This window comes from Pelobates fuscus, chromosome 2 (assembly GCF_036172605.1).
Source record: "Pelobates fuscus isolate aPelFus1 chromosome 2, aPelFus1.pri, whole genome shotgun sequence".
In the NCBI taxonomy this organism is placed as follows: domain Eukaryota; kingdom Metazoa; phylum Chordata; class Amphibia; order Anura; family Pelobatidae; genus Pelobates; species Pelobates fuscus.
In genome coordinates this window covers 110,742,733-110,814,821 of record NC_086318.1, presented here as the reverse complement: position 1 = coordinate 110,814,821, position 72,089 = coordinate 110,742,733, and the positions used below count along the sequence as shown (strand labels likewise).

The window sequence follows — 72,089 nt, the reverse complement described above, 5'->3', positions numbered from 1 at the left end:
CCATTGGAGGTCTTTAATCCCTGGTTAAAAATGTCCTATGCAGCTTTTTCTAAATTCGTATGGCTCGGAAGAAAACCTAAGATAAGCTCAAATCTTTTATCCCGGAATAAAAAATATGGAGAAATAGGCTTCCCGGATATCTTTTTTTTATATCAGAGGGCTGCCTTATTGACTCATATTATATATATGCATTTAGAGAACTTTAAAGCTCCGTTATGGTACTCATTGGAAAAAGCTTATTTAAAATCTATGTATAAGCTGATTACTGGGACATAAAGAATAATAAAAAAAAATACATACAGGGAGAACACAGTTTAATTCTTAATAATCTAACGAGTTTCTGGCGCACGTTTAAAAGACAAGCAAACTTGATAAACAAAATACTCCCCTCCTTACCAACACAATTTTTAATGCATTTGATAGATAATATAAATCTAAATGTATGGATAAATAATGGTATTGCAAATATATTCTTTTTTTTTTTTAATTCTTTATTTTTGTATGTAAATATTAGGTAACAGGCAGGCTATGTGTGCCACAATAGCACAGATCAGCACATTAGAGGTCACATAACCTGACAGAAACATGGCATGCATAACATTTACACATTTTTCATGAAAGTATAAGCAAACATTTCATTTGGTACAAACAGCGAAAGAATATGGTAACGCTATGCTTAATAACCGTGTAGTTAATAAAAGAAGATAAGATAAGTAGTGCGTGCTAAGTGTGTGCAACCGAGTTGCTGTTTGGGCCTGTAAGAGATCGGACACCAGATTATCAGTAGTTATCAGGTTTATAAGGTGCGGGTCATTCTAGTCCCTTGTGACGTTAGTCAGTGGGTAAGTACCTGCTAGACAATTTAACATTAACATTTCACTTGGTCAGTTCTCTGAATGTCAGATGGAGATGCACTATGTAGACGGATCCAATAATGCCCAAGGGGTACAAATTGACCCTGCGTAAAAGGTCTCTAATACGATAGACCCAGTTGCTGAGTCCTGGCTATCCTGAAAATCTACCACCCGGGGTGGCCGTAAGGCTAGTGAGGCAGACCCGTGTTCGGCATATATTAAGATATTTCTTGCTGACCCTAAGCCTAGTAGACCTTGCTAATGCTAACAGTATAGGTATGCTCACTTAAGGTATATAAGAGGGGTAGTATGTAAAGAAAGGAGATGTAAGGGTGTGCCGCTTCAGAGGTTAATTCAGTAACAGCAGTGTTATGTACATTTCCAGAGTGTGAGTGCCTCACTCTTCCCTACACTCTTTTCTACTGTGTAGGTCGTTAATTAAACAAGAAATAAGATAAAAAGGACATATTGTACCCTTGAGGGATAAACTTAAAGCATGATATTAGTTGCTGGCGTACCAGGTCGGCAGATGGCATTTTAGGATTTGTAGTTCCATCGTTAACATCGATCAAGACGTAGCCAAACTAAACTATTGATTACAGGCAGAGAGAAAGTGTAATGTATGAGCCTATGGTAAGCCGATTATTGTTGGCTAGACCGTTAAGGAGGTTTAGTATCGGGTGTGCCTAATACGTCTAGTGGTCCGGGAGGGACCGTGCAAAGCAGCGTTGGGGAATGCAGGGAAGCTGGCCTAGCGAACTGGCAGGGCGTAATTTACACATATGGTTAGGGAGGCTCGCTAGCTGGACGTGGGATGACTGTGTCCTGCCTGTGTCGGTATTGTTGCCTGTACAGGCGATTAAGAGAGACGGCTATTCTCCGTGTGACTGAGTGCCGGCGTAGCATAAAGTTGTAAATTGGTTGCGAGAGCGTGAAAGAATTTATGGGTATTCATGTGTTGCATAAGTAATTGTATGTCGTTGCCTGTGTAGCTAAAGCTGCGTTTGGTCCTGATCAGGAGATCTTGGCTGGAGATATAAGTGTGAAAACATAATAAAATGAAAACATAAAAATAAAGGGATGGAACAGATCAGTATTTGCTTAAGGAAGACTCACGGATGTCCGTAACATTTATAAAATGTACATATTATGGGCTAGCATTGGCGTTTGAGCAGCCGTCCATAGTGTGGAGATGTCCGCTGTGCTTCTCGGTGTCGGCCATTGCCCATATAGTTGATCTGTTGGCGTGGAATGCTGTCACCCCTGAAGGTAGAAACCATGGCAGTGTCCTGAGGGGAGAGACGTGCAGTGTGTCCCGGGCGGTTTAGTACGTAGACACATCGGTCAGTCCAACTAGGGGACAGCTTAGGAGAGAGCGTGAGGGCCAAGCATGTAAAAAAAGTCCTGTGCCCCATCGGGAGTGGTGTCTGTGGGGCCGTCTGGCTAATGGTTCCGTTAGGCAGATATCTCTGCTGGGCAAGGTAGGAGGGTAATCCTGTAGGGTCGATCCGGAGGTGTCATAGCGGGTGGGCAACATGCCCCGCGTGTCTGTTTAGGTAGTGACAGATGCGTAAGAAATTGGTGTGGTATTCCGCGGTATGAATGGGGCCGTTTCTGCTGGATCCCAGTTGTGGGTCGGGGGGATGGGGGTCAGGGGTTCACCTTGTGAGATCGAGTCTCGAGGCAGTCCTAAGGTATATAGGAGGTTGGTAGCGTCCTGTATGCCCAGGATTTGATGCGTTTTCCCGTCATGTTGCACAAGTAATGTGGTGGAGGCTCGCCAGCGATATTGTATACTATGGCGTTGGAGTATGGAGGTGAACGGCCGGAGAGATCTGCGCCAGGCCAGAGTACCCTGAGACAGGTCAGTGTAGAAGGTGATCTCCGAGTTCTCGAACCGCACGGGAGTTTTTCCCTTGAGGGCGGTGAGGACAGTCGTTTTGTCTGTGCTGTTCTGAAAGGTCAGTATGGTGTCTTTTGTGGCTGTTGGCGGTGCTCTAGGGGATTTCGGTATCCGGAACATGGCTGTGGGCGCAATAGCCTTGGCGGGGCCTGGGGGTAACACAGAGTGTAGTATGCGGGTAATCACTCGTGGCAGCTCCCCCTCCGGTATCCCATCTGGGATCCCCCTAACCTTGATGTTGAGCCTCCGGCTCGCGTCTTCCTGGGCGGCAAACTTTCTTTCATGCAGCGCATTTTGGTGCCGCAGGTCCTGGATGTCTTTATGCAGCGAGGCTATGGTCCGCTGTTGTTCCTGGGAGGTTTCCTCTAGAGTTGTTAGGCGGCTTGTGAGGCCTCGTAGTTCTTCCCGGAGAGCAGTGACATCCGTAAGGATGTTCTTCTGGAGTTCCGCCAGCAGTCCTTTGAGCACCCCAGTGGTCACCAAATTTGTATCGGGGTCTGCTGTGCTTTTCCCTGACTTCGTTCTCGGTGTCGGGTCTGGAGCTTGGAGGTAATCATCTTCGGCTCCCCCCGAGCCGTCATCCGAGAAGTCCGAGCAGCCTCCATGGAGCGCCGCCATATTAGCTCCGCTCAGGCCGCGTGCTTGTTGCCACATTTCACCGATTGTGAGCCCTGGGGCCGTTTTTTATGGGTGTTTTTTGTGTTTGCGACCCATGGGGTGTTCCCACAGATGGTCGTTGGTGTTTGGGGGTGGTAATGGCTATTTATGTGCCGATTTTCGTCGTTTGCAGCTCGGAGCTTCTGGATCATGCGTCCGCTCTCCTTGGTTGTCAGGCTCCGCCCATTGCAAATATATTCTATATACTGGATGGAACAAAACCTAGAACATTTCAAGATCTTCAACAATTATATAATCTCCCAAAGGAACAGATATTTAATTATATTAGATTCAGAAGCTTTTTTATGGCAACACTTCCAAACGAACCATATGCAGACTCCTTTAAGAAACTCAGTGATATATTAATATGTTCTTTTATTATTGCTACTTTTTTTTTTTACTCCTATCTCAGGTATGCTCCAAAGCACGACATGAGTAATGTCACCATAATTTTTTTTTAAACCTCACCATGTTGCTCACTAGGCAGACACAGCTGGGCACTAAGCCACTGTACTCGCCCTCATCACAAAACGCAAAGCTCTCACGCAACCTCTCTTTTTAATTTTTAGTTTATTTTTCACACAACTACCAATGTGATACCTCTCAGGGAACCAAGCTAAAATCCCCCTCTGTTATACGCGAAAACCACGATATAGTCGTATACGTTTACCCTCACAAACAGACCTAAGCTAGGATATTGCCTAGGACAAAACTGATACGCACGTTCCTAAACCTGTTGTATCTTTTACCAATGCCTTAATGCTTACAAATTGTGTAAAATGCTTTCCTGGTCGCAAGCTGTTGGGGCTTGGCGAGAGGATATGTAATTATCTGCACTTAAAAAATAAAGAATTAAAAGTAAAAAAAAAAGAAACTCAGTGATATTATAAAGATAGGAAAGAGCTGCAAATTATTAGCGAGATGTACAGAAGTATTGAAGGCAATCAAAAGGCCGATATGCCTAGAATAGCGACCCATAAAAAGAAAACTAAAACGAAAAAGCTCTTAGAATTACAGGCAGACCTAAGGAAAGCGGAAACCAGACACAAACATAACCCTACCACAATTAATCTCCAAACACTCCAAGATATTAGACATGCCCTGAAAGAATTATCAATAGGCGAGATCACTAAAGCCCTCACATGGTCCAAACGCTTTTTCTACGAAAAAGAAGGCAAAATGGACACACTATTAGCTAGGACCCTAAAACCCAGGCCCGGATTTGGGCCAATCACGACCATAAAGACACAAACCAATGCCACGGCTAACACACCTAAAGAAATCAATGAGGTGTTCACTAGCTACTTCAGTAACCTGTATAACCACTCCCCCCGCAACGACAGCGAGCTAAACCAACACTTAACAAACATAGAGAACTTCCTAAACCACTCCGATTTGCCCAAAGTATCAGAGGGGGAAGCCGACCTCCTAAACGAACCGATCACGCCAGAAGAAATCGCAGCAGCGATCTCAATACTCAAAGGCAACAAAGCTCCAGGCCCCGACGGATATGATATTCAGTACTACAAAACATTTAGAACAGAACTGATCTCACAGCTGACCAAACTCTATAATCATTTCATGACAGGGGGAACCCCCGACCGGGACATGGCCACAGCAAACATAGTGCTGCTGCCAAAGCCCAATAAAGACGCCACTCAGGCCGCCAACTATAGACCAATCTCCCTTATCAACGCGGATTTAAAAATATTTGCTAAAATACTGGCAACGAGACTCACATCACTGCTGCCCAAACTAATACACTCAGACCAAGTTGGTTTTATTCCAGGCAGACAATTATATGAAAATACCCGCAGAGGGGTTGACCTACTGTGACACATGAAACAGACCAACTCCCCATCACTGGCCCTATCGCTGGACGCGGAAAAGGCCTTTGATCGGGTACAATGGCCCTTTCTGTTCCGGCTCATGGTAAAGCAGGGATTCCCAGAACAATACATGACAGCTATCAAAGCACTCTACACAGACATTCAGGCCCAAACACTCATCACCGGAGCCCAAAAAACACCCTTCAGAGTAAGCAACAGAACGAGACAGGGATTCAGGTCCCTTATCCCCTCTCCTCTTCACGATAGTGTTGGAACCCATGCTGCAAGCCATCAGAAAATACCCTAACATCAAAGGGATACAAATAGGCATCAAACAGTGCATCTGATCCTAGGCAATCAATGACTCACATACACACGCTCCTACAGGAGTACGGCGAAGTCTCAGGGTACAAGGTGAACCTCACCAAATCAGTGGCACTCTCATTCCACAACACAGAAGAAGAAAGCACACACCTAACCACCACATACAAAATCAAAATAGCCAAAGAGAAATTCACGTACCTAGGGATACAATTGGCAGAAAACCACTCCATGCTATACAAGCTAAACTACACAACACTAATACATAAACTAAAGAAAGATTTAGAGAACTGGTCAGACAAACCAATTACATGGATAGGAAGATTACACTCAATAAAGATGAATGTCATGCCCAGACTCCTATTCCTATTTCAAGCATTACCCGTTAAAGTCACCAAAAGAGATATAGCCGACATCCAAAAGGCAATAGATGAGTTTATATGGCAGGGAAAAAGACCCCGGATAGCAAGGGCAGTGTTATACAATCCCAAGTGGAGGGGAGGCCTGGGACTGCCACACCTATACCACTACTACCTCGCAGCACAGATAATGCAAATAGCACATTGGCACAGCCCAGCGGGCCAACATCAATGGGTAGACATAGAAACCACCCTCATGGGCGAGGACCCACCGCAACTACTCATATGGGCCCCCAAAAGCTACAGGGTGCTTCTCAAAACCACCTGCCCAGCAATCCTAAACTCTATCTACATATGGGACAAAACTGCCACAAAATACCAGCTCATGAACAACCCCTCCCCCATGACACCGATACTGCGCAATAGAGCGTTCCCACCGGGACTATGCACAACAGCTTTCAAAAACAAAAAGGCCACGGGGTACACAGATATACACATCTGTACCAAGACAAACAGGTAATCACCTTTGACCAACTAAAGACTCTAGCACCCCTAACAAACCATGACTTCTTCCGATACATCCAAATCCGAGATTTCGCACAAACCACAGAAGTCAGGACAGCAATATCCAAACATAAAACCTTTTTCGAGCGCATGTGTCTTAACGAGCGCATGCCCACGAAAATGATCACAACTCTATACAATCAAATAGGGGAGGAGTCAGGAGAATGGGGTACATTAACCTACACAGACAGGTGGGAAACGGATCTGGGAGAGACGCTGGAGGGAGAGGAGTGGCGAGACATATGGGAAGCAAGTTCCAAGATTTCCATATGCACCACCCTGCAGGAACAAATGTACAAAATCCTATTCCGGTGGTACACCACCCCAACAAAACAATGCCATATGGGACTGAGCCCATCAGACACATGTTGGAGACTATGTGGGGAAAAAGGCACATACATCCACATGTGGTGGCAATGTCCAAAGGTTCGACAATACTGGCAGGAGGTGACAGACCAAAACTCACGCATACTACAGAAAAAACTGACCGCGAACCCATGGGCTTGCCTCCTGTCCAGACCGACCGAAGGGCTAGACAAATACAACCAAAAATTATTAAACTCACTGAATCTGGCAGCACGCAGGGCTTTGGCGCAACACTGGAATAAGTCAGACAACCCACCTATCACACTAGTACGGACAAAAATTAGAGACAACTGTCTGATGGACAGGATGACGGCCCAGGTGCGAAACACCACATCTACTTACCAAAAAGTATGGGAACCATGGGAACAGTTTGACACATGAATCAGGGGAAATTACTCACAATTGAGATTGATCAATTGAAGAGACAAAAATGACGAACCAATCAACCCTGTAATACACAACTAAGTGACAAATGTTAACTAAGTTTACAATGTTTGTTAGTTTCATGTTTTTATTAAATACGATAAGAAAAACAGATGGTTACCAAGACAAAAACAATGGGCTTCTGCGTAAGCCAAACAAAGCATATTTAACATTGTGTAACTGTCATCACCAAAATAAAGAATTGAAAAAAAAAAAGTCAATATGCCCTAGGAGTCTTGGGAGCTGGGGGAAAGATCTTCACATTGATATTAATCTGAATGATTGTTATGCCTCTCTCCAGGATGTATATACTACGATACACTGCTTAAATCTGGTGGAAATACAATACAAACTGTCCAATAGATGGTATTTGACCCCTGCTCTAATGGCAAAAATGTATCCCGAAGAATTTTTTTTTTTGCTGGTGATGTGGTCAACCAGAGGCGAATGAAAGACACATTTGGTGGGATTGCCCCATAATTCAATCTGGCTGGCAACAAAAAAATTAAAATATTAATAGGCTTCTAGACATACGACAGAGGTGGACACCGGATATGGTGTTGTTACACCTTAATATACCATTCATGCCCCAGAATAAAAATATTTTACTGTTAGATATATTGCTAGCGTTTAAATTATCAATAGCCAGAAACTGGAAAATTCCATAGGTAGAAGCATGGCAACATAGAAGCATTGCTTTTATAATTTTGCATTAATTTTAAAAAATATAAAATGTGGGATGAATGGATCAAAAGGCTAGACACTACTCCCTGAAAATATACCACTTAACCTTAATTTTATTTAAGTACTGTGTTATGAAGAATGAGTACAGCCTAGCTTTTAGTTTCAGTTATATAGATGAAATATAATTTTGACTGAATATACAGTGTACTGTCGATGCACGTTGGGGGTCTGTGGAACCTGCTACCCTTTACTTGTATGTATATAATTTATTGTGAAATTTAAAATAAAATACATAAAAAAAAATTGCAATTCATAGTGCACACTGTATGTATGAAACTTTATTATTAAATAGATTAAAAACACTCCTGGTGGGGAGTGGGGGCCGCCAAGATGACGGAAGCACCATGCCCTGCTACAAGAGGCTTGCAGCTGCACCAGGCAGACCTACCAGGCTTACATCGCCATGCTACGGACATTCTTGATGATATTTTGACAAATTTCTGGGCAACTCTGCTGGAGCACATTAGGCCAGCATCGGCTGAACATGTGTTGCCTGACCCACAAGTATGGAGGGCCGGATGGGACAAGCTCACTGAACTCTCCCTGACGGGAAGAACCTGGACTTCAACAATTCCCAGGTTCGTGGCAAGAAGGTACCAGCTCTCACACAGTACTGGGACTGAAGGGGGTCCTTGGCTTAAAATTGCTGCACTGCTCTCCAGAGTCGCCTTTGCACATACCTGGGACATGACCCCCGTAGGGGTATTGGATGACTGTCTATTGGCTACATAGAATGTGACGGCAGATAAGAACCATTCGGCCCATCTAGTCTGCCCAGTTTTCTAAATACTTTCCTTAGTCCCTGGCCTTATCTTATAGTTAGGATAGCCTTATGCCTATCCCACGCATGCTTAGACTCCTTTACTGTGTTAACCTCTACCACTTCAGCTGGAAGGCTATTCCATGCATCCACTACCCTCTCAGTAAAGTAATACTTCCTGATATTATTTTTAAACCTTTGCCCCTCTAATTTAAGACTATGTCCTCTTGTTATGGTAGTTTTTCTTCTTTTAAATATGGTCTCTTACTACAGTCTATAGTCTATTGGCTTGAGGGACATGCTTGGTAACACTCAACCTCTATCCCTCATGAACTTTCTCGAATTCCTCTGCCTAGTTATGCTGCTGATGGCTGCAGGTTGGGCGGCATGTCCGTGAAGTTAAAGCACCGAGCATTTCTCATGTGTTCTCATTCTAGTTTTTCCCCTTTTAAGTGTAATTAGTATGCCTTTCATTTCTGATAGTCTCTAGACTTACTCTAGTTAGGCGTACGGAAAGCATTCGTGGAGTCTAGCGACTCCTATGCTGCTTTTATTGTATATAATGCTACCAGACTCTTGTGCTATATCAATACAAGCTTGTATGGTTTTGCTGGTTATTATTTGTTGCCACTAAAATCTGTGCTATATTCTCAAATGCCTTATACTCTGTTCAGTTATGCATTTTGTGTATTCGGGAGGATAGGTAGGTTGGAGCAGCATTATGTAGGGACTTGTAAGCAAGCACCAGAATCTTAAATTGAGCCCTAAATCTAACTGGAAGTCAATGTAGGGATTGACAGAGCGGGGAGGCGTGGGAAATGCGGGCGGACAGGAAAATGAGCCTCGCCGCCTCATTCATTGTAGATTACAGGGGTGCATGCTGGGAACACGTAAGACCACTGAGAAGGGGATTGTAGTAGTCAAGGCGAGAAAGAACCGCGGCATGGACCAGCACCTTAGCCATGTCTGGTGTTAAATAGGGGCAGAACTATGTTTTTAAGATGGAAGCAGCAGGATTTGGCGATCGACTGGACATGAGGGGTGATGGAGAGGTAAGAGTCAAAGAGAACACCTAGGCAGCGAGCCTGCGAGGTAGAGGTGATTTTATAATATATAATTATACATATGTGTACATTTGTTATTTTACTGTTGTTACTGATTTTAATGTTATCTACCTGTTGCTAGTAACTATGGTGTATATAACTTTGCATAGCCTAAATATATGTTCCTGGCTATCTTTCTACCTTTTATTAGTTATTATTATCAATCTGATTAATCAATGTTGCTTTCTATTATTTTTATTTATGAAACTACCATTTTAGTACATTATAGGACATGTATGTTTTCTTATCAGTTTTGAGCAGTCTGGAAAACCTCTGTGAAATACAAAAGATTAAAGACCTCTGTGAAATATAAAAGATTAAAGATTAAAAACAAACTATAACATAATTGTAGCATGAATTTGTGGTCTCTACTATTAATCATGCAAATGTGAGTAGTCTATTGTGAGTAGTGGCATTGTACTGGGCAAGACATCGCAAGCATCAGAAAACAATAGGAAATAACAAGACATTATGGAATACACTGTCATAGATAAAAACACTGATAATCGTAACAGGCAAAGTATATATGCAAAGAAGAGCATCATTAGTGACCTTCATGAAAGTTTCATAACGAAATAGTGTTCTTTAGCCATAACCTGTGTTGTTGTTTTTTTATTGGTTGTCTTTATGATAAAAGATTGTGCCATAGAATCTGTTATTTCTTTGCACTCTTCTTTGAAGCTGTAATGCATTTTTGCTTTTTTTAAATTTGTACACATTTTTCTGAATTTGGCTATTTTGGACATAGCTAATAAAAAATCTAACTGAAAATGAACTTATCAAGAATGAACCAAAACAACATTTTTCCAATCGATTCATTTTGATAAGGCTACAAAATTAGGGAGTTTTACTGAACGAATGAAAGATCAATATTATGAAAAGGGCTCTTAATTCTGATCTTTCAACTGTTAAAAGATAGTTCCCAAATGTGTTATCCCTTCATATCCACGTATAGCAAATTAGGTAGTTATCTACTAAACAGCTGAAAGAAGTATTTTTTTTTATTTCTGATCTTTCTGCTGCTTAGTAGAGGGGTGCAGTGTGTGAGTGAAGGGTAGTGTGTGTCTGTGTGTGTGCCTACATATGGGCGGGGGGGATAGGAGTAAAAAATATATTTTCAAAAATTATTATTTAAAAAAAATAAAACATAAATAAGCTTTATGTCCCCCCCTTATCCTGTGATCACCCCTGTCGGCCCATGGCCATCGCGGCCCACCAGGCATTTGCCCGGTGTGCCCCATGGCCGGGTTCCCAGCCCACGGCTGCTATTACCGAAATTATTTTGCATAACCCCTGGGGCACTGAATTGTACCCCTGGGTGTACGTGTACCACGGGTTGTGAACCCCTGCAATATTGTAACCAGCCTTCCAACCTCTATTAACAAGGTAACCATGTCATGTATCCATTATACACGTCACATTTATTAACAATAGTTCTACAGTGTACAATGAATCGTGGTTGTTGGGCATGGCAATTACAATAATATACTGTTATTGCTGTAATTTACTGAGATTCATTAGCTGCTAGTGTTAGAATTGCTTGATAATGATGATGGTGTATATGTAGAAAATGGTCATGGAAAGATGACAGGAAGTTGAGGTTAGTTAGAAATATTTTATTTCATTTTAATAAAATATCTGTTAGATTCAAACATATAACATAGATAACATACAACATATATCACATGTATAGGCAGTATTTAAAGTATTAGCTGACAATGCAAAGAAAAAATCCGACAACAGAGACTGTGGTACTATTTGTAACTTGTGTGTTAAATATAAATGTTATATTATTCGATATCTCAAGGTCCAGAGAAATAAGAGAAGTATCCTTTTCCATTTTTTATCTTCTTTCTTTCTTTTTTATTTAAAATACACTTTGAATTCCAGACAGTTCACAATTTAGTGAATTACATTGTAAGCTTTTGGACGCAAGATTCTATACGTTTTCTTACCATTTGATTTTCATCATATACCAAACTCTTTAAAGGAGTGATATATATATATATATTTTTTATTGTGACACATAAATGATGCAAAAAAAAAAGCCTCTGCTGTTGGTTGGAAATCAATCACTTCAAACATCACCAGTTTCTGCAACGTTTGCTAGATACTAGCATGCTTAAACAAACAGCATTATGAAGAACAAGAAGCTATCAACATGAGTTGGGAATAAAGTTATGGAGAAGCACCAATCTAGTTTTGTCTCTATTTAATATCTTAAACTATGAACATCCTGAGAAGACCATTATTGTTATTATTTCAAAAAGAAAGACTTTGGAGGAAAAAACAAAAACATTAAATTCTATTTGAAGTTTGTCAAATGAGTTGGACGACAAAGCAAACATGTGGAAATGGTTCTATACTTTGATGAGGCCTAGATTGAACTTTTGGACCTTATAACAAAACAAAACGTATAGTGAGAAGCTAATACTGCTCGTTGCCCTGAGATCACCATTCCTTAAATAAAGCATTGGTATGGTACTTCTGATGTAGGGTGCGTTTTGTTGAATAGGACTGGGAAACTAGTCAATATTAAGAAGAAGTTGAATTACACAAAAATGGTGCAATAGTAGAGGAAAACCTGATTCAATCTGCAAGACACAACCTGTGGAAAGACTTGAAAATTGCTTTTTTTCCGACAGTCCCGAACAATATGGCAAAGCTTGAGCAATTTTGTAAAGAAATGTTTTTGTTTTTTTTTAATTTGCAGGGTCACAATGTTAAGAATATGTTAAGAATAGTGGACGAGAACTTATTCAAGTAGCAAATGTCTACTTTTTGCATCACAATAAAAAATATAAAATATATCTGGCACCTTCATTTTGTTAGATATGGTGTGTAAATCAAAAGAATAACATGTGGAAACATCCAAGGGGGTAACTTCATTAACATTGTCAGACATTATTCATGGTTTGAACAAAAACACAAAAGTAAATGTTATATTTTTGCTCTCTGTGACATTAGCATATTTGAAAATCAAATTAACCTCATGAAATACACCACAAACAGTTCCAAATAATGCAACTTAACTCACGCTTAACATTCTTCAGTATTGTCTGCTAACCTTTGGCATTCTAGGTTTTGTGGTGATCACTGCATGTATTTTCACCATTGTGGAAGAGTCAAATTAGCTATCACCAAATGATATGTACAAGAGAGATGCACAATACAGCTTTCACCAAATTCATTGACAAATTGTTCTTACTTTTATTTTTTAATTTGCATATTGTAGCAAATCTTAACTCTGCCACCAAAACAGACCAAAAAGACAATAAAAGAGCTACAAAATCAATTATTTTTGTAAAATATTTTTTATCTATATATTAACTCATTAACTAGTGTACAACTTTCAAAAATTGCATAAAATGCGTAGCTAGTATATGAAAGAAGGACAAGTCAACATTTTTTGCATTTTTTGTATTGCTGTTCAGCAACACGAAATAATAATCATGTGTATATAGTTTTTATTGCATTTATCTATTCTGGGAATTTTAGAGGTATTTTAGTTGGTCTCACAGTCAATCAGAATAATTTGCATGAAACTCAATATGTAACTTTTATCGCATACAAGATATAAAGTACCGTACTTAGCTACAGAGAAACAATGCATATTCATAGTAGATATACAATCACACACATGCATATTCACCAGATTATGAATTGACCTTCATAAACATAACAGATTCATTCTTTCTCTTCCATACCCTAGTCAAGCCTGAGACTATGTCTGTTCGTGAACTACAACTGTACCTGCTTTATCTACACTTTAGGTAAGTGATTAGAAAATATGTACCTTTAATCGATACTCCTGGTCTCTTACAGATCTATGAGAATTTCCCTATTTTGCTTAATTTTTTTCAACACATAATTAAAAAAAAAGATACACTATCAGAGTAAACCCAGTGGTTTGTATAAAATATACTCAAATTTCATTCAATGTCTTACATATTATTATGTTCACTAAAGTAAATTTTTCAAAAGAATATACTAGTGTTTACACTAATTAGACTCAAATAATCAATGACATAAGAAGAAACGTAAATCTAAAGCATGTTTGCAGCTAGCCTCAGAAAAAAGTACAATGTTTAATTGAAGTAATCCATTAAAGAGTCAACTATAAGAGAATAGGGGCGCTACATCAGCAGATCAAATTGAATAGATACTTTTGTTTTACTATAATACAATATAAAAGTTCCATAAAACATATCCATTCATAAAATAATTATTGTTATTTTCGGGATTATAGGTTCCCATTAAACTGCAGGAAGTAAAACAAAATATTTATTCTTAATGCCTATTGCAGGTCTGGGGCAGCAAATAGGCACTGCACTTTTTGGTGCAATGTTTCCCTAACTCTCATTTTTGAATGTGCGCTATTTTTTTTGCCAATGCTAAGGTTTTATGAATATGTCTGCAACTTTTTTTTTTGTGAGACAAACATGGCAGGATTTTTCTTCCACTATAAATTTGGTAGTCTTCACTTTTTGGAACACTTTGAAAAAAATATCTATTTTAGTTTATTTTGTAGACTCTCTCTTCCAAATCATATTTATAAATGCATGTCAATCCAAATTTTTATGAATTTGCTGCCAATAATTGCAAATGTATTTCTACAGTGGGTTAATCAACCCTTACCTTTTAGAGTTATGCTATTGCTATGGGTCACTATTGCCCTGCAAGGCCATTATTTAATAAAAATGAAATACATTTTATTTATTAATAATTCTTATATTGAATTATACTAAACTATTTTTTTTCATTAATTGCATTTGTTATATTGATCTTTTGATCCCTATTCTATTATAATTGTATTACTTAAGTTAGCCTTGTTAAGTTTGATTGTTTTCTTAATGTTTGCCATCCGACATATCTTCTGTATGTTTCCTTTCCTTTAGTATATTGCTACATGATATTTCGGATTCTCCATAAAATAGGGTAGCAACAAATATTTTCATCTCATAAATGTATATCACAACTGCTGGTGGACAACATATAAATACACACTTAGGTCATTTTGTTAGGTGGAACAGTTATGCAACGGCATGTGAGCAGTTATATACAGAAATACATCCATCAATTTTACAACAATGCTTTTTAGTGTTCAGTGAGTTTTAGTGACCAGCAGAGGAGAAGGATTATGTTGCTTAATGATAATCGCTCACTGAGCAGCAATAATCAACTCTACCATGATCCGTTAACAAATTAGCTGCAAATGCAAAATATGCAGAACATGCCATAACTGCATCGTAGAGACCATAAAAATGTAGGCTCTTTATCTCTGAATTTCGCACATACTCAAATATGTAGGACATTTAGGTGGGGCTTGCTCATCACAACATTGAAGCATATCTTAAACCCCTTAAGGACACATGACAGAAATATTCCATCATGATTCCCTTTTATTCCCGAAGTTGTGTCCTTAAGGGGACTTTTAAGTTCAATAGAGAGGCAAATAAATGTAAATATATGAAATACACGGGTTTATTTTTCCAATAATTCAATATTAATGAGACCAGAGGCAGAGAGATGATTAGATGTTTAACTATAAACATTTGTCTTAAAAATATATACATTTTTTTTAAATCTACATCAAGATAAGTAAGTGTTTGTGTTTGTGTCTTGTAACTGTAAAAAAAATTAGGTATAGTGCCATCTTGTCTGGTTACAATTTTGAATGGATATTTTGTTTTGTTTTTTTATTGTTAATTAAAATAAAATTATTGCACTTTCTCCTCAGAAATTGAATTATACACACAAAATACTATACCAATGCCAAACCTGTGCAACATTTTATGAACAGTAAAGATTAACATGCGATATTTGTGCCACAGCAGTACGAGAAAAGGGTTGTGGTTAAAAGAAAGTGAATATACGTTGGCATTTAATCATCAAGCACAACAGTGGATATTGTTGTATTGTTAATCTCACTGGTAATGGAGGCTGACGTCGCTGGTGCACTTTTATCATTAGTAGCCTGCCTGCCTCCAACAATCTCTTCTGTGTTTCTTTCCGGTTTCAGTAAAATGATATATCCCTTTGGGACAAAGATACAACCAAGTAACCCAAAACTTGATGCTAAAATAGCAAAGATTTCTACGGCCACTTTAAATTTCCCTCTTGTGCTTAGGTATGCTGGGACAAAAGATATCCAAACAATGAAGAAGACCAACATTCCAAAAGTTATAAATTTGGCCTCATTGAAGTTATCTGGAAGTTTACGGGCTACAAAAGCAGTTATAAAACATAGTATAGCAAGGAAAACATCAAACCCGAACATGGAACACAGAAATTCAATTGAGCCTTCATTACACTCCAGAATGATTTTGACATTTTGGGATTCCATATTTTTATAGACCCAAGGGGGGTATATAATTAAATAGGCTATGCATATTCCAACTTCAATAGTCAATCCAATAACAGCAACTATTTTTTGATAGAGAGGTTTCATAGTTATTTGTTTAGTTTTATCAGCAACTTTAGATTTTGCTGCCCTTTTAGCTAGCATCAAAACAATAGTTTTTCCGAGAATACAGGACAAGCAGAGGGAAAATCCCAAGGCAAGAGTAGTTTGGCGTGCCATACAGGACCATTCTTCAGGTTTGCCAACAAACAGAATGGAAGTCATAAAAGTACAAACCAGGGATATCTGGATGACAAAGCTTAAGGAACGATCGTTTGCCTTGACTAAAGCGGTTTCTCTGTACATCACATAGATAACTGTAAAGGCAATGACGAGGGATGCTCCAAATACAGCCAGGAATACTAATGTGATCCCCAATGCCTCGTCAGTGGCAAGAAATTCCACTTCCTTCAATACACATTCATTCTTGTGGGAATTTGACCAGAAGTCCGATGGACAGGCAATGCATTCTCTTGCATCTGCAAAAATAATATAGAATCTAGTCAGAAATGTATCATTAACAAAAACGTTCATTTAGAATTAGAGACAGGTAAGGGCAATCCTCCACCCCCGCTCAGGGCCAGATTAACATAGGGACTGATGCAGCTGCAGCTCCAGGCCCAAGCCCATGGAATAAGCCCATTGATTTAAAAAAAAATTGGTGACTAAGTGGATACTAAAAAAGACTGGACATACCCCATTTGCAATACCTTGGGTTGTCTACTATTGCAAATGGTATGCCATCATGGGGGTAATTTTCATTCCTGGGCTAACATACGGTCTCAAAGGCAACGTAACCAATCTTATATTTGACTCTGTAACTTTTGAAAACACCATAAATCCTGTACATGAGGGGTACTGTAATACTCAGGAGACTTCGCTGAATGCAAATATTAGTGTTTCAAAACAGTAAAACGTATCACAGCAATTATATCATCTGTGTAAGTGCCATTTGTGTGTGAAAAATGCAAAAAATGTCACTTTCACTGACGATATCATCGTTGTAATACATTTTACTGTTTTAAAACAGCGAAGTCTTCCGAGTAAAACAATACCCCCCATGTACAGGTTTAATGGTGTCTTGGAACGTTACAGGGTTAAATATAGTGCTAGAAAATTAAATTCCCTGGACTTTCGGCCTGTGTTTCCAGGCAGGTCCCGCAAATTGTAATTAATAAAATGACCTAATTATGTAAAATTATTACATAAATATATATGTAGAATTATTATATATATATACGTGTGTGTGTGTGTATATATAGGTATATACTTTTTTTAAATTATTTTTATTTATATATAGGTATATATATATATATAGTGATATATACGTATATATTTATGTATATAGATATATATATTATTTCGTTCTACGTGTATTTTAATATCAATATATATATTAATTTTAAAATACAGTTAAAACAAAATTACACATATATATATATATTATTTATTTATTTTGTATTATTTGTTATTTTATTTTTTCTACGGATTTACATATTTATTTATTTTATATTATATATAAATATATATATAATGATAATTATATATATATTTAATTAATATCATTCTACATATACTTTGATAATTTTTTTTCAGGCAGCAGGGGGAGTACCTGTCATTACAGGCACTTCCCCTGCTGGCACTGCCTTGGACGGCTATGCTGTCCATGTGATCGCGAGGTCCTTCCAAGGACCTCGCGATCACATGGCCCAGGGGGGCCGAAGAGAATGGAGGGGGACCGCGATCGCCGGTGTGGGATTGCTGACCGGGTAAGTACATAGGACGGCAGGGACGTGCTATGTCGCCTCCCGACGTTTAGAGCCAGGTCCCTAAGGACGGCATAGCACGTCCCCCATCCTTAAGGGGTTAATAGACCCTGTATGTGATTAAAGTGCAATTTACAGTTACATCTGATGGAAAATGAAACCATTTTATGTTTATGCAGGCTGTGTCAGTCACAGCCAGGGGAGGTGTGGCTAGGGCTGCATAAACAGAAACAAACTTGATTTAACTCCTTTATGGCAGAGAACTGAACAGTGAAAGGTATGATTTTTACACTAAATCTGCTTCAGTAAAATAAAGTTGTTTTGGTAACCATAAGGTCCCTTAACTATATTATGTTGTTCCTTTTTTCTTATTTTGTATGCTTATTCAGTATTAGTATAAAATTAAAGGGATACTCTAAGTGCAAGGACTAGTTTATCTTAATGAAGTGGTCTTGGTACTAAGACCCGGTCATTTCACTCTGGTAAATTATTACCATTCTAGAGATATGACAATGTTTTCATTCTCCAGATTCCACTACAGGTATCCCTCTTCTGTTAGATAATGTTTTAGTCCATCCATTTAAATAGGCTATAGTGGAAAGCTAAGCATTCCATCTCTGACCTCTGTATAGTAAATATGACACATATTGGCAAAATGAGCAATAAAGCCTTTAGTGTTTTACGTGTCTGTTGTTTATGGAGTGGTTGAAATAATCTAAAGCATTGTAATCTCAAATTAGATCTGTAAACATTTTCTCATGTATTTCAATAGGCACAAATATGTGTCCATGGATTCCCTCAAGACATTAAATGGCATGTGTGAACTTGCCGTGAAGCCAATCTTCTGTTCATAAGATTTTAACAAACTAAATATGAGGTAAAAAAAATCTCTAAAATATGGCATTGCCTTTGTGAGGTATACCAGAAAGCAAATGACAGAAAATGAAAAACAAATATTTGCCCATTACTGATTTACTCTATTTTTCATAGTTATTACCCTGAATGGTTTGAAACAAAATACATTTTGTTTTTAATTTATAATTGTATTTAGTTAAAAGGGATTCCAACATTAACTGTCCCTGTGTGAAAATACAACTGCACCATGAACCTTTAGCGGCAAGAATTACAACAAAGGGCTCTCGATAAGTGGAGGTCAGTCTTTTCCATTGTTTTGGAAGAGTTTTTGCCCATTCTTTTTTAATTAGTAAAATCCAGGCTGCAGAAATGACAGGATGTGTTGGGCTTCTGTGGATTATCTGCTGTATATCTACTGTTATAGCCTGTTATTAATACAAAAAAATGAGGTATTGCTAATCATTTTCAATCTACCAAGCTACTCCTGTCTATTGTATCTTGAATTCCTTATTGCTTGTAATGCTATTATACTTACCTCAATAAAACAAAGATTGACAAAAATAAAAAATAAAAATATATGTATCAGGAAAATAGAGGTAAGGGTATCACTATGATACCTGTCTCGTTGGTTATTTCACCATCTGCACATGCGATACAGTCAAAGCAACACACCGGCTCCCCTTGTCTGATGCCTTTTCGTGTCCCAGGAATACAACTTTCACTGCACACAGAACGAGGAGGCTAAAAATAGCACACACACACAAAAAAAGAAATGAAAAGCATTTTGTTAGTAAGCTCTGATTTTGTTCTAATAACGTTGCATTCTTCACAGATGGGGATATTCACCAAAGTGTGAATTCAAAATAAATTTCCAAATTGACCATTTTTTTAATTTGCTTTGAACTCCAGACAAGTCACACTTTACAAGATGATTCCCTAAAATAAAAATTCAAAGTGAATTTCAAATTTAAGGCCAGAGTAGCTGGACTGGAAAAATTCTCCAACTCAGCTATACTTTCATTTTGGCTACTCTGGCCTTAAATTGTAGATTTACTTTGAGTTCTTTCTTTACTGAATAACCCTGCCAGTGAATAACCATGTCAGTGACTAACCCTGTCAGTGAATAACCTGTCAGTGAATAACCCTACCAGTGAATAACCCTGTCAGTGAATAACCCTGTCAGTGAATAACCTGTCAGTGAATAAACATGTCAGTGAATAACCCTGTCAGTGAATAAACCTGTCAGTGAATAACCCTGCCAGTAAATAACCCTACCAGTGAATAACCCTAGCAGTGAATAACCCTGTCAGTGAATAAACCTGTCAGTAAATAACCCTGTCAGTGAATAACCCTGCCAGTGAATAACCTGTGAGTGAAAAACCCCGTCAGTGAATAATCCTGTGAGTGAATAAACCTGTCAGTGAATAATCCTGTGAGTGAATAAACCTGTCAGTGAATAATCCTGTGAGTGAATAAACCTGTCAGTGAATAATCCTGTGAGTGAATAACCCTGTCAGTGAAAAAACCCGTCAGTGAATAACCTGTCAGTGAATAACCTGTCAGTGAAAAACCCTGTGAGTGAATAATCCCGTGAGTGAATAACCCTGTCAGTGAATAATCCTGTGAGTAAATAACCTGTCAGTGAATAATCCTGTGAGTGAATAACCTGTCAGTGAATAACCCAGTCAGTGAATAACCCTGTCACAGAATAACCCTGTCAGTGAATAACCTGTCAGTGAATAACCCAGTCAGTGAATAACCCTGTGAGTGAATAACCCTGTGAGTGAATAACCCTGTCAGTGAATAACCCTACCAGTGAATAACCCTGTCAGTGAATAACCCTACCAGTGAATAACCCGGTCAGTGAATAACCTGTCAGTGAATAACCCTGTGAGTGAATAACCCTGTGAGTGAATAACCCTGTCAGTGAATAACCCTACCAGTGAATAACCCTGTCAGTGAATAACCCTACCAGTGAATAACCCGGTCAGTGAATAACCTGTCAGTGAATAACCTGTCAGTGAATAACCCTGTCAGTGAATAACCCTGTCACAGAATAACCCTGTCAGTGAATAACCCTGTCAGTGAATAACCCAGTCAGTGAATAACCCTGTGAGTGAATAACCCTGTGAGTGAATAACCCTACCAGTGAATAACCCTGTGAGTGAATAACCCTACCAGTGAATAACCCTGTCAGTGAATAACCCTACCAGTGAATAACCCGGTCAGTGAATAACCTGTCAGTGAATAACCCAGTCAGTGAATAACCCAGTCAATGAATAACCCTGTGAGTGAATAACCCTGTGAGTGAATAACCCTGCCAGTGAATAACCCTGCCAGTGAATAACCCTGCCATTGAATAATTCTGTGAGTATGAACTTTCATTGTTGGAAATTCAAAGTGATTTCAAAGAAAAAAATTAGCCAAATTATAAAACTTCCCATTTACTTTTAATTTGAAATCTCACTTTAGAGAAAAAACACGATTGTGTTAGAACCTTCTTTATGTACTGAAGAATCTATCAGAAAAAAAGAATAGTATTGGTGAAGATTAAAAAGGAACAAAGATAATTTTCTGAATTAAGAGTAGCTAGAGAAAATTATTTATTCTTTCTACATTATAATTAATTGTATTTCCTCCCGTTTGTAACATTGTAAGAATGTTCTTGTTATGTGCGATCTGTCGGAAGCAAACCTATTCAAGTTATCAATACGCTTCCAATAATTTAATGACGCCTGATTGCAATAATTGAAAAATAAAATTTAAATAAAAGTATACTATTAACTCCTTAAGGACCATGTCTAGCATGCTTTTGGTAATTTAGGGGATTCAATTAACTATTTTGTTACCAGTCCAGTTGGGGTATTCCAGATTATTGAACTATTGTCTATCCTGAGTTCAAAGGTTGCTCCGCTACCAGTGGCAGTATAACGTCCAATTTTTGAAAATACTAAGGACTCATTGGAAGCCCACTGCCAGTTTAAAATATCATAATAGCCGTCTACATCACCGAACTCATCAAACTTTAGAGATTCATTAGAGAAGACAGAGAATTTTGTATTTTTCAAGTAGTACATCAACTGTAGAAGAACACAGATAAAGAACAATATGTTAATGAGAATTGTAAATATTAAAAGCATGTTAGAAATAATAAAAACTAGTATTCATCACCTCAAACCTGTTCCATTTTATATTAATATGCAGTCATTATATCTCAGCGGACACAGACATGCTTGAATAAAGAAGAAGTAAAGGGACAAGCTGCAGACCAGGTGCTGGCCCTTTAAAGCTGCTGGTAAGTAAATTATTCTATGGGACTGTCTTGTATGTGGGTGAAAGAATATCTAGAAAAGGGATGAGTGTGTGCCATTTATTCTGCGTGTGTGTGAGTAAGGAGTATCTATATGGGTCAGAGAGTGTGTGTTAGAGAGCATGTGTTACTGTGTGTCAGAGTGTGTGTGTGTCAGAATGTATGATGTGTGGGTCAATGATTGTGTGTCCAGAGTGTGTGTCAAAGAAAACAATTGTGTGTTGTGTCATTGAGAAGGGCAAAGTTTGATTTAAAAAACAAACAAACAAACAATATATTTTCTTAAAATTCTGCAATTGCTGAGAGTATTATGGATATAGAAAAAAAGGAATTGGGGTAGCACATCCAGAGCATGCATTTCTTAGTAGTGGTTTTGGCGTAAAGCCCAAACTATATACAAAATACAAATGAAGGAGCAGATCACACACACACAAAATGACAGTTTTAAATGTAACAAGGCTACTTAAAATCACCAATCTTGGCAAACAAATATGGGGATTCAGTTCTACCATATTACCATATGGCCATATCAAGTTAAGCCACTATGTCACAGTACCCCAATATCAGTGCTTCCTATACTAATTTTAACATGGGAGATGAACAGCTAACAGTACTTACTTACAATACTCCTGTGGTTACCTACAAAAAGGCACCTATAGTGAATAGGTGAGCTCAACCCAAAGGGAAACTGGTCTGGATTCAAAATACACACAGAAAAAAGGGAACTGGGGGACACACCGGGAACATGCATTTCTTAGTAGTGATGCTGCCATAATGACCGAAATATATACAAAATGCAGATTAAGGAACATTGTGCGCACACACAAAAAATTTTTGATTAATGAGTTAATTACAGTTTTAAATTTTACAAGGCTACTAATAATCATATATTAAAAACTATGACCTAAAGGGAGCACCACTAATGGATATAACAAAGCATGAAAAGGTAAAAAGCATAAAAAGGTAAAAGTGGCAGCAGACAATTTTTAGTTTGTGAGCGCAATATCTCCCCAATCCCTTTTATGGTGTTTAACTTTATTACACTATATGTGGTTCGCTTTCATGTTTTTATTGTAGATTGTATATTTTTATGTAATAAAAATATATGGCATATTGTGTTAAAGGAACACTATAGTCACCTGAACAACTTTAGCTTAATGAAGCAGTTTTGGTGTATAGAACATGCCCCTGCAGCCTCACTGCTCAATCCTCTGCCATTTAGGAGTTAAATCCCTTTGTTTATGAACCCTAGTCACACCTCCCTGCATGTGACTTGCACAGCCTTCCATAAACACTTCCTGTAAAGAGAGCCCTATTTAGTTCTTCTGTTTAATTAAGATTTTCTTATCCCCTGCTATGTTGATAGCTTGCTAGACCCTGCAAGAGCCTCCTGTATGTGATTAAAGTTCAATTTAGAGCTTGAGATACAATTATTTAAGGTAAATTACATCTGTTTGATAGTGAAACCAGTTTTTTTTTCATGCAGGCTCTGTCAATCATAGCCAGGGGAGGTGTGGCTAGGGCTGCATAAACAGAAACAAAGTGATTTAACTCCTAAATGGCAGTGAATTGAGCAGTGAAATTGCAGGAGAATGATCTATACACTAAAACTGCTTTATTTAGCTAAAGTAATTTAGGTGACTATAGTGTTCCTTTAAGTAGTGGTGGGCTTAACACAAATATAGACACGTGGTGTAACTGAATCTCCATATTTGTTTAAGATTGGCGTTTTACGTAGCATTGTAAAATCAAAAACTGTATTTTTGCGTGAATGTATGCGCGGTTTCTTGATCTGCACTTAGTATTATGGATATACACATACTGTATATACATGCATCTTAATGTATGCACTGTGTATTATGTTAATATTTAAATATGTGTATATGATAACCATCGCTTATAGAAGCATAAAATACTCTTAAATTGGAATTGGAAAGGAGCTGGATCCGCCAGATTCTAAATGCGTTTTGTGGATTGTTTTAAATTAGGAGTTTACATATGTTTTAAGCAAGGATTTTTATTTATTGTATACGAATAAAATTGTTAAACGTTATAACATTATTGAATCCTTTTATTTTTTTCTCATTATCTGAGAGTTAAGCCTTTGAAAGTGCAATAAGGGTGAAATATCCCTCTCCTACGAATGCCTTTAATCCTAAGACTCTGGTATATGTGAGTTTAACCACAAAGGATTTGCACTGACAAAGGTTGTGTTTACAACCTGTGGCGTAATCTGCACTCTGCTATAAGTTTTAAAGCATTGTACAAGAGTAAGAAATAAATATGTATTTTATGTTATACTTTGTAGATCACAGCTCGTAGAGCATCACTTGTTTCATTGTGATAGTGATAGTGCATGCAGCTGACAATTTAAATGTTTATTTTTTTATTATTTTGCACTGGATATTGATTTATGTGCCTTACACACACTGTTGTGCTTGCGTTAATTTTTTTATTTAATTTATTATAACACTTCAACATTCAAGCAAACTATGAATAAAGTCCCTTGCTAGATTTACTCTATTTGTTACATTTAATCTAACAGATAATTGAGGGCTGTTTTGGTACATACTGTACATTAAATAGGTGTTCCCAATAAATACTTTGTATATGTTTGACCACAGATGGCGTCTAACATTAGATGGTATTCTAACATGATGAATCGAAAGTGATCACTGTCTCTGTGATATATATATATATATGTATTCACATGCATAGAGTATAAAGTAAAGTAACGTAAAACACACTTACTTGCCATGGCTCAAAGTTAAGGACGTCTGCACATTCATTATTTGGAAACGGTCCATGACCTTTTACACAAATATCTAAATCATGCAAAGCATTGGCAATTGTATACACAGACTTGTAAACACTGTATGTTAGCCGTAACTCAGATACATCTGTGTACGTATTCTGTATAGATCTAAGATTCTCTTTTCCAGTGCATAGCTCTGGCGAAATTTTTCTTTTCCTTCCAGCTGAGTTGGCTTCAGAGCTTATGTTGGTATAAAATGCTGCTTTATTTGTTCGCCAGGTACAATTGAAAGCTTCCTCCCAGAATTCATATACTAGGTCATCTGTGCTGTTTTCTGGGTGTAGCTCGTGGAGGAAATCTTCAAAAGATGGTATTAAAGCTTTCCTAACTGCAAAGCCAACCGTTCCCCAAAGAAATTTATAATTACTCGGTTTTGCTATCAATGCTGATGTTGTCCAGGCCTCGCTAGATATGTAGGTTTTGCCTGTGATGTTTGTTTCTGCTAATGCATCCATTAATGCACTCAAATCTATATCAGAGGAAAAGATAACGATGATGTTAGCTGAGGATTTCCTAATTTCGCCCACAATTTTATCTATTGCTTCTTTGTTATATATTCTTGGGAGTGTCTCTGAAAAAGATATGCAAACGCCATTTCTTTCTACTTCTTCTTTGAATAGCTTTATGCCGTACTTCCCATAATCATCATCTGCAGCGATTGTTCCCACCCAGGTCCACCCAAAATATGTGACAAGTTCAGCAATGCCTTTGGACTGGTATATGTCGCTGGGTATTGTGCGAGTAAAGGACGGGAACTGGAATTTGTCACTGAGGACAGAACAGGAAGAAGCGTAGCCCACCTAAGAAGTAACAACAAACACAATGACATGGTTACATAGTTACTTAGTAATCTAGGCCAAATCAGACATACTTTGGTGGAAGACGCATAGCGTTCATTGGCTAAGATGTCTTGTTTCTATAAAAATGGCTTCACTCCTTTTTATCGGTTGCTTACTTTAGTTTTCAAGATTTTAAAACAAACTTTTACCTGAGGAAAATAGTAAAGTCCAAGGATTCTAGCGGTTGCTATAGATAAAGCTGATCCCCCAGCTCCAATTACAGCTGCAAGAGGAGCTCCAGCGCTACAGCGGAAATTCGGATGGGTTTCATTTTGTCCTGTAAGAAATGACAGTGTGCCTTCGACTGATTTTGAAATAGTGAAACATGTATCGAAAATCTGATATCCTAGCGTTATTCTTGGAAGAATGTCAATGCGTTGATTTATTTCGTTAATTGCAAACATCATGGCTCGGGCCCAACGCAAACTGCGAGCATTGAACCTGTGGAATATAAAGAGACACAGTAACTAACATTGAATATATAAATGATTCATTTACAGCACAGATGACAACAGAAAAAGAAAGATTGAACTGTATGTCTGTATATCTTAGAGCCTGTGTACATCATATTGTAGTGGTTATGGTGCCATTATAGCAATATGAAAGTCCTATTGATTTGTATTTATTTATATTATTTTTTTACTATTTTCATGTGGCAGCTGGCTAGCAAGCGTTGACCAGCCACTACATAATAAACCCTCATGTTGCTGAGGGTGTTTGATTATTTGCCCAGCTTTTTTTCACAGGAATTTTTCATTTCAGACAGCTCAGGGAGTGACGATTTATTTTTATACTGCTCTGCACCATGTGCTACATAGCTGTGAGATCGACCAAGAAGGCCAGTACATCCTATTGTCTAACTATTGACGATGTCCGTTATTGCATTGCAAATGTATATGCTCCTAATTCTATGGCTGCTCCATATTATGCAAAGCTCTTCTTGTTATTGTCTCAAATAGCGCTAAAACCTGCACATTTCTGGAGTGACTTTAAGGCTTTCCTCGACCCTTCTAATAACAGATCCCTGAGAGGTCCCACCACTAGTCCTGGCAATGACCACCAACTCTTTCACTTTTCCACCTCCCGTAACCTTCAAGAACCTTGGAGAATTTTGCATGGCAGGGAAGGGGATTACACCTTCTAATCTGCAATATATGATTCTCTTTCCAGACTGGACATATCCCTGACAACTCTGACCATCCTGTCCTATCTTGCCACAACCACGATTGAACCTTTTCGCATTTCAGATCACACCCTAATTACTCTAACAGTAGCAGCTTTGCCCTCCCCCCAGTTCACAAGACATTGGCATTTCCCAGCACATGTATGTAATCAACTGTCTTTTCAAACTTTATTGATAATAACATAGAAAATGTTTCTGACCCCAAGTTGCTCTGGGTGATGTCCAAGATGATCATGCAGGGACTCAATCTCTTAAGTTGCCTCTACCAAAATAAAAAATGGCTTCAAGATTTTCATGCCCTAGATCATGACCTCAAACACTTCCACACACTATATCCCTCAGGTCCCATTCTGACAATCTTACCTAGATGGAAAACATATGCTAACCACATTTAATGCTAACCATTTGCAATCCAACTTTCAAATGCAACACTTTTTTCGGTGGGGCGGAAAGTCCGGGAAATTGCTTGCCGATATTGTCAACCCAAGTACCGGATTCAAATCTATCAACTCTGCTATCTGTTACGGCCAAATATTATAAACTATTGAAAAAACATATGTGTCCTATTCTCACAACTCCTTATCTAGAAGGTTTCCCAATCGACACCTTGAATTAAGTCTGCACAGTCTCGCTTCCTAAGCCGGATAGGGACCCTTCATCCCAGTCCTCTTATTATCCTCCTTAACCTAGACATCAAACTTGTTACCAAAATTATAGCCAGCAGACTTCATCCTTTCTTCCAGACATTGTGTCTACTCATATTAACTGAGTTTTGCTCAATGTTGATATGTTGTGCTGGGGGTCAGGATTGCACAGACGGCTGTGGCAAGGGCGGGAAGCGTTAAAGTCGACTCATCTTTCCCTTATTAGCCTAGACCTTAAAAAAGGCACTTGAAATGGCTACCTTGCCCTACTTGATAGGGTGCTCTAGCTCCATTATTTTAGCCAATAATTAGTTTTCAATAGTCTCACTCAATTTAAATAAACTCCCTCATTTTCATTAGGCTCACAGAAGAGCCCCATTCAATATATATATATATATATATATATATATATAATCTCTCCCCTTTCAGTCAATTAATTCTCAACATGAGATCTACGTCTAGAACTGAGTTACAAGGTATGCAGGAGAACCCAGCTACAGGTTCCCTGCCAACTCATCTCGTGATTTGTTTGTCACATGCACAGGGACGGATTTTGCATTAGGCGACTAAAGTCATGCCTTGGGCAGCATTCAGGAGAGGTTGTACAGTACGAATGTTCAGGCAAGAAGGAGAATAGCTCTTTCCCCTTCTCGCCTGGCACCCGATGCAGCAAATGAGGGATGGGGATAAAGAGGGGAACAAGTGAGAAATGGGGGACAGAAGGGGTAACAAGTGAGGAATGGGAAAAGAAGAAGGGAACAAGTGAAGTAATGAGGAATGAGAAGTGGGAAACAATTGAAGAAAGGGAGGGTTATAGGGAGAGGGGCATAAATAATGAAGAGAGGAACACATGTGAAGGGCAGATAAATGAATAGAAGGCGTTGGAGAGAGATAATTAGGGACAGACTCCTATGCTACTACACCACACAACAACCCGTGAACTGTTATATAAGAAATCAGTGACTATATGCATAATAAATGTGGTTTAAAACCTTATACCTCTGGGAAAAAAAAAACAGTGCACCCACCCCTTAGTCTATGGTACTAGCGAATGGAATAATTAATCTCTATTGAGAAGTTGGTGTTTGGTGCTGAGGGTTACACACAAATGACCTGGCAGTCTGGACCCAGTGGACTTTGTTCATGGACACAGTAGACTCTAGGGACATGCTACTGGGACAATAGCTTACAATGATTGATACGCCAGATAGCGGCTCTTGCCGCGCATGCGCATTCGGAGCTGGCGCTGGAGAAAGGTAAGTGCTGAAGACACACACACTCTCACGAACAAACGCATACCCACTAGCTAACAGACACACACATTTACTGACAGAGACACATTCAGCGGCAGACATACATACACACTCACTTACAAAACATACACACTCACTTACAAAACATACTCTCTCACTGACAAACACACATTCACTAACAGACATCAAACAGACTTACTAACACACACACACACACACAAACACACTCAGTAACAGACACACACAGTAACGCACTCACAGACACTCACTAGCAGACACACACTCAACAGACACACTCACTGACACACACACATAAACACTCAGACACACACACTAACACTCACTCACACACACACTAACACTCACACACACTTACACTAACACTCACTCACACACACACTCTAACACTCACACTTACACTAACACTCACTCACACACACACTCACAATTTTTTTTAATTAATCCCCCCAGCCTCCTTACCTTTTGGAGTGCTGAGGGAATTCCCTAGGGTCCAGTGGTGCTGCTGGGCTCCTGGGGGGCCGGTCACCCGGCGGGCGCGCGAGGGAGCACTCTCCCCTGAGTGCTTCCTCTTCAGCTCCCTCGCGCGCCGCGTACTGATACCGGCGCCGGAAGATGACGTCATCTTCCGGCTCCGGTATCAGTGCGGTGCGCGAGGGAGCTGAAGAGGAAGCATTCAGGGGAGAGTGCTCCCTCGCGCGCCAGCCTGACCGGCCGTGGGGTGACAGCAGGGCCAGCCTCGGGGGACCCTGAGGTGGCCGGCAACTGGGGCCCCCAGGAGAAGAGGCTGGCCCAGTGGGTATATACAGGGTCGCAGGGGCGGCCGGGCCCCCTGGTGGGCCGGGCCCGGTCGCAGCCGCGACCCCTTGCGACCCTGGTATGTACGCTACTGCAACCAATTACAATATTCCTCTCTCAGGGGTTAAAACTGGTCCGATATTGTTCTATGTACACTCCTTGTTTTATTGATTTCATGTAATATTCTAATTGACTGAGATTGTGGATTTGGGGTTTTCATGAGCTGTAAGTAGTGATGTACCAAACTGTTCGCCAGCGAATAGTTCCCGGCGAACGTAGCGTGTTCGCGTTCGCCACGGCGGGCGAACACATGCGCGGTTCGATCCGCCCCCTATTCGTCATCATTGGGTAAACTTTGACCCTGTGCCTCACGGTCAGCAGACACATTCCAGCAAATTAGCAGCAGACCCTCCCTTCCAGACCCTCCCACCTCCTGTACAGCATCCATTTTAGATTCATTCTGAAGCTGCATTCTTTTTTTTTTTTTTAATTCTTTATTTTATTTGTGCATGGGAATTCACATATAGCACACCGTGCCACAATAGTCAGGGTATGCAGAGTTGAACAAAGGTTTACATCAATTAGGCAGTGGAAAAACTTTGCACATTTTTTAATTTTTAACGCTAAACATCGAGTTATATCTAGGCTGACTGTTAATAAAAGTAAAAAACTGAATTAGTGTAATACAGGTTATAATGGTAATAGAGAACATTGCAGGCTAGTTGTTCAAGCTGATGTTACTATGTAATAGACATGCTAGTGATTCGCTGTATCTGGCTAAACATGCTGAATAGAGCAATCTAAGCTTAAATATGCAATATATGCTAGTATCTGAGATTCATGGGCTAAGAAGCACACTTTTATCTTGTAAGGTATGCATACATTTTAAATGAGGAAAGTAACAATAATTAAGAGGTCGATCATTCAGATGTAACGGCTTGTCAGTGTTTAGACAGGTTTGGATAGATCAAGAATATGCTTCAATTAAAAGAAGTTTGAGCTGGTTACCGGTTATCTACAGATGCCACATCAGCATGTTTAACGGTGTACTAAGGTTAGACAGTGGCGTAAAAATTTGTACATTTTATGTAGTGATTACCAGCTCGGCTAGACAGTGAAATCTTTAGAGTAAAGTAAAACAAAGTAAAATATAACATATATCATAGTCAACTTTTAACAGTGCTAGGTTAGCTGTACGAGACAGCTATAGCTATAAGAGACAGCAACTAATATTATAGCTTAAACTGGCAACATAAATGCAAATAGGGCCTAATATGGAATGCTAGTATCTATTTTAGATCAGTTTTTCCTAGTGCAGGTTAAGCGGGTGACGTTTTCTGTCGGTTCTGAGTTGCCAAGCCCTGTGGTAGGATAAGAGCAGTATACTCTCATGTCTGATAGGATACTGGGCATTGAGGTCAGTAAGGTGCCATTGGGAGCCACCAACAAATAACCTGGTGGTCTATCATCGCTAGGGTAGGCTGCATTACAGGCAAGTACATTAATCTAAGTGCCTTTAGGTAAAGGCAGACAGCCAGTAGTTGACCACGCGGGAGGGCAACACCGGTGGTGAAAGGTGCTTAATGCAATACATTTGTGTCAGGCAGATAATAAGTTCGAACAGGTTTGCTTGTATGAGAGTGCGTGTAAGTAGAGGAGTGATATGGAGGGAGCTGTGAGCTCATAGCAAGCTTGGTCATTTGAGTGTAATGGGAAGGTAATTTTAAGGCTAATTAAAGGGCAACTTAGATTAACTCAAAATAAAACATTTGTACCAATAGGTTGTCAACAGCTTATGTCAGAATGGGTTTGCATCAAGTCCTGCATCTAGACCAGGCTGGCAGCTGGAACGAAGGTAACCGCAGCCCCTCACCCAATGCCACTGGTGTGTTTTGCTTTATAGTCCATCCTTGGGCCCAGTGTGGTGTCTCCGTGCGTTCTCCCGCTGTTCTGTGACATGTACCAGGTCCCAGTCGAGTCGAGCACCCTTATTAGCAGCGCCGTCCGGCCTGTGCTCCCCTGTAGATGCCGTTCCTGGAGTTGGGGGACCAGGCAGGCGCGGTCTGCAGCAGAGTGCTTGCGCCCAGCACGGTTCTGGAGTACAGCCGTGTCGCCGCCTGCCTGGCGATCGCTTGTCATCGGTTTGTTTCCGTTTTTGTGGATCTCCCTGGGGGTCCGCTTCTGCTTAGTAGAGCCGTGTTGTCTCACAGGTGGGAGTTCTCTCCTGCCCTGGGGCTGTGTGGGGGCCGGTGCCCGTAAGCCACGAGCCTGGATACCATTTTGGCCTAGGGTCTTCCCTTTCTGTGTGAAGAGTCGTTTCAATGTTCTCCTCCGGCGTGGTCGGTTCCTCTGGGGTGTGTCCCCTGCCACCCTCAGTCCGGGAGGGCCATGGGTGCTAGGGCCTGTAGCGTGGGGCTTAGATTTGCCTTGAGAAGGGTTCCCAGTTACCCAACTACCGTCAGCTCTATTTCGTTCAGGCTGTGGGTGGCGAGGCACCTCAGGGTATAAGTGCAACTGCAGTCTGGCCCAGAATCGATCAAATATTGCCGTGAGAGAGTCTCTTACATATTCCCTTGTGCCTGCTTCTCCACCATGATGCTGTCTGTTGTCTGGCTTTGTCAGGACCAGAGAGTCCGCCATCTTGGAGGCCCGTGGCTCCGTATTGCTTAAAGTTGCTGAGCCTGTCGTTCTGTGTGGGGCCCTGGGTTCTCTGCCTGGCGGGGACCGGGATATCCCCCACCGGTCCATAGGGGGGGGGGTGAGCGGATTGTACTCGCTTGTGGCTTTCAGCATTTGGCGGGAAGGCGGCCGTCCTTCCCCCGTGCCTCCGCCAGTAGGCCTCAATCTGCAGTTGCGGGTCCCGGTCGTGCCGGTTGTCAAATGTGGTGTCGGCATGTTCGGGATCGCTTTCCCGTTCCCGTGGGCTGGTTTGTAGGTAAGTTGCGTTGTTATATCCCAAGTTTTCTGATGTATTAGGGCTCTAACTACGGGAGCCCATGCTGAGTGCGTCTAATCTGGTTGCTAGCTCTGAAGCTGCATTCTTAGATAGAGGAGGGAAAGTGTAGCTGATGCTCATTTGATAGGGAAATGGATAGCTAGGCTAGGGTATTCAGTGTCCACTACAGTCCTGAAGGACTCATCTGACCTCTGCTGTAAGGACAGCACCCCAAAAAGCCCTTTTTAGGGCTAGAACATTAGTCTGCTTTTTTTTTTTTGTGTAATGTAATTGCAGTTGCCTGCCTGCCAGCTTCTGTGTCAGGCTCACAGTGGATACTGAGCACACTTGCCCAGTGCCACCACTCATATCTGGTGTCACAATAGCTTGCATTTAAAAACAAAAACATTTTTTTCACTGTAATAGATTGAATAGCAGTTAGTTGTCTGCAAGCGTCTGGGTGTCAGGCCTTCAGCGTGTACTCTGCCAACTTCTGCCAGTCCACTTTGCCACTCATATCTGGTGTCACAATAGCGTGCCTTTAAAAAGAAAAAAGTTTTTCACTGTAAGCTAATAGCAGTCAGTGTCCTTCAAGCGGGTGTCAGGCCTTCAGCGTGTACTCTGCCAGCTTCTGCCAGTCCACTTTGCCACTCATATCTGGTGTCACAATAGCGTGCCTTTAAAAAGAAAAACAGTTTTTCACTGTAAGCTAATAGCAGTCAGTGTCCTTCAAGCGGGTGTGTCAGGCCTTCAGCGTGTACTCTGCCAACCTCTGCAAGTGCACATTGCCACTCATATCTGGTGTCACAATAGCGTGCATTTAAAACCAAAAAACTTTTTTCACTGTTATAGATTGAATAGCAGTTAGTTGTCTTCAAGCGGGTGTGTCAGGCCTTCAGCGTGTACTCTGCCAACCTCTGCCAGTGCACATTGCCACTCATATCTGGTGTCACAATAGCGTGCATTTAAAACCCAAATCTTTTTTCACTGTTATAGATTGAATAGCAGTTAGTTGTCTTCAAGCGGTGTGTCAGGCCTTCAGTGTGTACTCTGCCAACTTCTACCAGTCCACTTTGCCACTCATATCTGGTGTCACAATAGCGTGCCTTTAAAAAGAAAAACGTTTTTCACTGTGAGCTAATAGCAGTCAGTGTCCTTCAAGCGGGTGTCAGGCCTACAGCGTGTACTCTGCCAACCTCTGCCAGTGTACTTTGCCACTCATATCTGGTGTCACAATAGCGTGCATTTAAAAAGAAAAACAGTTTTTCACTGTAAGCTAATAGCAGTCAGTGTCCTACAAGCGGGTGTGTCAGGCCTTCAGCGTGTACTCTGCCAACCTCTGCCAGTCCACTTTGCCACTCATATCTGGTGTCACAATAGCGTGCCTTTAAAAAGAAAAACGTTTTTCACTGTGAGCTAATAGCAGTCAGTGTCCTTCAAGCGGGTGTCAGGCCTACAGCGTGTACTCTGCCAACCTCTGCCAGTGCACATTGCCACTCATATCTGGTCTCACAGTGGCTTGCACGCATAGTACCACTAATCCAAAAAAAATGACAGGCAGAGGCAGGCCACCCCGCAGGGGCCGTCGTGGTCGTGGTGCTGTGATTCCCTTTTGCCCTAGAATAATGCCCAATTTTCAGAGGCCACGTACCCTGAACTTGAAAAGTTCTGAGGACATAGTTGACTGGCTAACACAGGACACCCAATCTTCTACAGCTTCCACTCGGAACCTTGACGCACCATCCTCCTCCAGCTTAGCTTCGGGCACCTCTCAAGATACCACTCACCCGCCTGCCGCCACCACCAACACTAGCACCACAGCCGCTTCACTTTATCTGTCAGAGGAGTTATTTACACATCTGTTTGAAGAAATGAGTGATGCGCAACCATTATTGCCAGAGGATGTAGATAACATGGATATGTCTCAGTCAGGCAGCATTACACACATGGACGTACGGTGTGATGATGATGATGTTGTACCCGCTGCTGCTTCCTTTGCTGAGTTGTCAGATACAAGTGAAGCGGTTGATGATGACGATGCGTCCATGGATGTCACGTGGGTGCCCGCTCGGCAAGAAGAAGAACAGGGCGAAAGTTCAGATGGGGAGACAGAGAGGAGGAGGAGACGAGTTGGAAGCAGGGGGAGGTCATCGCAATGAGCTAGTGGCACAGTCAGACAGCATGCATCGGCACCCAGGGTCAGCCCGACAGCACGCCAATCAACGCATGCTGTGTTCACCACCAGAATGCCATCATTGCAGAGCTCAGCAGTGTGGCATTTTTTTTGTGTGTCTGCCTCTGACAACAGTGATGCCATTTGCAATCTGTGCCAAAAGAAACTGAGTCGTGGGAAGTCCAACACCCACCTAGGTACAACTGCTTTGCGTAGGCACATGATCGCACATCACAAACGCCTATGGGATCAACACATGAGTACAAGCAGCACACAAACTCAAAGCCGCCATCCTCCTCCTGGTCCAGCATCTTCAGCCACGTCAACCACTGCTGTCCTCCTTGCCCCCTCTCAACCATCCGCCACTCCGTCTCTCGCCTTGAGCAGTTCCCGCTCATCTGCCCACAGTCAGGTGTCTGTCAAGGACATGTTTGAGCGTAAGAAGCCAATGTCAGAAAGTCACCCCCTTGCCCAGCGTCTGACAGCTGGCTTGTCTGAACTATTAGCACACCAGCTTTTACCATACAAGCTGGTGGAGTCTGAGGCATTCAAAAAATGTGTGGCTATTGGGATACCGCAGTGGAAGGTACCCGGACGAAATTTCTTTTCACAAAAGGCAATCCCCAACCTGTACTCGATTGTGCAAAAGAAAGTAATGGCATGTCTGGCACACAGTGTTGGGGCAAGGGTCCATCTGACCACTGATCCCTGGTCTGCAAAGCATGGTCAGGGCAGGTATATCACCTACACTGCGCATTGGGTAAACCTGCTGACGGCTGCCAAGCATGGAATGCGTGGCTCTGCAGAGGAGTTGGTGACACTGCCACGACTTGCAGGCAGGCCTGCTACCACCTCCTCTACTCCTCCTACTCCATCCTCTTCCATAACCTCCTCGGCTGAGTCCTCTTCTGCTGCTGCGTCTTGCTCCACATCAACGGCACCCCCCCAGCTCCCCAGGTACTATTCCACATCCCGGATACGGCAGTGTCACGCCGTCTTGGGTTTGACTTGCTTGAAAGCAGAGAGTCACACCGGAGAAGCACTCCTGTCCGCCCTGAACGCACAAGTGGAAAAGTGTCTGACTCCACAGCAACTGGATATCGGCAAAGTGGTTTGTGACAACGGAACAAATTTGTTGGCGGCATTGAAGTTGGGCAAGTTGACACATGTGCCGTGCATGGCACATGTGTGTAATCTGATCGTACACCGCTTTGTGCATAAGTACACAGGCTTACAGGATGTCCTGAAGCAGGCCAGGAATGTGTGTGGCCATTTCAGGCGTTCCTACACGGCCATGGCGCACTTTGCAGATATCCAGCGGCGAAACAACATGCCAGTGAGGCGCTTGATTTGCGACAGCCCGACACGTTGGAATTCAAAACTCCTAATGTTCGACCGCCTGCTCCAACAAGAAAAAGCCGTTGATGAATATTTGTACGACCGGGGTGCTAGGACAGCCTCTGGGGAGCTGGGAATTTTTTTGCCACGTTACTGGACGCTCATGCACAATGCCTGTAGGCTCATGCGTCCTTTTGAGGAGGTGACAAACCTAGTTAGTCGCACCGAAGGCACCATCAGCGACATCATACCATTTGTTTTCTTCCTGGAGCGTGCCCTGCGAAGAGTGCTGAATCAGGCCGTAGATGAGCGTGAAGAGGAAGAGTTGTGGTCACCATCACCACCAGAAACAGCCTTATCAGCATCGCTTGCTGGACCTGCGGCAACGCTGGAAGAGGATTGTGAGAAAGAGGAGTCAGAGGAGGAATGTGGCTTTGAGGAGGAAGAGGAAGACCAACCACAACAGGCATCCCAGGGTGCTCGTTGTCACCTATCTGGTACCTGTGGTGTTGTACGTGGCTGGGGGGAAGAACATACCTTCATTGAGATCACTGAGGAGGAGGAACGGGAAATGAGTAGCTCGGCATCCAACCTTGTGCAAATGGGGTCTTTCATGCTGTCGTGCCTGTTGAGGGACCCTCGTATAAAAAGGCTGAAGGAGAACGACCTGTACTGGGTGTCCACGCTACTAGACCCCCAGTATAAGCAGAAAGTGGCTGAAATGTTACTAAATTACAACAAGTCGGAAAGGATGCAGCATTTGCAAAATAAATTAAAAAGTATGCTTTACACAGCGTATAAGGGTGATGTCACAGCACAACGGGAATCTAACAGGGGAAGAGGTGAAAGTCATCCTCCTCCTCCCACGACCACGACGGCAAGGACAGGACGCTTTAAAGACGTGTTGTTGATGGAGGACATGCTGAGCTTTTTAAGTCCTATGCATCGCCACTGCCCTTCGGCATCCACCCTCAGAGAACGACTCGACCGACAGGTAGCAGACTACCTCGCCTTAACTGCAGAATCGACACTCTGAGGAGCGATGAACCCCTTGACTACTGGGTGTGCAGGCTTGACCTGTGGCCTGAGCTATCCCAATTTGCGATAGAACTTCTGGCCTGCCCCGCTTCAAGTGTCCTGTCAGAAAGGACCTTCAGTGCAGCAGGAGGTATTGTCACTGAGAAGAGAAGTCGTCTAGGTCAAAAAAGTCTAGATTACCTCACCTTTATTAAGAGGAATGAGGGATGGATCCCAAAGGGACTGACAGTGGGCGATACATTCAACTAAAAAAGGCCTGATGAGATGAGCTGCCTTGGGCTAAAAATGGTCCACATGCTGCTGTATTTTAGCTCTGAATGCCGGTTGACTTGCGTGACTTATCCGTCACCAACTAGGGTTCAAGCCGCAATGTTTTAGGGCACTTTCTGCCTGGGAAACAAACATCAATTTTTCTGGCCACTGCTACAGCAGCGGCTGCAACAATACCTAATTTTTCAGGCATGTTTACATGCCTAATTTTTCGGGCCTCTGGTGCTGCACTGTGGCTTCAAAAACCAAACCAAAAAAAAGGCACATAACAGGGATTAACCCATTAAGGAACAAACTTCTGGAATAAAATGGAATCTTGACATGTCACACATGTCATGTGTCCTTAAGGGGTTAAACTGATAGGAATAGTATTACTTAACACACCACTCCTATCTGGTGGCACATTAGATTGCACGCGCAGTGCCCCAAATTTGAAGTAGGAGGACCGACCAAGCATCTTTTTTCATCTCCCGGTTCCTAAAATCAATGCCATATACACGTCCCCTGATAGGGCGCCAGTTTGTTATTCTCTTGGGCGCCAGCTCATTATTCTCTTTTGCACTTCACTAGGGACACTTTACTGCACTATGGGCACTTAGACCCACTCTTTGTCTTGCACAGTGTTATTCCTAGCCAGCATCTGTGATGGGAAATCAGGCAGTCGTCTAAACGTTTAGATTGAGCTTTAGCTTAGAACACCCTTGAAGGTGTTTAAGGAGATTAGGGCTAGTTTAGATGATTCTTCTTCGGTTTGCGAACGTTTGTGGAAGTTTGCGTTCGCCGTTCGCGAACCGAATATTTTGTGTTCGCGACATCACTAGCTGTAAGCCATAATCATCGCACTTATGACAAATCACGGCTTGAAATATCTTGCTTTGCATGTAATGCGTCTATATCATATATTAGTTTCCCCTTTTACGTTGCATTACTGAAATAAATTTACTTTTGCACGATATTCAAATTTTTCGAGTATCACCTGTATATTCAGGACTTCTGTCCCCTGTGGCAGGGTCAGAGAGGCTTTCTGTGTAAGTAACAGATTCCCAGCATGATAGGGTTAATTGGTGGAAGTCAGCCCTTTCAGGCGAATGTAATTAACTTGCCCGAGGAATTTAAAAGGTCAGCCACTGAAGGCATCAGGGAGTCTAACAGCTGGAAGAGGAGGCAGTTAAGCCTGATACCCCAAGACACTAAAGGAAAAGGTACTGTGTAAAAGCCTGCTTTAAGTGCTGTGTTTAAATTGTTTAACGCCTTAAAGACACAACTTCTGAAATAAAAGGGAATCGTGACAGAATATTTCCGTCATGTGTCCTTAAGGGGTTAAAACTGGGAACTGGATTAGCTGGCCAGTTGGATAGTTAGGAATACTGCTGTTTAGTAAGTCTCCAAGTTGGAGTAGGATTTATTTTCTTTTTGTTTTATTTATTTTTGTGAAGCACAGCATCGTATAACTTGTGGAAAGTGCAAATAAACTGCAGTACTATTTTATCCTAAAGCTTGCATTGGAAGTTTATTGACAAGAGCTTGGCCATCCTGCCACACCCCTTATATAAATATACTAGTGTAGCCTCTCTGTATCCTGTACTTAATCAGGAGACCTTACTCACAGTCCTGATTCTTTAGCACATTCTAACAATAGGGAAGATTCTGTTCTGCTGTGCTGCGAGATGTGCAAGTATTGTAAGGGCATAATTTGCAAAGAAAATTAATTTCAATTGAAAGTGCTGTCACGGAATGGATACTCTAGCTACACTTTTATTCCCTTTTGTTCGGCTTTCCGTACACCCCTGTTCATTTACCAAACCAACTCTGTGTGGTCCCCTTGTTCGCACCTTTTAATCACCTCTGGCTGTTAACCACAAATTGGTTATTAGTGCAAGTGTTTTCCCTGTATGGCTGCAGTTCGAATAACCAAACACACGTGTTCAAACAATTGGTGGCCATTTTGTCTCCTGAATGCTGGCAGCGGTACATGGTCGTCGACAGCATGGAACTATTTTCAGATACACACCTTGCGAACACCCGGGAAACTGGTACCGCTGCCCATCCAACTTCCCGAACAGTTAGGAGAACGGCGTTCAAGAGGCATAAACTACCGAGCAGGGGGAGCATTCATATCCTAACAGCCAGGGGATGGATTCATCAGTGCTCATGCGAGAACTCCCAAAAGATGACTGGTCATTGTCTCGTTTTCTCTGGAACTGTTTTGGGACATCACCTCGTGGCCCACCGGTCAAAACTTCATTCGAATGGCGTTCCCGAACCAACAAAAGGATCTGAGTGTGCGCTCAGATCCAAGCTATTTGGTGATATGACATTCATGGGGTTCTGAAGTTATTAAAATGTATTTTTGGGGTGTTTTAAAATATTGTAGATTTTTCTGTACCTGAAAGATAATTCAGTTATAGCTTTTTCTCACAAATTATCTCTCAAGCACAGAGGATCCTGGGGAAAAAAGCCCTGTATTATTGTATGGGAGACCCCATGTAGGGGTATGTGCATAAAAGCCGTGTGTGGCCAAAATAAAATCAGTTGACTCCCAAAACTATGCGTCGTCTAATTGTTGGGGGGAAAATGTCTTGGATTATTATACTGCTTCTTTCAGCTTCATAGAAGGAATAGCAGAGATAGCTAAGCTAGGTGTTGGAGCTCCACTACAGGTGCCATTTGTCTTTATACCATGATGGGATACAGTGGCACATCTTTCACAAACATTTGTACATTTTTTGGGTAGTGGAAGGGTTAATATGTTTTGCCTGACGTTAACTATGCATATAATTGTCTCTTATAATGAGGTTCAAATTTGCTTTATAGATGTTAACATGTTTCACTTTAAATTAGTTTAAATGATTTTAATTATTACATGACTACGATTATGTCAGGGTACCTGAGGTCTCTACCTCTGAGAGAGGTAGAGACTTAGTCGTTTATCCGTCTAGACGAGCCGTTTCCTCCGTTCCTCGCGGTCCATCCAGTCACTTAAACGCTGGCCGCGAGGGATCCGCTTCCTTTTCTAACATGACGCTCAGTACGTGACGTCATGACGCCAATCCCGAGTGACCTGTCACTCAATTGTCCGATATCAAATCAGGACTTGTCGGAGGCGTGTCTACTCTCCGGAGTCAGGGTATTTAAGCTTGCTTCTCTCTTCAGCTCATTGCCCTGTCGTGGTTCTAGCTTGTCTAGTCACTCAGTGCTCTTGTATTCTAGTATTCTCTTTGGTTCTGACCCGGCTTGTTGTACTATTCTGCTTATCTCTGTTATCCCTCTGACCCGGCTTGTCTCTCGCTTACCTGTCTTCTCGTTCCCTCGACCTCGGCTTGTCTCTGACCATTCTCTGTTATTCTCTGTACGTTAGTCCGGCCATTCTAAGGCCCGGTACACGTACCTTTCTACTGTTTGGACTCTGCGTGTTGGATCCCTGTCCCGATCCTGACATTACGACAGGGCCAATGGATCCTGCAGGTACAAACAGTCAGCTTGGTTCTTCCGACCCCAGGTTTGATGCCATGGAACACAGGATGGATCAGATGGCCCTAGCACTACAGGCGCTATTGTCTCGTGCTAGTAACCCACCAGAGGAGACACGTACTCCTTCGATCTCTCCTGTAAGTTCAGGTCTAGAAGTAGCTACTGTAGGTGCTTCTTCTCGTATTACTCCACCAGTACGTTATGGCGGTTCTCCTGAGAAGTGTCGTGGCTTTTTGAACCAGATCAGCATCCATTTCGAATTACAACCCCGCTCCTATCCTACAGATAGAGCGAATGTTGGATTTATTGTTACGTTACTCATTGAGAAGGCTCTGAGATGGGCTAATCCTTTATGGGAGAATGATAACCCGTTAGTGTATAACTATAATGCCTTTGTAGCTGCTTTTAAAAGAACTTTTGACCCCCCTGGTAGGAAGGTCAATGCAGCTAGATTACTGTTGCGCCTTAGACAGGAAAATCGAACACTTGTGGATTATGCACTAGAGTTCAGATCCTTGGCGGCAGAAGTTAAGTGGAACGAACAGGCTTATATAGACGTATTTTTAAATGGGTTATCAGATGTAATCCTTGACGAGGTCGCTACTAGAGAGCTCCCTGAGAATTTGGAGGATTTAATTTCTTTTATCTCTCGCATTGATGAACGCTTAAGAGAGAGGCAGAATACTCGAGATAGGACTCGTAGACCCTCCTTTAAACTAGCTCCTGCATTTCAAAATTCTGAGATCAAAACCTCACGTTTCCCAGAGCCTATGCAGATAGGTAATACTCACCTCACAGAGGAGGAGAGACAGTACAGGAGAAGGGAGGGTTTATGTATGTACTGTGGAGTCAGAGGTCATTTACGCCTAAATTGTCCCAATCGTTCGGGAAACGCTCGCACCTAAGTTTCTCTAGAGGACAGGCCTTGGGTGTATCTATTTTGTCCTCTGTTCACAATTATAAAGATCACAGGCTTCTGTTACCCGTTTCTTTGACTTGGGAGAAGGGAGTAGTAAAAACCATGGCTTTGATCGATTCTGGAGCCGCTGAGAGCTTTATCGATCAAGTTTTTGTTAACAAGCATACTATCCCATCCCAGTTAAGGGAGACACCCCTGGCCGTTGAGGCCATAGATGGTAGACCTTTACTTGAGCCTGTTATTTTCCGTGAGACCATACCTGTTAATTTAACTGTTGGTATCTTGCATGAGGAAGACCTATCCCTGTTGATCATTTCCTCTCCTTCTATTCCCATAGTCCTGGGGTACTCCTGGTTAAAGAGACATAACCCTATCTTTAATTGGGAGTTAGGGGAGATAGTTTCATGGGGTCAGAATTGTCAAGAGAAATGTTTGCGGAGGGTCTCGCCTCTTTGCCTGGCTAACACGTCGGCTAACTCCTCTAATCCTACAGAGACACAAATACCGCCTCAGTACCTGGATTTAAAGGCAGTATTTGATAAAAAGAGAGCCGATACCTTACCTCCACACAGATCCTTTGACTGCAAGATTAACCTACTTCCTGGTACTATGCCTCCCAGGGGTCATGTATACCCGTTATCTACTAAAGAGAATTCAGTTCTAGAGGAGTATATTCACGAGAATTTAGACAAGGGATTCATTAGGAGATCCTCCTCCCCTGCCGGGGCTGGATTCTTTTTTGTTAAAAAGAAGGATGGTACACTTAGGCCTTGTATTGATTATCGAGGTTTGAACAAGATAACCATTAGGAATGCTTATCCCATTCCTTTGATTACCGAACTCTTTGATCGTTTAAAGGGTTCTAACATTTTCACCAAGTTAGATCTCAGAGGGGCATATAACTTGGTGAGAGTCCAGCAGGGACACGAGTGGATGACGGCGTTCAATACTCGATACGGTCACTATGAATATACAGTTATGCCTTTTGGGTTATGTAATGCACCGGCTGTATTCCAGGATCTGATAAATGAGGTTCTTAGGGAATTTCAGCATGAGTGTGTTATTGTATACCTGGACGATATACTCATACATTCTAGAGAGATTGAGACTCACCACGAACAAGTCAGAAGGGTTTTGCACAAACTTCTTCAACATGGTCTGTACTGCAAATTGGAGAAATGTAGTTTCGATCAATCCCAAGTAAACTTCCTCGGTTATGTGATCTCTGGGGAGGGATTTAAGATGGACCCGGATAAACTCCAGTCCATTCTAGATTGGCCTCTACCCAAGGGTCTTAAGGCCGTTCAGAGATTTATTGGGTTCTCCAATTATTATAGGCGCTTTATTAAGGATTATTCTTCTATTATTGCGCCCATTACCAATATGACCAAACAGGGGGCTGATACTAAGAATTGGTCTAAGGAAGCTCTCCTTGCTTTCAAAACTCTCAAGGAGCTTTTTGCTTCCGCCCCAATTTTAGTTCACCCTAATACCACTCTTCCTTTCCTACTTGAGGTTGACACCTCGGAGACTGGCATAGGTGCTATCCTATCCCAAAGGCTAGGTGTGGATAAACCGTTACACCCATGTGGATTTTTTTCTAAAAAATTGTCTGGTGCTGAGAGCAGATATGACATTGGTGACAGAGAACTACTAGCTGTTATCAAGGCTTTAAAAGAATGGAGACATTTATTGGAAGGGACATTACATCCTGTTACTATTTTAACGGATCACAAGAACTTGTCCTATATTGGAGAGGCCAAGCGATTGTCCTCCAGGCAAGCTCGTTGGTCGTTATTCCTCACCCATTTCAATTACGTTCTCACTTATAGGCCTGGTTCGAAAAATTCTAAAGCCGATGCCCTATCTCGCCAATATGAACCTTCTGCTTCATCTGAACTGGTTCTGTCCTCTATTGTACCTAAATGCAATATTATTGCTAACACAAGTCTCAAAATCCATTCTCCGTTGCTTGCCCAGATCATGAAGTCACAACATCTGGCACCTGGACAGACTCCTGAGGGAAGAAACTTTGTTCCTCCTGAACTCCAATTGGAGCTCTTACAGTGTTTCCACGAAAGTAAGGTGGCTGGTCATCCTGGCATTCGCAAGACTTATTCCCTGATCTCCAAGGATTTCTGGTGGCCTTCCTTACGAAAGGATATTAAGGAGTTCATCGGAGCTTGTGAGATTTGTACCAAGACTAAACAGCCTCACACATCGCCATGTGGTCTATTACACCCTTTGGACATTCCTGAGAAACCATGGTCCTGCTTGGCCATGGACTTTATTGTGGATTTACCTGCTTCCAAGAGACAGACTGTTATTCTCACGGTGGTTGATAGATTTACTAAGATGGCTCATTTTGTGCCGTTACCTAAACTCCCGACTTCTCCTGAATTGGCGGAGATTTTCGCGAGAGAGGTTTTTCGCTTACATGGGATACCTTCTGAAATTGTTTCTGATAGAGGTTCTCAATTTGTCTCACGATTCTGGAGATCCTTCTGTTCTCAATTAGGCATCAAATTGAACTTTTCCTCTGCCTATCACCCCCAGTCTAACGGGGCTGCTGAACGTACCAATCAAAAGATTGAACAATATCTGCGCTGCTTTGTTTCCGAACACCAGGATGATTGGGTCGGTTTGATTCCTTGGGCGGAGTTCGCACACAATAATCTCGTTTGTGATTCTACTCGTTCTAGCCCCTTCTTCATGAACTATGGCTTTCATCCTTCCATTTTTCCTTCGGTCTCTTCTTCCCAAGGAGTACCATCGGTTGATGATCATGTCGCCAATCTGAAGAAGTTGTGGGATCAGACTCGTCAAATTCTCCTGCATAATTCTATGTTGTTCAAAAAACACGCTGATAAGCACAGAAGGGCGGCTCCAGTTTTTGTTCCTGGGGATAGAGTATGGCTGAGTACTAAGAACATTCGTTTAAAAGTTCCCTCTATGAAGTTTGCTCCTCGTTACATAGGTCCTTACAGGGTTCTGACTCGTATCAACCCGGTTGCGTATCGCCTAGCTCTGCCATCTGCCTTACGCATCCCCAACTCCTTCCATGTGTCTTTGCTGAAACCGCTAATTTGCAACAGATTTTCCTCTACGGTTTCCTCACCTCGTTCAGTTCAGGTGGAGGGTCAGGAGGAGTACGAGGTCAACTCCATTATCGATTCCCGAGTCTCCCGGGGGAAGCTACAATATCTAGTCAACTGGAAGGGATATGGTCCTGAGGAGAGGAGTTGGGTACCTCAGGAGGATGTTCATGCTCCTCGCCTCCGCAGGGCGTTTCACTCCCGCTTTCCATCTCGTCCCGGTTCCTTCCGCCCGGTGGGCGTATCTGAGAGGGGGGGTACTGTCAGGGTACCTGAGGTCTCTACCTCTGAGAGAGGTAGAGACTTAGTCGTTTATCCGTCTAGACGAGCCGTTTCCTCCGTTCCTCGCGGTCCATCCAGTCACTTAAACGCTGGCCGCGAGGGATCCGCTTCCTTTTCTAACATGACGCTCAGTACGTGACGTCATGACGCCAATCCCGAGTGACCTGTCACTCAATTGTCCGATATCAAATCAGGACTTGTCGGAGGCGTGTCTACTCTCCGGAGTCAGGGTATTTAAGCTTGCTTCTCTCTTCAGCTCATTGCCCTGTCGTGGTTCTAGCTTGTCTAGTCACTCAGTGCTCTTGTATTCTAGTATTCTCTTTGGTTCTGACCCGGCTTGTTGTACTATTCTGCTTATCTCTGTTATCCCTCTGACCCGGCTTGTCTCTCGCTTACCTGTCTTCTCGTTCCCTCGACCTCGGCTTGTCTCTGACCATTCTCTGTTATTCTCTGTACGTTAGTCCGGCCATTCTAAGGCCCGGTACACGTACCTTTCTACTGTTTGGACTCTGCGTGCTGGATCCCTGTCCCGATCCTGACAGATTAATACTAGTCTTTATTATTAACAGCAAGAACAAAGTGGAATAATACAGATGTATATTTATTATTTTACTTTTATGCATGCTATCGCATTGACAGGTACATTGAGAAAAATTGAATTCTTACCTAACTCAATTCATTCTTTATTTATTTTAAGCAAAGCACTTAACAAGTCAACAAACATACCAGAAACACATAATGTAAAAGAACTGAGCAGTAAGAACACAGTAGAATGATATAGATGGGCATATTAAAACAGAGGAAGATATCATTTTATGGTGGTAGAATAGTCATAAACAGTTCTGAAAAAGTATTTCTATGCAGAAGGAAAACATTGTACATTGATAATTAGAAAGGGAATATTTCCAGTATAGCTCTCTTTGGGGAATTAATATGAACTTGTGCAGCACAGGTATAAAAATGGTCTTTAAATGGAATGGGAGTTCCGGTCGAACCCTAGACTTAGCTGTAATAATGTCAGTTTATCTGACACTGTTTATACCCCAGACCAGCTTGTTATGATCATGTTTTTTTTTAACAGATTACATAAATATGATACATGCCCACCCTAGATTTGTTTTATTTTTAAAAAAAAATCTGTTGATCAACTAGGAAAATGTTGTTAAATGCTTTAATGTTCTTTATTTTTGCTGCAGTTGTATTCCATTTTTAGTATTGTTATGATCCAGTTCATCTTTTAATTGGCTGCCTTTCCTTGTCCTTATTTAATATCCAGATAATTATACCGTGCACTTCCCAGTTTAACACAAACTTTAACTGTTCATGATCGAAGTGCCAGAGAGCTCAGTCCGACTCTGCTTTCATGGTTATTCCCTAAAGTGTGAATGGCAGACACAGGACCCTAGGCAAAACAAAAATGTGCCGCCCCCCATATGTTCTGTCCACCATGTGACATCACAATGCATCAAATATATGATCTGCCATATGGGCCAACGCCAGTGCTGCACACAGTGTCTTTTCTCTGAATAGGCAGTGTGCTTACATTAAAAGGCCTGCAGGGACATGCTAGAGACACCAGAGCCACTACATTAAGCTGTAGTGGTTCTGGGGACTATAATGTCCCTTTAATGTGAGGTAAATTAGGGATTAGTGCCACTAATAATATATTGGATTGCCTACTTACCACCAGATGAGGACAAGAGGATGATGATGGGCTCAAGCTGCAGTGGCTCCACTGGTTTGGTGTAGAAAAGGCTCTCTGGAGACTGTTTGTAACAGTGCTCACAAAAATCAACGAACAGGAAGCAGCTCCATGTTTGGGGCCCCTTACACAGCTCAAGGTCTGGGCCCCCAGGGTCTGACCGTGACAATGCCTACAAGGCCCGCCCATAAGTCCACATACATGGCCCACACCTGAGTTCGCTCACAGGCAGTGGAGTGTATGTGTGTAGGGGATGTGTTATGTGTTATTGTAGAGGATGTAATGTGTGTGTGTTCTTATGGAATGTAGTGTTTAGGGATACCAATTTGTGGAAGGGATGTAGTGTGTGTGTGTGTGCATAGGGAATGCAGTGTGTGAGAAACGCATTGTGTGTTTCTGGGTGTGTGTGTAAGGGATGCAAGGTGTGTTTGTATGTAATGCAGTGCGTGTCTGTAAGGGGTGCATTCTGTGTGTGTAAAAGATGCATTTTGTTTCTGTGTGTGTGTGTAAGAGAAGCACTGTGTGTTTTGATGTGTCTGTGTGTGAGCAGGGATGCATTGTATGTTTCTCTCTGTGTGTGGGGGGGGGGGATGCATTGTGTGTTTCTGTGTAACATAGAAACATAGAATGTGACGGCAGATAAGAACCATTCGGCCCATCTAGTCCTCCCAATTTTCTAAATACTTTCATTAGTCCCTGGCCTTATCTTATAGTTAGGATAGCCTTATGCCTATCCCACACATGCTTAAACTCATTTACTGTGTTAAACTCTACCACTTCAGCTGGAAGGCTATTCCATGCATCCACTACACTCTCAGTAATGTAATACTTCCTGATATTATTTTTAAACCTTTGTCCCTCCAATTTAAGACTATGTCCTCTTGTTGTGGTAGTTTTTCTTTTTTAAATATAGTCTCCTCCTTCACTGTGTTGATTCCCTTTATGTATTTAAATGTTTCTATCATATCCCCCCTGTCTCGTCCTTCCTCCAAGCTATACATGTTAAGATCCTTTAACCTTTCCTGGTAAGTTTTATCCTGCAATCCATGAACCAGTTTAGTAGCCCTTCTCTGAACTCTCTCTAAGGTATCAATATCCTTCTGAAGATACGGTCTCCAGTACTGCGTACAATACTCCAAGTGAGGTCTCACCAGTGTTCTGTACAATGGCATGAGCACTTCCCTCTTTCTACTGCTAATACCTCTCCCTATACAACCAAGCATTCTGCTAGCATTTCCTGCTGCTCTATTACATTGTCTGCCTACCTTTAAGTCCTCAGAAATAATCACCCCTAAATCCCTTTCCTCAGATGTTGAGGTTAGGACTCTATCAAATATTCTGTACTGTGCCCTTGGGTTTTTACGTCCAATATGCATTATCTTGCACTTATCCACATTAAATGTCAGTTGCCACAACTCTGACCATTTTTCTAGTTTATCTAAATCATTAGCCATTTGGCTTATCCCTCCTGGAACATCAACCCTGTTACATATCTTAGTATCATCAGCAAAAAGACATATCTTACCATCAAGACCTTCTGCAATATCACTAATAAAAATATTAAAGAGAATGGGTCCAAGTACAGATCCCTGAGGTACCCCACTGGTGACAAGCCCATGCTTCGAATATACTCTACTGACTACAACCCTCTGTTGCCACTGCCTTACCCATTCAGCAATATTGGAATCCAAACTTAAATACCGCAGTTTATTAATAAGCCTTCTATGTGCAACAGTGTCAAAAGTCTTACTGAAATCTAGGTAAGCAATGTCCACTGCACCACCCTGATCTATAATTTTAGTTACCCAATCAAAAAAATCAATAAGATTAGTTTGGCATGATTTCCCTGAAGTAAATCCATGTTGTCTCTGATCTTGAAAACCATGTGTTTTTAGATGTTCAACAATCCTATCCTTTAACATGGTTTCCATCACTTTCCCCACTACTGAAGTAAGGCTTACTGGTCTATAGTTGCCCCACTCCTCCCTATTACCTTTCTTGTGAATGAGCACAACATTCGCCAACTTCCAATCTTCTGGGACTACTCCTGTTATCAATGATTGATTAAATAAATCTGTTAATGGTTTTGCTAGTACACCACTAAGCTCTTTTAATAGCTTTGGGTGTATTCCATCAGGTCCCATTGACTTATTTGTCTTTACTTTTGACAGTTGAAATAGAACCTCTTCCTCTGTAAACTCACATGTAATAAATGACTCATTTATCCTTTTTCTTAACTGAGGTCCCTTTTCTTCATTTTCATCTGTAAATACCGAATGAAAATATTCATTGAGGCAGTCAGCTAGACCTTTATCCTCTTCTACATACCTTCCTTCTTTTGTTTTTAATCTAACTAATCCTTGTTTTACTTGTCTTTTCTCATTTATGTATCTAACAAAAAGTTTTGTCCCCCTTTTTTACTGACTGTGCTATTTTCTCTTCTGTGTGTGATTTGAAAGCTCTTATAACTTGCTTAGCCTCTTTCTGCCTAATCTTATAGATCATTCTGTCTTCCTCACTCTGTTTTTTTTTATAATTACTAAATGTATGTGTATGTGTAAGGATGCATTGTGTATGTGTGTAGTTTGAAAGAGAGGGTTTGTGGGGTAGGATAGGGGTTAAGAGGGGAGCAGCTCTTTATTTTTTATAGTGCTCTACTCTATCTCCTGTCAATTAGTGCTCTCCCCTCCCTTCCTGTCTCTTAATGCTCTCCCTTGCCCACCTGCCCCTTAGTGCTCCACCCACCCATCCCTCAGAGCTCCCCCCTCCTGTCCCTTAGTACTCTCCCCCCCCCCCCCCCCCCCCCGTCCCTTAGTACTCTCCCCTCCCCTCCTGTCCCTTAGTGATCTCCCATGTCCTTTGGTGATCTCCCCTACCCCTCTGTTGTGCTGCTATTAGTTGTAGTAACAGAGACTTAAGCAAATATGAAGCCTTATGCCATGTGATAAAATTAGATGACACATAAAAGTGGATTACATATAAATAACAGTAAAAACAAAGTAACATTGATTTTAGGGCACCAGTCTTCATGTAAAAGCCAAAAGAAAAAACTAAACCCACAAAATATACTTAATAATACAAATATCCACAGATACCCTCAGTCTCTCTAGTGAAAAAATGAGGAGGGAAGGAGGATAAATGAGGAGAATAATAAACACACTAAATGGGAACCACAATATCCATAGAAATCAGCTTATTTTAATGACAAGCTTTCGGGAGAACCTCCCTTTCCCATGTTTACAGCATTTCTGAGCAAGACGACAAATAGAATTCACAGTTGAGTTGTGATACAGGGGATAAAGCGACATGAGTGAAGATAAGACACAGGTTTGTTCGAAAATAGACACCGGCAGAGACGTTCACCGCGGTCCTCGGGCTCGGGGAGGCAAGGGAAGGCAGCCCGAGGGAGCCTTCCATGGACCCGAGTAGCAGAAGAAACACAAGTTTACAAACAAATGACAAAAAAAAAAATTCAATAAGCCCCAAATGCCTTTCAGAGGAAAACAGGAAGAAAAATAAGGAAAATAATAAAGGAACAGATATGTATATAAGCTGGGCAAATGAAACTACAAGGTATACAAAGTGACAAGCAAAACATTCAGCATAAACTGCAAGTAAATCACAAACCCACAGCAACCCATATAAAAACAGGAGGCAGTGGTACTCTGACCTGTGCTGGTGAGGAGCAGCAAAGAAAGAGGAAGTGTTAGAAGGAGGGAAGACTTATTGCTTCTGTTTGTTTCTGATTAGTTGATTTCTCTAATGTGAAAAAGTGCTGCTATTAGTTGTAGTAACAGAGACTTAAGCAAATATGAAGCCTTCTCCCATGTGATAAAATTAGATGACACATAAAAGTGGATTACATATAAATAACAGTAAAACAAAGTAAAATTGATATTTAGGGCACCAGTCTTCATGTAAAAGCCCCCCCAAAAAAACTAAACCCACAAAATATACTTAATAATACAAATATCCACAGATACCCTCAGTCTCTCTAGTGAAAAAATTAGGAGGGAAGGAAGATAAATGAGGAGAATAATAAACACACTAAATGGGAACCACAATATCCATAGAAATCGGCTTATTTTAATGACAAGCTTTCGGGAGAACCTCCCTTTCTCAAGTTCACAGCATTTCTGAGCAAGACGACACATAGAAATCACAGTTGAGTTTTGATACAGGGGTTAAAGCGACATGAGTGCAGATAAGACACAGGTTTGTTAGAAAATATACACCATTCTTACAGAAGGTCGTAAATATCTTGTTTGAAAATTAGAGTGAGGGGGGAGAGAGAGAAAAAAAAAACAAGCAAACAGTGCAGAAGATGGTGCTAGAAGGGGAGAGTAAAAAAATAATTACTTATATTAAGAATGCATGAATTCCCATCCAAGAGTTACAGGATATGCATGAAGGCCTGTATCCAACATACACAGACTCACACACATGTACATATACATCTACACAAGTGGTGTTTATGTACAAGTATACACAAATACATACACAATATACACAAGTACATACAACAATATACATACAAATGCAACCAAATGCACAAATATATGTACATGCACACCAATACATACATCCACACACGAGCACCAATACATGTAACTTCACATATATAAATGTGACCAATATACATGTACACATACACCTATTCACATATACACACATGTATGAATATATACATAAACTTTATACATACATACACACACACACACACACACAAATATATATATATATATATATGTGTATACATATTGATTTATGCACTCTTGAATCTATAGATGCATCTATATTAGGGGAAGTGATGGCTTACACATGAAAAGTCCTGCCACAGAAGGACACATGTGCCTTTAAGAAATCCAGACAGACAGCATAATTCTACAGGGTATATATACTATGATAGGACTCCTCACTATCTTGAAAAAGACCACCAAGTACGGGCGAAACGCGTTGATGAGATGAGGATCATCTGTTTCTCTCCTGTACCAGCAGTACATTTCTAGCGGTTTGAGGCAACGGCGTCCCTCCGGTTCTACCCCAACTTTCGCGGCTTAAAGAAAGGACTTCACACTGTTTTAGTTGCTCCAACGGAAGGGTGAAACTTGTTCACCCACTCACTGCTTAACTGCATGTACTGGGCTTACTAGTGGTTATCATTATATTTTATACCACTTTTGTTAATTTAATCTTTATTCACAAGGATTTTTCTTTTTAACTACTTGATAAATAATCTCTGTTTGATTTATTTTTTTGACAATCTTTATTTTTCATTTTAGTTGTAGTATTGACAAATATAAAGAGAAATTGAACAAGTGTAGTATGTAGAGGTTGCAGGCAAAAACAGTGTGGGGTTTACAGTTCAAATATAGGCATAAACTCACATTGAGTTTTAAACAGGTGCCACCGAGTTGTTCGTTAAGCTTATATAAGAAATTAACATTCGACCCTTCAGTCGGAAAAAGTATGTTACCGTTTAGTGTTTGGTCATCAATCACACGATTACGTTAACACATAATAGTGTGATTGTACTGTGGGTCTTGTTTGGGTTAAAAGTATAGCAAAGTAACAATAATCAATTCACATATCAGGAAGTAAACCATCATAACAGAATGCACATCAGAACGAAGTGGGGAGTTGTCGTCGGTGTGCACCTTTGAGGGAAGGGTTTAAATAGACAATACTAGAAGAGCAAGCTAGTGTTCAGTGTCATTGTAGGGAAACGTTGCAGGTGATACAAGTTATTCAACTGTGATTCTTGTTGCGGTTTAATGTATTGCAGAATTACATCATTCTTTTAATTGCTTAGGTGGTAAACTGTTGGAGCGGGGGTTACACCTGATTAGAGTGGGGGAGCACCATCCTTTAGCATCTTGCACGGAGAGTTTTAAGAAACCAAACTAATAAGCGCAATCTCTGGTTCAGTTCAAGTTGATAACTCTTATCGGCTAGGCTAAGGTCCCTATCCGTCAGCTATTGAAGTCCTAACGACTAGGTATTGTTGCTTGTGGCTCTGTTTGATTGTTATCCCGCTTGAAGTAATTCTTGCAAAGACATTACTGCAATACTGAACTTCGGATTCTCTATACCATTTTATTTCTGATCATAATACCAGAAATATATTTACCTATTTGGTCAATGCATATTAACCACTGTGGAGGTGAATAAAGACTATACCTACAATAATATTTTGTCATACTTTTTCCTTTTTTAAGAAGTAAGTGTAAGACTACTTGAAGTGCTGACACTTTGTATATTGAAAACTGTCCAATGCTTCTCTAGTGATGTGGCTTGTTGGAGTAACCCTTTAAGCTTCTTCTTTGACCAGCCCCCCCGCTGAATAAAAAGAAAACATCTGGAATTTTGCCATTCTTTCTGTGCTTCCTCCCTAATTGACATAGGCTAAATCAAACAGCCAGGGGGGTGTTCAATAATTTATAGAAATCAGCACTTTTATAAAGGGGTGTTAAAGGAACACTATAGTCACCTAAACAACTTTAGCTTAATGAAGCAGTTTTAGTGTATAGATCATGCTTCTCAAGTTTCACTGCTCAATTTATTGCCATTTAGGAGTTAAGTCCCTTTGTTTCTGTTTATGCAGCCCTTGTCACACCTCCCCTGACTCTGACTGACACAGCATGCATGAAAAAAACTGGTTTCACTTTTAATCAGCTGTAATTTACCTTAAACAATTGTCTCTTTCTCTGTAAATTGAACTTTAATCACATACATGAGGCTCTTGCAGGGTCTAGCAAGCTATTAACATAGCAGGGGATAAGAAAATCTAAATAAAACAGAACTTGCCATACAAGAAGGATAAACTGTAGATGACTCTTTACAGGTGTTTACTTTACAAGTGTTTACGAAGGCTGTGCACATGCAAGGGGGTGTGACTAGGGTTCATAAACAAAGTTTTTCAAGCAGTGAGACTGCAGGGACATGATCTATACACCAAAACTGCTATATTAAGCTAAAGTTGTTTTGTTGACTATAGTGTCCCTTTAAATTAGGATACTTCTCACGCATAAGACACCTTAGCAAGCTGAAGTGCTTTGGGGTGTGTAGTGGCCCTTTAAGAAAGTAGCTGCTGAGCCGAATGTATACATTTCCCTCTGTATAATTTTATTTTACAGCTCAGTAACCCCGACAACAAAAAGGGAATTCCTAGTACACTCTCCAACTTTGGAAGGTATGAAATTCAGACAGGCCTTGAGAGGGACATCACCAGTTATTTTACTCCCATCACTGATGACACCCATAATAGCTGCTTATAACTGGCAGGCACACCCATAAAACACAGATGGAGCATAACAGCCTCCCGGCTGGCACCTAATTTTAGGGCCATGCAAACAGCGCTGCCAAAGCACTTACTGCATGGTTACAGTGACCTTCACAACGCGATGCAGGACATCAAGGAACTAAATCAAGACTGCAGGACAGGACCCTAACACAGGGACTGTCCTGCCTAAGTCAGGGCTATTGGGAGGCCTGCATATAATAATATACTTATGTTTTGTGTTACTTATTAGTATATAGTTTAAAATAACACACTTCTCAAAGGGCCATTAGTGGAAATCCAAAGTAAAGATTCAAAAAGAATAAAACATAATTTATACAAAATCTGAAAGTGTATAGGCATCTTCTCAAGGAAGGAGAAAATAAAAAAGACATAAAGAATGTGTTTTGTGCATAATACACTTATTCATAGGAACTGTGTAGTCATTGTACACATATATACACTCATTTCTTTATTTTGTATATCTTTTAATGACCAAGGGAATGTGACTCTTCTAAACACTATAATTAAGGGTTTAATTTCCTAATTATAAAGCTACTAGTGATGTCCCGAACAGTTCGCCAGGAACCGTTCGCTGGCGAACATAGCGTGTTCGCGGTCACGAACACGCGCGATGTTCGGTCCGCCCCCTATTTGTCATCATTGAGTAAACTTTGACCCTGTACCTCACAGTCAACAGACACATTCCAGCCAATCAGCAACAGACCCTCCCTCCCAGACCCTCCCACCTCCATGACGAATAGGGGGCGGACCGAACATTGCGACCGCGAACACGCTATGTTCGCCGGTGAACGGTTCCTGGCGAACTGTTCGGGACAACACTAAAAGCTACACACAAAATGCTCAATTCTCTCTAGAATGTCACAGATGCCCTTATCATTGTTGCCATGTGAACGCTTATTTTATTACATTGTAGCTATAGTGACATTTTTAGTCACATGCCCATTCAAAAGGATACATTGTATTTAATATACAGCTTACCAATTTATTTCAAAAATGCAAAATTGTTAAAATTGTGACATAAGCATCATTCATTTTTCTAAATGATTAGGAAAGTATTAGTATATTTATTGGTAAAAATCAAAGAAATAAGTTCATTGCACAAACACGCATTTAAATTAACACTATTTTTATTTTTGCCTTCTGGATCAATAGCAAAAAACAGATGTGGGGAAGGCTGAACGTGATGGACACGACTCTTTTCAGCCTATGTAACAATGTAACTCCAAGTATTCACAAAAGCCCACAAATCCTCTCGCAATACTAATATCCAAGAAAGCAAGTACAAAACAAAAGCAGATGGCACTATACACCAACTCAGATTCTCAAATTTTATCCAACAGTGCCTGATAGATGCTGGAGGTGCCCACAGACACCAGGCACAACTGTACATATTTGGTGGACCTACCCTCCCATTCACACATATTGGGCGCAAATTGTTAAAATAATTGAAACCATAATGGGCATCCAAGTCCCTATTGAACCCAAGTCATTACTGTTCTATCTCTTCCATTTTACGATGCCCAAACACTAACTGCAACTCTAACTACCCAGATCACAGCAGCTCACAGCAGCCAACCTACTGATACCCCTGTGCTGGAAAAGATCTACTGCAGCATCTGTGAGAGAGTAGATCCAGAAGGTGGACTCCATATGGGTTATGGAAGAACTCAGCTTCTCCCTTATCCATAGGTATCCCCTGTACAAAGCTATGGGATCCATGGATACAATTATTGCACAAAGGAAAAAGAATCTCAGTATATCTCATACATGGAATAACACTCCTCCACCCCCATCCCTGGTACAGATAGGGTACTATTTGTGATATTCCCACACCAATAAAAAGTATACATATGCCACCTCTTAACTGCAGATTCCGATACATAAGGAACTCCTTCCCCCTGTCTCTAACTCTGTTAATCTGTATCCCCCTCTCAGGCAATCATCCAGCCCTGACAATCCATGTTCTTAATTCATTTCTAACTCGATGGGAAATAGCCCCAGAATGGACTGGGCATACACGTCACATACATATATAGTTATTTACACTGCTGCCTTCTCTACATACCAATGGTTAAACTATACTCTGAAGATTCATTATAATTTACCACTAATGTGTTTGTAATGTCTCAATGTGTTGTTACAATATAATTCTGGGAAGTTCATGTCTGACTCGTGCTATTGTATTATACCTAACAGGACTGATCTGATTAATGTCATACGAAACTGTACAGCACTTTGTCTAAAATAAATAAATAAATGGCTACATTGTGAAAAAACTATTAAAAAAAAAGTAAAAATAAATCAGCTATGTTAAAGGTTGGCTATTTGGGCCTTACATTTTTAATTCCCTTATAAATCATTCTTACAGAAATGTGAGCTTACCCAGTAAATAACTACCTCCAGGTGGGGTAGATCTGTGGGTAGTTATCACTGAATAAGCTCACTTTTTTGTAAGATCTAGTGATTTTTATTTCCAAAGAGTAATGACTAAACGTAAACAGGTGAACCCCCAATGAAACAGTTTTGGGGCAACTGTCAGAGAGAAGAATCAGTTTGGACCGAAAGCACTGCTGGGAATCATCGCTAGGGAGACATGGGGGATGTTAACAGTAAAAGGATTTCACTTGAAATTACCACTAAATGACCGCATTGAATGCAAAAGATAATTGAATTTTCTGTGACTCAATGAACTCCTTGTAAAGTTCATTGATTTTCGCTTTGCAACTAGATATTATAATCTAGCGTTTTGATATATATATAATTTTAATTCCATGTAAGATTTATTACAGTGTTTACTGTAGTAAATAATAGCCAAAATATAACCGTTATTCTTTAATAGTAATTGGTTACAGTCATTGTATTTGGATACAGAATACATGTTGAACAGAAATCAACAAAAAAATAAACATCACTATAAGGCAATCAAAACAACTTTGGGTTTATGAAGCAGTTTTGGTGTATAGATCATGGCCCTGCAGTTTCACTACTCAGTTCTCTGCCATTTGGTAGTTAAATAACTTTTGTTTCTGCTTATGCAGCCCTATCCATACCTCCCCTGCCTGTGACTGACACAGCCTGCATTAAACAAATGGTTTCATTTTCAATCACACGATAACTTGCTTCAGAAGTTTTTATCTTCTGCTCTGTAAATTGAACTTCAGTCATACACAGGAGGCTTCTGCAGGGTCTAGAAGGCTATTAACAGAGATGGAGACAAGACATTCTTTAAACAGAATGTTTAAACATTAACTCTCTCTTTACAGGAAGTGTTTAGGAAGGCTGTGTAAGTCACATGCAGGAAAGTATGACTGTAGCTTCATAAATAAAATTATTTAATGCCTAAATCGCAGAGAATCAAGCAGTGAGACTTCATGGACATGATCTTACACCCTAAATGGTAGTGAATGAGGCATAACAACACAGAAGAAGAATTTGGGAATTGTTATAGACAGCAAAGTAGGTGTAGCGGAGCGGCACTATTAAATCCCATGATCTCCGCTGGTATTAAGGGTAAATCCACAGTCAGCGCTGAAAAGTAAGGCAATATCCCAAATCTCCCAGTAACCGGACAAAACACCGTGCTGGGAGTCAACTGAGGTCTTTATTCACAGCTTCCAGTATTTATGCAAGTCCCCATGCAAGGGGTTTCCTTACTGACATAGCAGGGGTAATACAGTAGGGGACTACATGGGGGACTTAACATTTGGAACATTTCTCCCATCAGGCACTGCTGCACGAGAGGGATTCTCCCACTGAAATACACTGTTTTTATGGATTATCCCTCTGTCCCTGGATAATCCCTCCATGCAGCAGAACCGGCAATTCACATGAAAATCTATAACTTCAATAATATCCACTTTATTTGCACGAACAGATGTTCGGTAGATAGCTGGGGTCTGAGTACACATTTCGTGAGAGTATCGCTCAGATCCCAGCTAAAACGACCGAATGCCGCACAAAATACACTTTATTACTAAAATCGTCTGAAAGTACCAAACACCGATGTGGAACCACAATAGGGAAAGACCGGAGCTCCCGAACGGCCTGGAAGTACAGCGGTGCTCGTGCTGTCGAGTAGCCGTTTTCAGTTCCAGGCACTCGACGACAAAACACCGCTGGGGAGACAAAGGATCCAAGATGGCCGAACGCCGCGTGGTCGGTAGTCGAACGACGGCCACCTAGGAAAGCACTTAACTACCGATTGCAACAATGTTGCAATCTGTTAATTGGCGCCACATGACCCTCAGTGTGTGGGCTTGGGTTCGGTACTTATTTCATTTCATGAACAGCCGGTAAAGTTGCTGTTCGTGAAACAACCATGTAAATGCTAGCGGCTTTCGGCTGCTAGCATACAAATACTATAGGATACAGGCAATCATACAGTTCAATACAGAAAGCAAATTTACATTTAACACAATATGGCAGCAGTGCTTAGGACAACCTTTAAAGACACAGTTCTATAGTCTCCAAGACTAACCCTTACCTCACATACCTGTCTCTTGCCCTCTCCTAAAGGGCAGCCCACCTTATTTGATTGTAAATTCCTGCCCTAATGTGTTTTACACCCCACCTCCTATAGAATGTAAGCTCGTTTGAGCAGGGTCCTCTTCAACCTATTGTTCCTGTAAGTTTATTTGTAATTGTCCTATTTATAGTTAAATCCCCCTCTCATAATATTGTAAAGCGCTACGGAATCTGTTGGCGCTATATAAATGGCAATAATAAATAAATAAATAAATAAATAGTCTGAAATGGCTAGGTTTGCAACAGTAGGCAACAATGTGCAATGTCAATTAGCAGTAGCTAAGGCCAGTAAGATATTGTCATGTATAAAAAGGGGCATTGGGGGCGGAGCCAAGCTACTGCACTGAGTGGCCGCACGCTGTCTGAGCTCTGGACAAAAAGAATACTTTTACCCCTATAACACCGGCCAAACTTAACATAAAACGGGCGTCAAGGCTGCTGAGGTGGAAATGGGAAGGAAAATGAAGAAACCCAAGCCCGACAATGCCACGGCAACAATCGAGCATAGGCGATCTCTGGAGACAGGCACGGAGCGCAATAGGCCCTGACATGGCCGCCTTCCCGGACGAGTATTCCGACTTCTCGGACGACCTCACAACAGGCCCAGAGGTAGATATCAATACTGCCCCACAGAACCCTCGCCAGTCTCCCCCACAAGCTGATTCCACCCCAGTCACCACGGCGGTGCTGAAAGAACTGCTCGCTGGGGTACAGCTCGCTCTGCAGGCTGACATGGCCCAGATACGAACAGACCTACAGGGCCTGACAGGCCGCATGGGTGCCCTAGAACACGGCGCGAACCAGAACGCCAAACAAACACAGCAGCTACAACAAAAGGTCTCTGAGCTGCAGAGACAGAATTTACAATTTGAAAAACAATTTGCTACACTGGAAGATCAAAGAAGAAGCAGGAACATAAAGATCAGGGGAATAGCGGAGGAAACGCCGGAGGCTGAGCTGCCCCACTTTGTACGGCGGCTCCTCACAGCCCTCCTCACACCTAAGCATGCCAAACAGGTTAACCCCCGAGGGGATGTTTCATCTCCCACGGCCAGCCAAAGCCTTAAGTACCCTACCCAGGGATCTACTAGTACGTTTCCCCAGCAACAGGGACAAAATGGCGGTGATGAATGCAACCAGAACCCAGACCCCCTACGTATTAGAGGGCATGTCGCTCTCATTTTACACAGACCTCATTTTACACAGTCCACAATGACCTGGCGCCGCTCTCTCCAACCCTTCACACCCCTACTTCGCACACAAACCATCACCTACAAATGGAGGGGCCCGCATGCACTACAAGTAAGCCACGGAAACAGCCAATACACCGTTCAAGACATGCAGGGCGCACGCGACCTTCTGCCCACTTTGGACCTACGAAAGGACTCCTTACCTTCAAGAGGGCAAAGACCGTCCACTGCACCATCTAGGATGGGTGACCCCGCGACGTCTCTTCCATTTGTCCCCCGACAGCTCAATACCACGAAATATGCTGCCGTTACGACCTGAGCGGACCAGAAGGACGAATGGGACTGTGTCCGCATCCATATGGACTTCTAAGCCTAACATTGTATATAACAAACAAGTTGCCTTTCATTTTTTATTTTTATTTTTTTGTGTTACCTGCCTATCAGGCTCTGTTTTCTATCTCCCTTCCCTCCTGGTTTAAAGTTGATCACTCCTTACCACTCGGCAGCACTGCCATAGGTCTAAGTGAGACCGAATTACAAAGCACACCTACCCTCTCAACACGAGAGCCGCAAAATGCTATTACTCCCACAGCACCAACAGCGCCCGATGTCACAGAGCACCACATACCAGTCACTGACAGAGCAGGCCACTGGTACTCCCCCCCACCCCCCCCCACCCCCCACCCATGGTTACAGGGTAATTAACAACACTTATCATGTCGTAAGACACAAATTTCACTCCTTCTGAATAGCGCACAACATTTATAATGCTACCGTCCGCACTATACACATAGAAAGGTAAACCTCCACGACACCTCAGCGCCGGTAAGCATCTAAGGCAAGCTGAGCACACCTGCGAAGGTATGGCCTTTGTCTAAATACTACGAACTCCACTACATGTAGGTCTGCAGGACAAACGTTATATGATTACAAAACCACAAAATGTGCAGTCCAAGCACAAGCCATGTAACTGTTTTATGCTGACTGTTATATCATGCTTGTCACAGCTATCGTGGCGTTTCAAGACGATTTGTTATACTGTGCAAACAAAAATAAAGAATTATAAAAAAAAGAAAAGGGGGGCATTAATTCTCAGGTTACAAATATAATTTTGCCTCTTTATAATCACTGGTAAGACCACACCTTGAATATCTGTGCTATTTTGGGTTCTAGGCTATTTTGGTGTTCTAAAGAAGGATATTATGGCGGGGTACAAAATTAATAAAAGGAATGGAATATTTTAGTTATGAAGAAAGGTTAACAAATTTAAACCTCTTTAGTTTAGAAAAACATCTGGTCCAATCACACAAAAGAGCTACTGTAGCTCAAATTGCTGATAAGTAGCCAGTGCATTGCAGTTTGCTGCATATGAGGCTATGTAGTCACAGACTTGTAAGAGTGCCCATGAGGACCCCAATCTTCACATATGGTGCATTAAGTGGCACTGTCTCACATCATATAATTGGAGGTGTTGTCTGACTTTTAGTATAATGATGTGTTCTATATCTCTATAACCGATGATATTAACATACATAGTTGTAAGTCAATATGTTACAGGATGACTTTACAGGACTAGAGTATTTTTAAGTGCATGGATATAACCATTTTATTTAAAGAAGAGTCATTTTTGGCTGTTTTTGGAGCAATATACAGCTCTGTTGTAGGATAATCTGATCTAACACTTTGGAGAAGTGCCCAAACATTTTTCAATTATTTAAAAACAGTAAATTTTGCCTTTTTAATCTGGACCTCACCAGAAGTGTGGGTGAGTCTACCTCTACTTCGGATATCATCCAGTGCATCTAGGGTTGCGTCCTCTACAGAAGAGGAGTCCTCTGGAAAAGCATTGCCCTGTGATATTTAGAATTAAAATGGTGCAGGAAGGAGATCAAGTCCTTAATTAATCAGTACATGAATTCTACATATCGCAGTAATCTATATGTCTTAAAGAATGTGGTGGATATAACAGCACTAACCAAACCTGAGTGATAATGACAAATTATTATAGCTATGTTGGGTACATGTTACTTATTTCACTCTATGTATTGTTACTGCAAGCATCATTGTTTCTATAAATTCTGCTATGACAACGGGTTGGATGCCGCCAGGAAATCTCTTGTCATGCATTCACTGATATATATCAGGTAATGCCATCCACATAGAGCAAAGATTGTTTAGAAGTAGAAGAAAAAAAAACACTTTTTTTTCATAGAGGTAAAATTCTGGGCTTAAATGATAAGCCCACCTAAGATCTAGTCCAGTTCTAGAAAGGCTTTCCTCACAACTAAGCAACTTGTTGTAGAAATACACATGCAAGAGGTTTTACACCTAAATAGGCCCCTGGGTGGTGGGGGGCCCCCAAGTTATATGCTACCACCAAGTAAAAAAAAAAAAAAAAAAAAAGTTGATTATAAGTATAAACCATTTCAGAGGCATTATTTTGTCTCCAACATTTTATTGAAAATTAAGCAGGATATCAATAACATTAGGGTGTTGGGGTTGCATACAGTGAGGAAAAAAAGTATTTGATCCCCTGCTGATTTTGAATGTTTGCCCACTGACAAAGAAATGATCAGTCTATAATTTTAATGGTAGGTGTATTTTAACAGTGAGAGACATAATAACAAAAACAAAAAAATCCAGAAAAAACGCATGTCAAAAAAGTTATACATTGATTTGCATGTCAGTGAGTGAAATAAGTATTTGATCCCCTATCAAACAGCAAGATTTCTGACTCCCAGGTGTCTTTTATATAGGTAACAAGCTGAGATTAGGAGTACTCTCTTAAAGGGAGTGCTCCTAATCTCAGCTCGTTACCTGTATAAAATACACCTGTCCACAGAAAAAATCAATCAGATTCCATACTCTCCACCATGGCCAAGAGCTGTCCAAGTATGTCAGGGACAAGATTGTAGACCTACACAAGGTTGGAATGGGCTACAAGACCAGTGCCAAGCAGCTTGGTGTGATTATTTGCAAATGGAAGAAACACAAAAAAAACGTTAGTCTCCCTCGGTCTGGTGCTCCATGCAAGATCTCACCTCGTGGAGTTTCAATGATCATGAGAGCGGTGAGGAATCATCCCAGAACTAGGAGGATCTTGTTAATGATCTCAAGACACCTGGGACTATAGTCACCAAGAAAACAATTGGTAACACTCCGTAAAGGAGTAAAATCCTGCAGCGCCCGCAAGGTCCCCCTACTCAAGAAAACACATGTCCAGGCCCGTCTGAAGTTTGCTAGTGAACATCTGAATGATTCAGAGGAGAACTGGGTGAAAGTGTTGTGGTCAGATGAGACCAAAATCGAGTTTTTTGGCATCAACTCAACTCTCCGTGTTTGGAGAAGGAGAAATGTTGCCTATGACCCCCAAAACACCATCCCCACCGTCAAACATGGAGATGGAAAGATTATGCTTGGGGGTGTTTTTCTGCTAAGGGGACAGGACAACTGCACCGCATTAAAGGGACGATGGACGGGGCCATGTACCGTCGAATCTCGTGTGAGAACCTCCTTCCCTTAGCCAGGGCATTGAAAATGTGTCGTGGATGGATATTCCAGCATGACAATGACCCAAAAAACGCAGCCAAGGCAACAAAGAAGTGGCTCAAGAAGCACATTAAGGTCCTGGAGTTGCTTACCCCGTCTACAGACCTTAATCCCATAGAAAATCTGTGGAGGGAGATGAAGGTTTGAGTGGCCAAACGCCAGCCTCAAAACCTTAATGACTTGGAGAGGACCTGCAAAGAGGAGTGGGACAAAATCCCTCCTGAGATGTGTGCAAACCTGGTGGCCAACTACAAGAAACATCTGACCACTGTGATTACCAACAAGGGTTTTGCCACCAAGTACCAAGTGGAAAAGGGGTCAAATACATGTTTCACTCATTGACATGCAAATCAATTTATAACTTTTTTGACATGTGTTTTTCCAGATTTTTTTTTGTTATTCTGTCTCTCACTATTAAAATACACCTACAATTAAATTTATAGACTGATCATTTCTTTGTCAGTGGGCAAACGTTCAAAATCAGCAGGGGATCAAATATTCCCTCACTGTATATAGAACATCCTAGATTTTTAGAGGCACTTTTTATAGAAAACTGAGCATATCTTGACCACTGTGTAGCATTAAAGGGATTAACCACCTTATAAACATAACATGTACACCAGTAAAAAGGCATTTATTCAACCCATGAAACTACAGTCATTCAGTGTACAGCAAATAGCATTGAGGTTTCTAAGATATCCTAAAGAATGTTCATAGTCCTGTCAGAATCCTTTACTAATTGTTTACAGCATGATACTAACTGAATACCACTTTTGCTGTACGTAGCAATGCCACTGCAAACTGCATCAGATTCTACTAAATCTAGCTGTGTATAATAAATGTGTATTCATAGTTGAAGCACAGATATAATATCTATTTACATTTTCGAATCATCTACTGCATGGTTGGTAATGTCATACTGCGTAATAAAAAGCATATTGTATGGCGTGACTGGTTCTTAATAGTGCTATTTTTTTTGTGCTGTTTCTGTAGCTCATTCCTCACACAGCATGTCAATAACAGGAGAGGGGTTAAATTAAGGACCCTCACTTACCAACAGCAGTTGCTGCCTGGGAGTAAGACTCTTACCAGTCTCAGCAAACTGCAACATATATGCCCCAGTGTTGCATACGTTTCAAGGAAACTTAAACCTAGCTCTAATACTAATCTTCTACTAAATGTAAAAATAACAAATATACATTGTGTTGATGCCTGTATTGTGTGTATTCTCCGAGTTCTTGAGATATTCAAATCACAAAGGATCTATCTTATCTAACTCTTGCTGGCATTATATTCCTATAATACACAGTACACAATACACAAATTTAATTTAAACTAGTGACACAATAGCTATCAAGTAATAGAAAAGGTGAATCTACAGCTGACCAAAATTGGACAGATTTGGAACTAGTCAATGATTGACACCAGTTTAGCCAGGCCTTGCTCAATATTTCACATTAAAGAATACATTTAAGTGTATAGTTTATGAGACATACGAATGAAATGTATGCTCATAAAAATGATCTAACAATTTTAGTCCAAATGTTGCCTCTTATTGTTAAATAAATGTACTTCCAAAGAGTTACAGTTTGAACCGTTAAAGACCTACATGGTCTAAGCTATGTCGAATAAAAAATGGTTCAGGCACTCCAGGATAACAAAAATAGCAGCTTTATTGGAACAAAAGCAGCAACGTTTTGACCCTACCGGGTCTTTATCAAGCTTAAAAGACCCGGCCGGGTCAAAACGTTACTGCTTCAAAGCACCTGGGTTATTTGGTAAGTGCGGTATCCAGTCTCTACTATTGATGATCTAAGCTGTCATAACAATCTGCCCTTTGAGAAGCTAATTCTAACATACGACGAGATCACCCACTCAATTAATAAACTACAAGTTTGTTGAGTGCTAACAATGTTACATTTGCAGGACGTATGCTGGCATACGATCTTTAGGGACTAGACTGTAAAAACGGCAACTTTTTTTTTTTTTTTTAAATCGATGTTTAAGCAGTTAAACATCAGAAAAAGATTATGAAGTTTAGGTTATGAGACTAAAGCAATAATGAGTTAAATCAGAACCCCTAGTTCTAGATACTGACATTTCATAGATAGATTGCTAATTAGACATAAAACCTGTGTGAGAAGGAAAATGTAATTGAAATAAAATGGCATCCCAGAAAAAAGCACTCAGAGGGCTTGTGGTCTTGTGCAATATTTCCATTATTTGTGCAAAGGTACATTCAAAATTTCAGTCCGACTTGAAACTGAAATAAATGTAAATATTTTTTTACTAAGCACTTGGCTGTTTTTTTACTAAACAGTAAAATGTTGTGACTTGAAAATCAGCCTTCAAATTATAGGACCACATTAGCAGTGTAAGAAAAGTTAGATATTTTAGAGTTTCCCTAACACCTGGATATTTCGATTATGTTTAAACTAATTACAACTAATTACAACTCACTATATGTAGGATACAGTGTTTGATATATCATGAGATGTGCTAAAACTCTGAGACTCTCTGTCCTATTCTTCTCTTTGAGATAGGCAACATGAAGAAAATTAACTGAAACAAACAATTCATTTCTTCACTGGAAATACTTGTAGGAAACACCATTTTAAATCAGTATAAATTGCCTTTTAATTATATTACATTAGATCCATAAACCGTCTGAGCCCATGACTTACCCTTCACATTTAGGAGACTTGGGTTCTTCCATTGATGTGTCATTTGTAAGTATAGTCCTGAAATGAAAGGGGAACATACCACCGATGATAAGATGATGGTTTTTTGATTCCAGAAATCCATGAAGATCAAACTTTCCTATTAGTCTGCACTCTTGGCCTTTGACGTAAATCCGGTCTTGAAGACACAATAATAAAGCAAAAAGAACATAAAACATCTTGTTGTCCTCCATGATGACAAAAAAATGACTAATTTGGTCATGTAAAGAATTTGTAGTTTTGATGCTCTCTCGCAATATCTGCTTTTTCTTTTTTTCTTTTGGCTTAGAATCAAGTGTGGCGACCCTAGGTAGGGACCTTGACGATATTCTACACATAAGAATATGATGTATCCGTCAGTAATGAAATGAAATGCTCTGTTTTCAGCACCTAAGTAAATCTGATGCTGCTCTTGTCATTCTATGAAACATGACTCCCAGTATTCTCGAGGGACTCAGACACTTTTTTTATTGGAGACTGTCGAACATCAGGCTGCACTTGTCGTGAATGGACACGTTTGCTTTTGTTTGATTGTTTATCCCCCAGAAGGTGGGATGAGAGAATTGCTGTATTATATGGATACACGACAACAAAATAAAGAAAGGATATAGAGTGGAAATGTCAATGTTATTCCGTTGGGCATATTTATCTGTTTGAGGATCTTGTAGATAATTAAGGTTTCAAGTACAAAAATTGATTTACAGAAGAATTTAGCATATAGAAATTTATCCTCATGAATTTAGATTGTATCCACCATATTTTCTTTAAAATGAGATTTAAATATCCACAGGTTGTTTATATTTTCCTTTAATATTATAATGAAGTATGTGTTAAATAATAAGTACGCTACATACAAAGCTCTATATTTCAAAATGTCATAAATCTGTCTACCAACTTATTATTACTATTTATAAAGCACCAACAGATTCCTCAGCGCTGTACAATGGGTGGACGAACAGACACGTAGTTAAAACCAGACAAGTTTGATGCACAGGAACAAAGGGGTTGAGGGCCCTGCTCGATGAGCTTACATGCTAGAGGGGATGGAGTATATTGACACAAAAGTTTTAGGGTAGGGTAGAAAACTAGCTTGCTAGATTAGTATTTAATGAGGTCTTGGGTGTTTTTTTGTTGTTATTTTTTTTTTTTTTACAGTAGCAGGAGAGGAATACACACCAGTCTATTAATCAATTTTCCTGTCCATTCGTCATATATTACTCTGTGTTGTTTTCTGGCTTTCTAAAAGTGTTTGCACCTTGAAACACTAGAATTTTGATGTGTTTTTTGCCATTGTTTTAAGGAGTGAATCTTCAGTTTTATAAAATGCCATTGGGAACTTTGCATTGCTATTGTCTTCATCACAAATTAGCAATACTACATCTTCCATATCTAATAAAATAAGTGCGTGAGTTTTACCATGTACATATTTTATCAAAATCTACATCTCAGCATTTACAGTGTAAGTTAGAATCGCTACATTTGCTTATAAATCCTTCATTACTGAACACTTACATGGTTATTTACTAGACTTGGAATTGTAGCAAATTAAATCTGAACGGGCAAACTTGACATTAAAACAGGTATAGCAAAGTAGAAAGGGGAACCTCACTCAATTCACATTAAGAAAAGGGTGCTTAGCTAGACCATGGGTCAGCACTAGCCCAACAGTTCTAGATACCAGTAGCAGAGAGAGGGTCCAGGCACTCCAATAACTTCAGGCACGTTGATTAGAACATGTGAGACGTGCGTTGTTTTGACCCAAGCTTGACAAAGACCCTATCTTGGTTCAGATTTTGCAGTATCCCACATGTTTAAATAAACGTGCCTAAAGTTATTAGAGTGCGTGGACCCTCTTGCTCTGCTGCCGTTTACTAAAACCAGTACAGTCACATTGTGGTTATTTTAACCTCAGTTTAGCCAATTGGATTTCATTAGCTAGAATTCAGAGATGAGCTAGGATCCCAGTTCGTACACTTACACTTAATGATACCATATTGTTTCTGAACCTGTTGGAAACCAGGGAATGTAATGTATCACTTTACAATAGCTACAGAGCTTTATAACTGAAACAGAAACACCTGTGCTTAGCTATAATTTTCTAGCCATACCATCGTATAGAAACTGGTATAGAACATTGCTTTTTATTCATAATTATAGGTGCTGACTCTTGTATTTTACATCTATGTCACCCTCTACTTGCTGCTGTTAAAGAGTTCCTAATGGAAAAGGCTAATCAGATTTATATTGTTATATCCACTCATCGTTATATTGTTATATCCACTCATCGTTATATTGTTATATCCACTCATCGTTATATTGTTATATCCACTCATCGTTATATTGTTATATCCACTCATCGTTATATTGTTATATCCACTCATCGTTATATTGTTATATCCACTCAAAAGCTTCCAAAAGCACCGGCTTATGGTATACACCTGCATCTAAATTTATATTTCTATCAAATGTTTCTCTTCCTCTCTGGCACTGAAAAGGTTAATGTCTTGCAGGCATAAAGGTACGCTTGTTACTGCTTGTTGCTTTTCCTTCTAGCAAACGAACACCTGAACCTGACAGCTAATATCTTGAATGTCAAGGGACAAGAGATAATAAGGTTAAATTATATGTTCCTCTGATTGGTCCAGCGCATACTGAACGAGATGCAGTAACTCTTGCGTGGCTGGGAAATAGCTTGCATAAAAATAAACAGGTCCCATTCAAAGAGACAAACAGCTGTGACTCACTTTCACATGGGATAGTGAACAATATTTCCTAAAATATATAGGCTAAATATTCCGGTGCTTCGCTAAATGACTGTAAAAGGGTAACGTTTGCTTCTATTATATGTGAAGCATATTCTCAGTATCACTTAAATGTTCAATAATAATAATTAAAAAAAGTTGGATAGAAATAAAAGAAACACAATATTACCATACGAAATGGACATACAATTGATAATGTCATATTACAACTATTTCATGAAAGTACGGTAACTATAATAATGATCACGACTCTCTAATGATTCTTCCTGACCATGCTGATGTTTATAAACTGTCACCACCTTAACATTCTTTCCCATAATTTCCACGACAGTCAGTAACAATCAGTAACTATTGGGGGGGAAGATTCCTGAGAGAGTGTGGGAATCTTTGTTCACTTATAATATTATAGTTAATGGTTACTGTTTTATTGTGTCCAATTCACACTTAATACAGGAAGTAGCACATTTTCTGTTTTGCTGACTGTTTTCTGTTGTCTAAGGTACACTCTGTCTCTGTGGATTACGTAAAAACTATCATCACTGAATGGAAGCAGTGTAGTAAGATTTAAGATTCCCCAGTCTCACTGCCTCACACCTGTGAATCATCATCCTCAAAGGTGACAGTCTATTCTGTGCCTTCTTCTCCAAGTATAGGTAACAAAGAGATTACATATCCAAAAAACAGCTTTTAAGGCCTTCAAGCACTAAAATGAGCTCCGCTGGTAGGTATGGTAGGTAAGTATCAATTATGGGCAAATGCCTTGGACCTAATGAAAATGTGAAATCCGTTCTACATAGAGGGGACCTAAATGTGTGCCCTGATCCCGGATTAAGAAGCACTGATTAAGATATGGAGATTTTTGTCTAGATATGAAAATGTATTAAATTTGGTTCAGGGAAGGGCAGTTATCACCAGGCCACACTCACACAATGTATGGCACTGCCACACGTCTAATGTTGAGGATTCCATTGACAGGTACAGATGGGACCATATTTTTAATGAGCTTTAAATTAAAATCTATACATTTGCTAGCATATCTGCTAGCACAACGTACAGATGGAATATTATGCTCTTTATTATACACTTATCATATATACACTTTAATATACATCACATTTATTAATAATACATGCATGTGTTTATATACTGTGTATATACAATAATATCGTGTGGAGAGATAACAATACCGCAATAACTCGCTAGGTGCTATTCCTCACAGGTACTCCCTCAAGTACCAAACAAACATAACTATTTATATACTGTGTATATGCATACATACAAACATACATATATGTTTTTATATATATATATATATATATATATATATATATATATATTACTACATATCACGTTAATTGAATGAATCTATTTTGTAATTAACATTTTCATACTTTGAAGCACCTACACTCTCACTGACCCACACTCATTGGCAGACACTGTTTAGCCAACACATACTTTCATTGATAGACAAACACATACTAACTGATAGACACATACTAACATACACTCACTAACACACATTCACAGACAGATACATACACTCACTGATTTGACATACTCAAGCACATACACATTCTCTTACACATTAACCTGCTAGAAATTTTGTTTCTAGCAGGTTATTTTCCATCTCTTTTACAGACATGTTTTTAGCAAAAACTGAATTGTTCCACAGTAGTGAACAGATGTTCCTATGAAATGTCTCTCCGGTACAAACATTCACCTAACCTTTTAGTTGTCCTTTCGTGAGACAGATTTGTTGTATGCTTTTTTTCTTTGTATTCTTTAAAATTATACCTAGTAGAAATTATGGTTACAACATCTGTAATACATCTGATGTAAAGAAGTTATAAAAATATGTTTTAAAGGATGAAAAGATAAAATAAAAAATACTGAATATGGATGCAACCTAAAAATAAAAATATTTGTTTCTGTAAAACTCCACTCCACGACTTTACAAAAGCACTGACATCACTAATGAGCACACAAATGAGCAGTGGTGGTGTAGCACAAAGATCAGAGTAGTCACATTAACCCCAGGAAGTGGAGGTACCCAGGACCTTGGGCAGAGGATCTACACCAGCTTTTCCAAAGGTAGTGAGGCTGGGTGGGTTTAAACAAAAATAATGACAAGCTATAAATAAAAGTTATTTGTGAGTGTGTGTGAGATAATGTGTATGTGAGTGTGTCAACTCAGTGAGAGTATGAGTGTCTCTGAATTTGTGTCTGTCAGTGAGTGTGTGCTTGTCTGTCAGTGAGTATCTGTCATTGAATGTCTGTAAGTGAGAATGTGTGTGTCTGTTAGTTGTGTATGTGTCAGTGAATGTATGTCAGTGTGTCTGTCAGTGAAAGTATGTGTTGGTCTACAAGATACCTCCCTTGGTAAACTCATCAGCTCCTTCAGCTTCCAGTATAATTTCTATGCGGATGACACGCAAATTTACCTGTCCTCCCCTGATTTCACACCACCTCTCTTGACTCGTGTCTCTGACTGCCTCTCTGCTATTTCCAACTGGATGGCTGCTCATTTCCTTAAACTTAACCTGTCCAAAACAGAACTTCTGGTCTTTCCTCCCTCAAGTGTTGCTACTCCCTTGTCTGTTTCCATCCAACTCAATGGCACTACCATCAGCTCTACCTCGCAGGCTCACTGCCTAGGTGTTCTCTTTGACTCCGACCTTTCCTTCACCCCTCATGTCCAATCAATCGCCAAATCTTGCCTTCCATCTTAAAAACATTGCATGCATCTGCACCTATTTAATGCTTGATGCGGTTAAAGTGGTTGTCCATGCCACTGTCCTCTCTCACCTTGACTAACTTGAATCCACTTCTCAGTGGTCTTACGTGTTCCAGAGTTGCCCCGTTACAGTCTATAATGAATGCAGCGATGAGGCTCATCTTCCTGTACATCCGCACCTTTCACACTTCCTCCCCTCTGTCAGTCCCTACATTGGTTTCCTGTATGATATAGGGCTTGTGCTTACAAATCTAATACACAAATATGTCTAGACCCCCTAAGCACTGCCAAAGATCCACGTCTAACCTCTGTTCATA

General features: G+C 40.7%; 1 protein-coding gene across 1 annotated transcript; it reads right to left on the bottom strand.

Moving 5' to 3' along the window:
- Positions 1 to 15,521: 15,521 nt before the first annotated feature.
- Positions 15,522 to 66,691, bottom strand: LOC134585585 (vomeronasal type-2 receptor 1-like). The gene is made up of 6 exons (XM_063441024.1): positions 66,241 to 66,691; positions 26,021 to 26,312; positions 24,969 to 25,832; positions 21,757 to 21,987; positions 19,525 to 19,648; positions 15,522 to 16,765 (listed from the first exon to the last, which is right to left on the bottom strand). Exons 1-6 carry the CDS (start codon positions 66,612 to 66,614, stop codon positions 15,768 to 15,770), a joined length of 2,883 nt encoding a protein of 960 aa, XP_063297094.1. The 5' UTR covers positions 66,615 to 66,691; the 3' UTR covers positions 15,522 to 15,767.
- Between the last annotated feature and the right edge of the window lie 5,398 nt (positions 66,692 to 72,089).

Coding starts and splice junctions, on each gene's coding strand:
- LOC134585585 (XM_063441024.1), bottom strand. CDS start 66,614: ATGTGTAGAATATCGTCAAGGTCCCTACCTAGGGTCGCCACACTTGAT. Junction 26,313..66,240: donor AAGTCTCCTAAATGTGAAGG/GTAAGTCATGGG, acceptor TATATTCCACAG/GTTCAATGCTCGCAGTTTGC. Junction 21,988..24,968: donor TTAACTTTGAGCCATGGCAA/GTAAGTGTGTTT, acceptor GTTCTTCTACAG/TTGATGTACTACTTGAAAAA.